The 70,847-nt window shown below is 32.7% G+C and overlaps 3 protein-coding genes and 1 pseudogene across 3 annotated transcripts in view; 3 read left to right on the plus strand and 1 right to left on the minus strand.

Annotated features, from left to right (window-relative positions):
- The window catches only part of LOC142640422 (uncharacterized), a 6,811-nt gene extending 5,542 nt beyond the window's left edge, over window positions 1-1,269 (plus strand). Inside the window, exon 3 of the mRNA XM_075814505.1 lies at window positions 960-1,269. Coding sequence (XP_075670620.1) covers window positions 960-1,034 — 75 coding nt within the window. The 3' untranslated portion in view covers window positions 1,035-1,269. The remainder of the gene's footprint in view (window positions 1-959) is intronic.
- A 12,695-nt stretch (window positions 1,270-13,964) lies between these two features.
- LOC142640492 (NAD-dependent malic enzyme 59 kDa isoform, mitochondrial) lies at window positions 13,965-23,563 on the plus strand. Its single transcript, XM_075814617.1, has 19 exons — window positions 13,965-14,285; window positions 15,501-15,597; window positions 15,701-15,819; window positions 15,912-16,079; window positions 17,702-17,830; window positions 17,970-18,030; window positions 18,255-18,358; window positions 18,439-18,522; window positions 18,649-18,755; window positions 18,898-19,000; window positions 19,340-19,447; window positions 19,634-19,699; window positions 20,516-20,588; window positions 20,679-20,765; window positions 20,958-21,012; window positions 21,099-21,170; window positions 22,304-22,366; window positions 22,725-22,839; window positions 23,171-23,563. Exons 1-19 carry the CDS (start codon window positions 14,157-14,159, stop codon window positions 23,240-23,242), a joined length of 1,812 nt encoding a protein of 603 aa, XP_075670732.1. The 5' UTR covers window positions 13,965-14,156; the 3' UTR covers window positions 23,243-23,563.
- A 1,675-nt stretch (window positions 23,564-25,238) lies between these two features.
- Window positions 25,239-30,501, minus strand: LOC142641352 (elicitor-responsive protein 3-like). Its single transcript, XM_075815767.1, has 5 exons — window positions 30,243-30,501; window positions 26,637-26,702; window positions 26,258-26,384; window positions 25,866-25,980; window positions 25,239-25,661 (listed from the first exon to the last, which is right to left on the minus strand). The coding sequence occupies exons 1-5, from the start codon at window positions 30,307-30,309 to the stop codon at window positions 25,551-25,553; spliced, it is 486 nt and encodes a 161-aa protein (XP_075671882.1). The 5' UTR covers window positions 30,310-30,501; the 3' UTR covers window positions 25,239-25,550.
- Window positions 30,502-35,150: 4,649 nt separating this feature from the next.
- Window positions 35,151-58,669, plus strand: LOC142640218 (short-chain dehydrogenase/reductase 1-like; annotated as a pseudogene).
- Window positions 58,670-70,847: the final 12,178 nt, after the last annotated feature.

The raw sequence follows: 70,847 nt of genomic DNA on the forward strand, positions 1-70,847 counted from the left end.
GAACTCAAGCAAAGTTCAACCATCTATAAATTAAATTAAAATAAAATAAAAAGGAGAAGAACCGTGGCCAAGCAAAGTTCAACCATCTATAAATTAAATTAAAATAAAATAAAAAGTAGAAGAACCATGGCCTAGAAACACCGCCATCCAATCAAACAAGCTGTGTAAAAGGATCAGCTTCAGATCCATCAAACATCATTCTGAATCTTCAAACACTCATTTCTGTAGTATTAAATGTTGGGATGTTAAGAAGTAACATATTCATAAAATGAGTGTAGCTGAAATGAGAATGTTAAGATGGATAAATGGAAATACACAGAAAGAAATGATTCAAAATGAGGAATTTTGCTCAAAGGCAGGGGGCAGCCCCTATGGATCAAAAGATGATGGAGAGTCGTTTAAGATGGTTTAATCATGTTCAGAGGAGAACAAGTAATGCGGTTGTGAGAATGAGTGAATTGATTCAAGTTGAGGGAATGAATAAAGGTTAACGTTAGTAGAAGTAATACATGTCAATTAAGAAAGTATCAAAGAGCATGACTTTGGATTTAATAGAATGGTGGAAATGAAACCCTAACTAATATGTTGAGAATTCATAGTCAGGCCCAAAATTTTTTGGAACTAAAGCTTATGTGTTGTTTTGCGTTTCTAATCTGGAAAATGTCCATATTTGCATTTAAATAAAAGAAAGACAGTGTTGATATATAGTTTCTGGTGACCTCTCTCTGTAGTATTGATGAATATTTGCTCTAAGGATTCTTTCTAACTCCTAGGAGTTGGATGTCTTTTTCTTGGAATTGATTGAAAGCAACCCTATGTATATGATAACCGCTTTGTATAAACTGATGGAGAGGACTAGTTCAACTTTTGAAACCTCTTTTCCCCCTTTTCATGTGTTTTTTCATCGTGCTTGTGATGACCATGATGAATATAGCTAAGAGGACTTTATTTTCTTGCAGCAACGGCCACATCATCCTGTTCGTCCAATTCCATCACAGATCTGGTGCAAGAACTTTGGCAATAAAGACTACTAAAGCTGCCCTGGAATCAAGTGAAGTGTGGTGGAGGTTGGGTATCTAATTCTTGCTGGTTGGCATAGCACTCCTTGTATCTGTTGATTGCCAGACAATATGGTGGTCTTTTAAGACTTGCTTTTTGTAATGTTTATAATATTTGGATTTAGAACTCACAGTGTGGGTTACCATCATACAATTTTATTCATAATGAAAATAAGATGTTGACTTTTTTGCTTGCTTTCCTTAAAGAAAACATTTCAGATGGTCTTGCAAGTTGTGGTATTAGTATTGTAATTATTCTTACTTTAATGTTGTTAATTTCATTCAAAAAAATGTTATGGCTTAAAATTTTGATTGGTGAAATGATGAGTATAGCATTAGTTGGAAAATAATAATAATAGACCAAATTAATTATTTCAACCACCTTAGTCTTTGTACTAGAGTTGTTCATCAACCAATCTGCTCCGATGAAACCCGAAACCTGCTGGACGACACATGGTCCAGCGATCAACATTGTCATGTCATTTTGATCGTTGGCCAATAACCAATAACCATTTCAGAGTTCTGACAACCAACCGCACCACCATTTGAGCTAGCACCACCTCTTTATTTTTAGATTTTTCCTTGTCTGATCCATCGTTCCCAACAAATCTCTTAGCCCATACCATAGATTTGATTTCATTCCTCAAGCTCCAGTCTCTAGCGTCCATAACTCTGGTTGCTGCCATCTTGAATGTGTCAAGGTGTGTCATTAATATAATGGTTTGGGTTTTTGAGATCAAGATTTGTTTTCTCTTACATTGAGATCTCAAATCTGGTGGGTTTTTGAATATAATATTTGGTTTTAGACTTCCAGGTCTACTCTTTCTTTTTCTCTAGTTGTGTTTTTTTCCTTCTTTTTGAAAACCAATTGGAGCTTCGACAACCTACTGATTGAAATCGCCATAGATCTAGTTGAAAGACTGAGCTAATGACAACCTATCGACTGAAACCGCCGTCGATATAGTTGGAAGACTGAGCTAATCACAACCGTGACAACCTATTGACTGAAACCGCCATCGATCTAGTTCTAGTTGGAAGACTGAACTAATGATGTGGCGATTGTTATCTTTTTAGGAATTCCAACGACACTGCTGTGGCCCAAAAACTCCTCCCATCACTGGCTGCCCCGGCTGATATACAACCCTACTTAGTAGTACTCCTAGTTACTTGCTCACCCTTATCATATTGTATTTTATCGACAACGAAAATAAGATATTGACTATCTTACTTGCTTTCCTTGAAAACAGTAGACACTTGAGTTAGTCTTGCAAGTTGAGGTATTGATATTGTATTTATTCTTTGTTTCAATGTTGTATATGTTATGGCTTAAAATTTTGATATTTGAAATGATGAGGATAGCAATAGTTGAAAAACAATAGTAATTGACAAATAGAAATACTCCTAGTCAACCACCTTAGTATGTTATGACTAATTTATTTTTCAACCACCTTAATTTAATAATTTTTGTACTACTCCTAGTCACTCGCTCTTCTCCCATACCATATGGTTGGGAATCTTGGGATAACTTAATTTTATTGGTTTATTTTGCTTAAAAAAATAAGACAAATAGAAATACTATTATACGTAGAAAAAGTGAGAATTAAAAAAGTAGAAAAAGTCAAATTATTAAGCTAGATTCAAGTTTGTTCAAACAAAGAAAAATTTTAAGCATCCATTTACGCATAAATGTACGCTCTATTTGTTTCAATGAAAAACATTGTGTAAAGATAGTTTTTCACATTTTCTAATATTTGGTAGCATTAGAAAAAATGAGTTACGAAAAACTATCTTTAGTCAACAAAAAAAGTATGGCTTATTTTTAAAAATTATTTTCCTCTAATTTTTTTTGGAAAACAACTCTATTTTACAATAATCTATATAAGGGAAGTTAAAAGGTTGTTTTTCAACTAATTTAAGGTTACTACCAAACATGGTTTCAAAAAATGTTACTATCAAATATAAAAAAATGAGATAGTTTTATAGAAAACATTTAAAAGAAAATTTGACTCATTTTCTAGAAAATATTATTGTCGAAACAAACAGAGCGGTAATAGAGAACCAACAATATAGCACTGGGTAAAACTGTAAAAGACTGAATGTGAAATTTTTTAAAGAGAAATGTTAACGAATACCCTAAGGGTATTTGTTAGTGAACCATTTTAGAAAGTTTTTATAGAAAAAAGGGGAAAAAAAAAGTAATTGATATTTTTCAGCTTTTGCAATTTCCCATAAAAGTGGTATAAAAACTTGGGGCCGTTAAGAAATAGCTTTATGTTAAATCATTTTGCTTTATATCAGATTTTTAACCAACTTTACAGGTTGTAAAGCCAATGAAGCTAACTTTTTAAGTTTCATCTGTCACTTTAGTAATATTTTCAGTCTCTTCATCAATATATACCAGTTTTTTATTAGGTGCACCCCATAATAAATTATCCTTAAGATGCCAAACATTTCCCTAAAAACTTTCTCAAAATAGTTTATTAACAATTGCCCTAAAGACACCTGTAAATATAACCCATTGTTTAATACACCCGATGTATCATACCTAATTCTCGCTTAAAGTTAGGTCTCATCTATAGGTCTTGCACATAAAATGATAAAACTCAATCCTAGGCAAAAGAAGTGTTTCTTGTTCTTTTATTTGTAACTTTTCTGTTGTTATCAAGCATGCTAATTGTTGCATGGGTTCATTTTTGTTGTAATATCTCATCTCCAATCTTCCCACTCATGTTTTTTCAGCTGAGATGGTAGATGGCCCGGGCCCTAACCTCTTTTGCATAAGTAAAATATCTCATTCAATGCGTGTGTGCATGCGCACACACATAATCACAAAACACAAAGCTAGGGGAAGGTAAAACTGCGGCAGGAAATTGGGCTCAAGGATTTTGTTCCTGACAGAGCGAGGCTTAGACTCCCTCCATTTCACTCGAATGGAATGGAATCATATTCCACCTTTTATTATTTCTGTTTGTGATCAATTGAGTTAGTGATTCCACTTGATTGAGTTAGCATCAGTCAACATTATATTATTTATTTATACTCTTTTAAAACTTTCCGCAGGCCAATTTTGACCTGGGCCTCACTCAAAAGCTTTCTCGAATTTTTCCTTTGACAAACTATTCTCCTCCTTTTTCGTCCTAAAGTTCCTAATTCTAATTTCCTTCTTAAATTGATTCATGTAAAGAATACATATATAATGATATAGGGTCCGTTTGGATAGAACTTATTTTGCTGAAACTGAAAACTGAAAACTGAAAACACTGTAGCAAAATAATTTTTAAATGTGTGAATAGTGCTGTGTGATCTATTTTTAATGAAAAAGTTGCTGAAAAGTGAAATTTGTGGGATCCGTGAACAGTGCATTTGTATACTGTTCATTGCTGAAAAGTCAATACATGCGGCTGAGTTAAAAAAAAAAAAAAAAAAAAAAAAGCAAAAACGCGGACGTGGACGCACAAACGCGGATCCAAACACCCTCATAATGTTGTGGCCAGTGGCTACCAGAGTAAGTGACTACCAAATCCTATATTCGTAGTAGGTGTGACTAAACAATTTTAGCCACAAAATCTTAAATGGAAGAAGCATATTCTTAACTTATTTGGAATAGTAAATCAAATAATTCACCAAAAAATTGATTATAGAAAAAAGGAGCATATGCTGACCACTAATGAAACCAGAAAAGCAAATACATCCTCCACATAAAAGTTCCCTTTTGTCAAATTAAACCGTGCTGTGTAATCATAGTTTAGAAAGCATCAAGGAACAAATTAAGTGCACACGGTAAACCTTTTTTCAGCGGGGTTCCCTTCACATTCATTCCATCTTTGATTTTTTTCCAAAGTGCAAGTGTGTTTACCGTGTAAAGCTATATGGCTAGATGAGAGAGATGACTCTTTTCTTAGATTGTCTTGGTCCTCTCATTTTCAAAACTTTTGTGCTTTTCACGCGTTAGTGTCATTCACAGTTGGTAAAACTTCTACAAAAGAAATACACGACGAGCATTTGTTTGTTGTGCCTCTTATGCGTTCTTAATGTGATGTACATTATGATGATGTGACAGTTTTTAGTTTATTTTATTTTTTCTAACATTATCATAATTTAAAATTACAAAATATATAATATCACCTTAATCTTGTCACATTCCTAAACAATGTAATGTTGTATTATTGTATTGAAATTACATTAATGTAAGATTATAATAATGTAATATTATGGTGTAATGTAACCTCACGACGAACCGAACGCCCCTAAGCTTCAAAGGAAAGTTTATTATGTTTCAAGAGAGAAATCTTCTAACTTTGATCTTATTGATGTTTGATGAAGGAGCTTTTTGTGTGTGTGTGTGTGAGAGTACTAGAACAATCCTCTGTCAAATGACAGAAAAGCATATCTTGAAATAAAAGCAAGATCTGTGAATTGTGACATTAGGGAAAACGAATTTGGATGAGAAAGACAAAGTTGAGAGTGTAAAATGATAAAAATGGTTAAAAAATTTGATCTAAAAATTGAAATTAAAAATAAATTTTATAGCTTTGATGTAATTGCATGGTGCAATAGTTTCAGACCTCAATTCAGCTTACCACACGGGTAGAGTGGTAGGTGGCCTCTCCCTTCGTATCATCTACCAAGCATTTTATTAGCAAAGTATGTAGTGTCAACACTAACAAACAAAAAACCTATCAAAAAAAAAATATATATATATATATATATATGAGAAGTGTCAACTGTCAAGCGTCAGCATGTGACATATCATTTCTCATTTTATTCTCAGAGGAATGTGACATGTCTAGTTAAGTGTCAAGAGTTTGCAACAGTTTTGATTCCATATTGTTTCCTACTTTTTTGGTAGTTTTTGTACCGGTAGTTTTTGTATGGAGTCCTATTTTTCAGCACATAAATACTGAAAAATGATATTGTTGGAACAAAAAAGTAATCTTAGTGTTAAGTTCAAATTTAAACTAATAACAACTAATCACTTATGATATATTATGAAAATGTTGTGAATGTAACATCTCTCTATAAATATTAGGTACTATTGTATACCGTGAAAAGTGATAAGCTCACAATATTTTCATAACAAATTATATATAATAAATTGTTATTAATTTTAATTTAAAAAATAAAATTTCACCTATAAAACCTTTTCTATTGACTAATAGAATGCCTTGTCTTAAAAATTTTAATTAAGGCCCAAAAATGTACTAATTAATAACTTTTTTAAAAAATATATAATTTTTACTATATTTTACTATAGTAAAATATAATTTTACTATAAAAATATAAAAATATAATTTTACTAAATTTTACTATAAAAATATAATTGTGCTAAATTTTACTAATTAATACATTTTACTATATTTGTGGTAGTTTAAGAGAGTAAAAATTTTATCATTATTTTCTCTCTCTAGCAAAATTAGAATTAGAATTAATAGTTTTCTAGACAAAGTTGTAATTGAAATCCACAATGACCATCTCAGACATACTATTTTTTCTATCCAGACTATTCATATTTATTTTTAGAATTAAAAGTTTTAAAATAGGTTTTATAAATAAAAGAAAATAATCCAATTAACATATTAAGTTATGTCAAGATGCTAGATTATTTTTTCTAATGCATGCTTCACTTATAAAATATTAAGGCAAAAATGCAAACTTGAACCTCTAACTTTTAACGGTTTTCATTTCAGTCCTCTAACTTTAAGTTTTGTCATTTCAGTCCTCTAACTTTCAATTTTTGTCAATCCAGGCTTCTGTTAGAACTCAGTTAAGATTACCATTAAACACATTGAGAAATGACCGTTTTACCCTTCTTTTAAAAAAAAAAATTCGGAATTAAAAGAAAAATCTGTAAAAAAAAAAAAAAAAAATTTAAGGGGAACGACGATTGGAAAAAATCCAGTAGCTTATGTATATCCCTTTAGACGTAATCACCTTCCTCTCCCAAAAACCCTGTTTCAAAAATAAAAAAAGTTTCTCCCAAAAACCCCAATCAGACCCGAGACAGAGAGAGAACCACATCAAGTCATCAACGACGGCCGTGCACGCGGTTGTCCTCCCTCCGGCGCCCCGTCATCTTCCTCATCCATCTGGCCAGTCCTCCACCTCCGTCGACCCAGTTCCGTTCATCCATCATCCTCCTCACCCATTCCGTGCCGCCTTTCCCTTTCCCTTCCCCATCGCCAATCTCCTTTCCCTTCTCCGTCGCCGATCTCCTCTCCCTTCAATATTTTTTCTCTCTTCCTCCACCTCACCGGCCTGCCCAGCCATCGATCGAAGGCCTCAAAACGCTATTCGCCGGAGTACTCTGTGTTGAGTTCGGCTCCGACTGTGACTTCGATCCGCCCCTCTCTCTCTGCTATCTTATTTTCTCTACCGTGGGTGTGGTGGGTTTCTGTTTGTGTTACTAGGTGTGGTGGGTCTGTTGTTGGCTGATTTGGTGTTGCTGGGTTTGTATTTGTATTCGTGTTGTGGCTGATTTGAGGTGGAGTTGCTTGCCTTGACGGTGGAGAAGAAGTCCTTTAATTCTGAATTTGGTAGCTGATTTGGTTGTTTTTCTTTTAATTCTGATTTTTTTTTTAAAAAAGAAGAAGGGTAAAACGGTAATTTCTCAGTGTGTTTAACGGTAATCTTAGCTGAGTTCTAACAGAAGCTTGGATTGACAAAAATTAAAAGTTAGAGGACTGAAATGACAAAACTTAAAGGTAGAGGACTGAAATGAAAAACGTTGAAAGTTAGAGGGTCAGTTTTGCATTTTTGCCAAATATTAACTAACAGTATATATTACATTTGCATATATGCCGTATAGCTATCCAAAACTAAAATTGATAAATCATATTTAAGATTGAATATGTCACAAGAATTATTAACTGACTCAGTGATATTACCAATTAAAAAGGAAATCTTACTAGAAGTTGAAAAAAGCATAATTAGTAGTAATTTTGTATCTCATAAGGTAAGAAAGATAGTTTTTTAATTGAAAAAAATCACAACATAAATATTATTTAATTAATATTTTAAATAAAAGAATTCCCTTTAAAAAATGTGTTGCACTAGTTCTAGATTGGACCTTATTATTGCATACTGTGAATTTAAGTGAGATTTGAAATGAATATATTTCAAGTTGAATTGAGATATTTGACAAAAATGGCATCGTTTAAAATTTACAATTTTTTTTTTAAAAATAATTTATATTTAAAACACCCTATGCATATGAAAAATCATCATAGTGGCCATATTTTGCATAAAAAGACATTTAACATGCCAATAACATGATTAATATTTCATGATTTTGGCATGATCATCATGATATTAGTATAAATAAATCAATTCAAATAAGGCTAAAGTTGTTAAAAATGCACAAATACCAAATTGATGACTTTACAAAGAAGTGTTCAACGAGAATCACCGTTAAGATATTATAAGAAACTAATAATCTTAATATTAAAAAAATTATAAAACATTTGGAAGAAACTAATAATTCTTAATATTAATTAAATTATAAAACATTGACTTATAAAAGAATGAGAAGATAAAAAATTAGAATTAGATTTTGAGATGATTCTTTCGGGTTTTGATATGGACGGGCAAGTTTTGGTGATTTGAAAGGAATTAATTGGGTTTTATGGTTTTGATTGTATTTTGATCGTGAGTTGTTTTCATGCTTTCTTGGCTGCTGGCAGGTTTAATGCCTTTGCAAGAGAGTGGTCATGGGTGATGAGGATAGTTATGTAAAATTAGTGTTTTATGATTCTCATTAACATAAAATCATATAAAGGGCATTTACCACCACTAATATCTACAACAAGAAAATCATAAAATAGACTTTGGCAAACTATTTTCTGTAAGTATTAGTCAAAGAATAAATTAACAACACAAAACCATTACAGTTGCTTTTACCAGACTCTTACTTTGTCTTATGTTATCTATTAACGTTCCGTATGTGGGATTAACTAATGCTCAGATACATTGAGAGTAGTTGCCTTAAGCCCCAAAATGTATTAGGCTGGTTTTGATAATAAGAAGGCTAAATTTCTTCGAATTAATCCAAAACAAATTAAAATCAGTATCAAACCTGGCATATTAAAGTTATATGCATCAAATGTAAGCATAGAGTAACAATTGTTATGATGGTGAGTGATGCAAGCTTGAAGATAGAATTAGTAGATAATTATAATATATGTGGCGACACTAAAAAAGAAAAAAGAAAAAATTTGCCGTGTCACTAATTCAAGTACAATTTTTTGGGCTATATGAAATCGTTTTAGTCTCAAAACTATTATTATAAGGATATAAAAAGAAAATATATTTATTTTTCTCTTTTTAGTGAGAATAATGAGAAAATTGAAAAATAAAAATAAATTTAGTATTGTGTCGTGATTATAGTTTGAAATAATAAGAATAATTTTGTAATTTCATTGTTCATGATTATTTCTCTCATATTTTCTCTCTAATTACTCACACAATTTTTCTTTCCGGCCACTTTTCACCCCATTCAATCGATGTAAAATCATTATTCTCTCCCTTTTCCTTCCCTTCATCATCTTTTTGTTCACCCCAATTAAACATGGCATTAAATTGAATTGAATACATCTTTTTTAGAGCTCAAAGGCTCACCACTACTTTCATGACCGCACTATTAGTCTATTATAAGACCCCTTTAATTCGAGGTAGTGGTCCAATGTGTGATAAACAGCTTGGAAAAAATCTCTTTAAAAAAAAAAACTTGGAAATATTAGACGCACATGCAACAGCAATTTCCCAATTTCGCCTTACGACAAAAACCTATTTGAAGGGGATGAATATTACATGTTAATTTTGTTTTTAATCTGTCAAATGCTATTTGTTGGTTAACAATAGCATGTCAAGTAAATGCCAAACTTTAGTAATTGGTTTAAGTACTTAGGAAAATTTCGAACTCTATAATAATTTGTTGAGTCTATATTTTGATTCTTATTTATTTATTTATTTTTGGTAGTTGTTGCATTGGGTTCTACTCCTAGTTTTAGGAAGTGATGATAGTGAAAGTTGGGTACCATTGTACAAATCATGGCAAATATTCTTGAAAACGTATAAAATTAACAATGATAATACAATGAGCTTGGATCTTGATTTCTCTAATCTATTTTGTTTCTCTTGCCATTTTTAGAGTAATTATATAATTAAATAATATCCACACTAATAACTTTGATATTATAGTAACTAGCATGCAATTTATGCAAACGCATTGATGCATTTAAAATTAAACACAATTTTTATTATAAAAATATAAATAATCAGTCAAATTATTACAAAAAAATAGCATGTAACACATGTATTAATGCATACATATAGATACATTTAAAATTAAACACAATTTTTATCATTAAAATATAAAATAATTAGTCAAATTCTTCTTTTAAAAAGTGAGCGTAATTAGTCACATATTAAAATTCTTACTTAAATTTAATATTACTTATGTTATTTTTAAAAAAATATTTAATAACATAGAACGTGTGGTGATTTCTATTATATGGTGATTTTTATTGAGTATATGTGATTTTTTTAATTAGTCAAATTTTTTTTTTAAAATTAAACGTAATTAGTCACATATATAATTGATTCTTACCTGAATTTAATACTACTAACGATCATTTTTTTTTCTAATATTTAATAAGATAGAACGTGTGGTGATTTTTGAGTATATGTGATTTTGTTTTTAAATTTTATAGTTCAGTAATATAAGATTCTTAGTATTTTGCACTCATTAAGTCATTTTGCACAAAGATTAAAAAACTTAAGTGGACATATGACACAAACTTAAGTGGATACTTATGGGGTAGTCTCCACATAAATTTAGACACATGACACAAAATTGGATTATAATTTCAAATTTTAATTTAATTTTCTTTAAGCTTTACCTATTAATATATATAAAAGTGTTAGAAAAATATTCTGGAGTGAATAAGAAATTAACTTTTAACGTATCCATTTGAACATGTTATTAAAGTGGTGAGAATCCTTGAGTCTCACATAAGAAAGGACAGAGAATATGAGTTTATATGCTTATAGGTTGGACATTGGATTGAGCTTTAGGTGTATGTGGATTGGACTCTTGTTCATACATACATACATACATACATATATTTGAGTCGTATGCAACATTTTGTACTTTATACTAAACATGGTGTCTGTTCACCAACATATTCATTCATTGTTCCTCATTTATGAAACTAATTTTAACTAAGAAAAACTTTCCCAAAGAACATATTTTGTGCATATACATAAAGTCAAAGAGAGAGAAAGAGATATAATTTAGTTTGCTGAGCACAGACCTTGCAGTACATTTTATCCGTATTGTTGATCTTTTTATCTTGTGAGGTAGATATCCATGAATCTTTAAGCACCACAAATTGTGTCAAACACAAGACTTGATTAATTTTGCATAATTCATTTTTCACGCATTTGGCTTGTGAGTCATTTAATTATTATACTGTAGATTTCTTCTATTTGTGTTCTTGCTTATAATTAAATATGTATTTTGTTATTGTTTGTATTATTACAAAAATAAATTATTAAATATATCCAACATAAAGAACAATATGATCACCATAAATTAAAAATCATATTATATTCATATGATATAATATTTTTTTTTCTTTAACTTGTGGAATCCATCAAAACTAATACAATAATGCCAAAAAAAAAATCACTACTAATTAAGGCGGCAAGTTGTGATAGCTTGATAGGTGTGATATCACTTTTACACATACGAGAAGTCAGGCACAAAATGGAAGGGAAGAATTTGATATTAATCGGTAACAAAAATCGGTGTGGTAATATAAATTGGGATGGAGGAGCCTTTGTGATAAAATACATGGTTTTAAAAATCGGAATGATCAAAGAATTGAAAATAGGTCCGATTTCCTTTTTATTGGTTGAATTGGAAATTTTCACGGTTGAATTGCCAATTTTCTCAATTTTTACTAGATCGATTGTGCGTTTAGTTCTCGATTCAACCACTCGGTGCAATCTAGTTTTTAAAACCATGATAAAAGATCACATAGGACAGCCCATCATAAAGGATAGCTTCTCTTGGCATGTGGAGAACAAGGAGATGGGCACTCTATTAACCATATGAGAAGAACTGTACGCGGCATGGAAGGAGGGCTATAGACAAGCCATACTCATTAGCTTAGAAAAATTAGCAAAAGTGATGCAAACCACATGGATGCAGAGGTTTTATTGAAGGATATTCGAACTCAGAAGAACATGTTCTATACTCTATTTCAGAGTAGCTTCAAAGTCCAAATTTTACATTAATCCCATGATGAGCATTCACGGAAAACATCTAAAAAATTTAGCTTTTAGCAACTTAAAACACTACTTTATCTATTTTAACAAGCCATTTTATAATATACCCTACAACAAATATTTTATATTAACATTTAACACATTAAAATAATATAAATAACACAATAAAATAATATATCTAACACAATAACCAACCACTACAATCATCAATACATTAAAATATTTTTTTTAACACTTTACATTAAAATATTATTTTTTGTTTTGAGTCTTGAGCTACAGTGGTGTAGTTCAAAGTTTTTTTTTTTTTAAATTTTTAATTTTTTAAGTTTAGTTGCTTTTTTGTCAATTTAGCAACCTCTGGGGATGCTAGTATTCTCATCAAGACTTTTAAAAATTTTAGCATTTAGTATCTAAAACCTTAACTTTATAGCATTTAATACATTATTTTATAATACCCCTAACATCAAAATTTCTATTTTTTTTACCATTTCATTTAAATATTCTTTTTTTATTATATCTTATTCATTTTTTATTCTCTCTCCCTCTTTCTCACAGCAGACAAAAAATTAAAAAATTATAACATCATGTTACAGTGTGTTCTAAAAAATGAAAGCTCACTATAGTAAGATGTCAAATTTTGTAGCATATGACATCTTTGATGGAGTAGGTTTTTGTAGTTATAAATGCTAAAAATAATATTTTAGCATTTATAACACTCATGATAAGAATGGTCTTAGGCAGCAGTCGTTTGCACACACAATCTTGAAATAATCTCTCTCTATACCTCTCTTTATTTTCATAGTATAGTAAGAAAAAGAAGAAGTCACTTTTAAATAAACTCATTAAACACAACTACTTTAATCTGTGTGTGTATATATAAACGTGACATCTACTGATCTACCTTTGATTTTATTTAATTTTTATTATTAAAACTGGTAACAGAGTCAGTGACTTTGGCTATTCACATTCAACATTACTTGGAGCTGTACGCTATATGACCCTCTTGTCTTAACTCGTGCAGCATTGACAAAACATACGTGTATTTCGTAGCCCCAAAAAACCACGTGGCAAAATCTAATAAAATCTAATAGGTGAAAAAAAAAAAACACACGTTCCACTAGTCCATCATAAAATAGCAGATCATTACCTCAATACTGACCTATACGAACCAGTCCACTGTCCGCTGTCCACGTGCTAACTCACTCATTCACTCATATATTTTTTTAATTCCATTGTCGGTCCATATTTATTAACCTTTAACCCTCTTTTTTTTTAAAAATTTTTTTTTTTTGCTTGCATTATTAGCCTCTAAAAAAGCACGATATATTCGCATATATACCCCTACCTACCCGTCCCTTCTTCGGGCAGCCACAGTCCATCTCATTTCAACCATTCAGCTTCTTACCTTCGCATATTCTTCCCTTGCCCGAAATTCACGGGCAGATATAAAATTCAACGTCACCTTCAACTTCAACTTCAACTGCCTCTCTCTTCTCAGACACGAGCACGGCCGTAGGCGAAAACTCGTAAAAATTTTTTTTATAAAAAAAAAAAAAAAATAAAAAAAAAAGGTTGAATTCGTATTCCTTTAAATAGAGCATGATCTCATTCTCAGTTAGTCAATACCAACTTCTTCTTTTTTTTGTGACCTAACAGAAAGCGTAAAATTTTCTGGGTAAAATATTGCCGAGAAACACTGAGAAAAGACAAAGGAGCATAGGTGGACAATACCAGAGTAGACACTGTGTTCCTGACTTTTCTTTTTTTCCTATCAGTTTCTTTTTGATTTTTGGTTTTTTAGGGCATAGAATGTGGAATATTGCGCGATTCGCCGCGTCGAATCTGAGCCGATCGAGGCGCTTCTCGACGGCGATTCCTGGTCCTTGTATCGTTCACAAGCGTGGTGCTGATATTCTCCACGATCCCTGGTTTAACAAGGTCATTTTCTTTGATTTTCTTTCTTTTTTTTTGCTTAAATGTTACTATTTTTAAGCTTCGTTGTTTTTCTTTGGATGAATTATTGTGAGATTGTGGTGATTTAAAAAAAAAAAAAAATTGATAAAATGAGCTTGTATATTGCTTGTTGAACGTGAAAGTTGGAATTTTTGTTAAGCAAAGCAAGAGAAGTACTTTTAGAAAGTGCAATTTTAAGCCTTGCTTTTGAAAGAAAAAAGAGAGTTGATTTTTACTTGGACTTATATGGGTTTTCTATTTTTGGGGTGTGTTTTTTTAGCAACTTGCGAAGTGGGTGGTACTTATGTTGAAGGTTGAATGTCATAAGGTTTTTGTATTTTATTTTGATTGTATGGTTAATTGCTGAAATGTCAACATTTGATTGTAGATTGTAGATTGTAGATTGTACATGAGAGCCGGTAGTAGATTTTTTTTTTTTTGGGTATTAAAGATTTTGCACAAATTGAGAAGATGCAGAAATTGTAGTTGAAATTTCTTGATGCACTAGAGAAGTGTTAGATGCTAAGAGCCTGTCATCTTTTGGTGTTTCCAATGGAGACGTTCAGGGATCAAATTCCGCCTCCCCCATTGTTGTAACTATTGAATTACTAGATTGGCAATAGCAGTTGATGTGCAAATCTGCAGATAAATTGCTTAAGGTGGAATTAGTTAATATAGAGGAAATGGATACTTAAATTTATTTATTAAAAAAAAAATTAATGTCTTTCACCCATGCTAGGGGTTACTCTGACAGGACAAGATATTAAAAGGCTTCCTAGTGTAAGCTTTTTATAACTTTGAGAGTTTGGCTTGATAATTGAGATGGGCTTATGATAAATTTAATGCTTCTAGAGTCAGCATTTGGACTCTTTTGGAAGAATGCATGAGAGCTGCTTGAGTGATAAGTGTTTATGAAAGAGGTAAATATGCTGTGGGAATTTACATGGTTTGTTTGCTTTGTGTTTGCCATGTGCTCAGAATAAATTTGTTATATATTTCATTAGGTTGTGCAAATGGAGTAAAATATGCAAATTATTTTGAAGTATAGCTAGCAGTACTGTAATTTTTCATGCATTTTGAAATTAAACAATAAAGTTTACAACTGCTCTATGTTAAAGAAATGTTTTTGAATCTTTTGTCAATGATGAATAAGTATTGGTGGAATTTGGCTCAATCTCTATTTGTGGTTTCCAAGAGCAGGATACTGGATTCCCTTTGACTGAAAGGGATCGTCTAGGGCTTCGTGGCCTCCTCCCACCTCGCGTGATATCATTTGAGCAGCAATATGCTCGTTTCAGTAAGTTTGAGTTCTACCTCCTCACTTAACTGTAACTAAAATAAATCTATAAGGACTTGTTTTATGGGCCTTTCTGATACCTTTCTGATTTTTGAACTGTTAGTGGAGTCGTATCGGTCTTTAGAGAAAAATACTAGGGGCCAATCAGATGGCATTGTTTCCTTGGCAAAATGGAGGATCTTGAATAGACTTCATGACAGGAATGAGACTTTATATTACCGAGTAAGTATGATTACAGGTTTCCAGCTAATAGAACTTAAAACATTTATTGATCCTACTGGAATTTAACATGCTTATATTTCTATTATCTTCAGGTCCTTATTGATAACATCAAAAATTTTGCTCCAATAATATATACTCCGACAGTAGGATTAGTATGTCAAAATTACTCTGGGTTATTTAGACGCCCGCGTGGAATGTATTTCAGTGCGAAAGATAAGGGGGAGATGATGTCCATGATCTATAATTGGCCAGCTCATCAGGTATTAATTGAATCTTGTTAGATAATAACATCAAGTCAACCCCCCCCCCCTCCCTCTTGCGGGCATTGAAAGTTAAATCATCTTTTTTTGACCTAAATTCTTAGGCTGCAATTTGTCAAAACTGTATAAACTAATAACCTAATGTACATTGATATTTAAGTTTCAAATATTGGGTTAGGATGCTAATTTGTATCTAGATACCTCACTACAGATGAATTCCATAGAAAAAAGAAGAAGAAGAAGAATCTGAATCTGGGATTTGTAATAGATCAGGATACCCTAGTAATAGTTTAAAAAAAAAAATTTGAAGAGAAAAGCAATCATAATCTAGTTGTCTCAATTATGCTTAGGTAGGTCTAACTTAAATTGTTCAAATAATTTTTTCTTTTCTGCTTGATGCTAAGGCTTGCTATTTGATTTAGTTCTTGAAAGAAATTATTGAAATATTCTCATTGTTTATTTTAGATCCCGTTCACTGCAAGCTATAATAAATAACTTTAGCATCACAATCATATGATATGATGCCAACTTTTTGGAGCTGGTTGTTATAAACTTTAATGCCACATCAATGTAATGCTTTGTAACCTGATTTTCCTCAGATAACATATAAATTTGACACGTCATTTTCTTTTAATGTTATATATATTGCAAAATTTGGGTGTCTGAGCGGTCAGAGTTGGTTTATATTTGTTGGCTGTGGAATTTTATTTATAAATATAGAGCTGCTAGGCTTGTATATCTTTCTATAAATCTTTACCTTTCTATTTTCATATAAGCTTTCATGCCTTTGACATTACTTTTCAAAATTTATGGTATGTAAATTTCTTGTTTCATCTCTCGCTAAAAACTTTTCCAGTGGTAGATTTATGGCTGGATAATTTGTTGTGGTATCTTTTACTACAAAGATTTTCACTAGCGTAATTTTAACTAGAATCTAAAATATAAGCTTTAAACAGAGTGTTGTAATTTTTTGGTCATGACTTGGAGGTTAAAAAAGAAAAAATTATTTATTTATTTACTATACTATGTTTGTTTTGCGATGAAATGTTTTATGGAAAATATTTGCAGCATCTTACAGTGTTTGTTTTGTTGTAAAATGTTGTTCAAATTGAAAACATTTTTAGTTGACCGTAAAACATTGGTTTTGGTGGTTTGTGCTTGAAAAATTTTATGTCACACTAAACACCTGAAAATATTGGCTGAAAATGTTTTCAAATGTAAAATTTTACATTTGAAAACATTTTTGAGCCAAACAAGTGGAGCATAAGTACAGTAAGTGATTACATCCTACACTTCGCACTTTACAGGTTGTGGTTTAGGTTATTTTATTTTATATTTTATTTATATCTAGAAGGACAACCCAAGTACATAGGAGAATGCAAAAGGCACCACAAGAATCCCCCACCCCACCAAAAAGAAAATACGGATAAAATAAACTTTAAATGTGATCCTGGAATTCAGAGCATCAACAAATTCTAAAAATGAACCTGGATATCCAAAAAGACGGGTTAGAACAAAATTAGTTACGGGCATGCGATAGCCCTTTTTGGTTTCAGCATATGATTAGATTTACAAATGTGCTCGTGATATTGTGAGTGTTCATATTCCCTTTTGTGTTGCAGGTAGACATGATAGTCCTGACAGATGGCAGTCGTATCCTTGGCTTAGGTGACCTTGGAGTTCAGGGAATTGGAATTCCTATTGGAAAACTTGATATGTATGTTGCTGCCGCTGGTATCAACCCACAGAGAGTATGCTCTACTATCTCTGAGTGTGTGTGTGTGTGTGTGTACATATGCAAGCCAGGCATGTGGATGCCCTTTACACCTTTTTGTAAAATTGGTAAGTGTGCTATTACTTGTTTATTCAATCTATGTTCATCTCTGACAGATACTCCCGGTTATGCTTGACGTTGGTACTAATAATCAAAAGCTACTTGAAGATCCTCTTTGTGAGTAACAATTATGCATTAACTTTTTTCCTTGCCTTACTAAAATTCATGACTTGACTACTTAGAATTGAGTCATCAGAACCAGTTGTATGTTGATTAGTTAGTTCCTGCCTTGCTATGCCATCGATCATCTTCTCATCTTCGCAATATGTAAAATGCTTGTGAACGAATTCGTTCTAGTAAATATCATGTGGACATCATTTCACATGATTTTAGTTTGACAGATTTAGGACTTAGACAACCTAGGTTGGAAGGAGAAGAGTATCTTTCAATTGTTGATGAATTCATGGAAGCTGTTTTCACACGTTGGCCCAAGGCTATTGTACAGGTTTTGTATCTTTTAGAATTATAAATTTCAATAAATGTTTAGTTTCTACCAGTTTTGACTTGATGGTTCTAATTTATCAGTTTGAGGACTTTCAAATGAAGTGGGCTTTTGAAACTCTGCAACGGTATCGTAAAAGGTTTTGCATGTTTAATGATGACATACAGGTGAGTAGTTGGTGGTGTCCCGTTATTTATATGGATTTAAAGGAGCATGTAATGCAATTTAGTACTCTGGGAATATTAAGGGTACCTCATCTATTATAATATTTGTGCTGACTTGATGTTCTATAGGGGACTGCTGGTGTTGCACTTGCAGGACTTTTAGGATCTGTGAGAGCCCAAGGTCGACCATTGTCTGATTTTGCGCACCAAAAGATAGTTGTGGTTGGAGCTGGGAGGTACTTTGCATAACTACCTATAATGAGCTCTATATTTGGCTTAAAATTATCATTGTATTATATACATGTGCTTGTTCTCACTTCATGCTGCCTCATAATTCTATATATATATATTTTTCCCTTTTTTTCTTCTGGCTTTCAGTGCAGGGCTTGGTGTTCTTAACATGGCTGCACAAGCTGTTTCAAGAATGTCAGGAAATGGCGAAGCAGCAGTAAAAAAACAGTTTTTCCTACTTGATAAAGATGTATAGTTCTACACTTTTTATTATAATCTATGCAGCTTGCTTGTAATATTTCATAGTCATGACTTCGCTGTTTAAAATATACTATTGGGGGCACATGGTCAATTATATTACCTTCAAATTCATGTAAAAACTAATAATGATATTATGGTATTTCTTCCTGAATTAATTCTGAATCATTTATAATTTTTTCCCTAAATGTTCCCTCAAAATAAAGAGAAGGAAGTAGAAAGAAAGTCATGGCTATGAATGATGGCCATATACTGCTTGACCTAGATGTGTCATGAGGTCATATATTGGAATTTTTCTTTTATGTTTGAAAAAAAAAATGTTTTTATGCAGGGCCTTGTCACAAAAGAGAGGAAGGAACTTGATCCTTCAGCAGCACCATTTGCTAAAGACCCTAGAGAGATTGAGGGACTTAGGGAGGGAGCTGGCCTAGTTGAAGTGGTAATTCTTACAGAACTGCTTAGGCTTCTCTGTGTAAAAGTGTTGATTATGTATGCTATTAGTCGAAGGATCTTGATACAAGAGAGTTGAACCACACTTTGCTATAGCATAATTATATTTTCTTCTAAAGTCATACTTACTCTTTCAAACTATAACTGTAGATGCTGAGAGGTTTATGCTTTTCAGGTTAAAAAGGTCAAGCCCCATGTGCTTCTTGGTTTGTCTGGAGTTGGTGGTGTCTTCAATGAGGAGGTAAAAACCTTGATTTCATTTAATCATTTCCGGTCAAGTAGAGGACCAAATTGAACTAATGAAGGTGACTAAGTTGAGTTAGAAATGTTTGTTGTTCTTACAGCCTGTGTTCTGTACTGTAGAGTATTAGCAAACAATACAGGATGGTGTATGGAGTGCCTCATATCATTCATTCTTGGTGCTTTAACTATGCATTTTGAGGAATTAAGTATCAGATTTATTCATTTGTCTACCACAGAAATATATTCTATTAAATTTTCTACACTAGTGGTCATAACAGCTCCCCCCACCCCCAAAATTTTTTTCCCCCTGTTAATCGAAGTTGTTTTAAGTTTCTAAGGTGTCGTGCTTTGATAATTCAATCTACTTGTTAATTAGCCAACAATTGGTTGGTTTTGTTTGATGAAATTAAGATTTGTGAAATTCATCGCCTTCCTTTAGTTGTTGTTTAGAGAATGGCATTTTCATTTCGTATCTAGGTTATTGCTTTTTTATTTTTTTATTTTTTATTTAAAATTATTATTTTTTTAAAAACTGTAATTCAGTGTCTTACTGGTAAATATGTGCTAAGGTAAGGAGGGACTGATTCACTGGTGGAGGGAGGGGGGCGTTGCTTTTAAAATTTTTCCTCTTTATAAATTTTATAAAAATATATAAAGTTTTACTAACCCCCCCCTCCCCCCTAAAAAAATTCTGGCTCTGCCAGTGGACTGATTGATTGAGCCCTAAAACTCTTCTCTCTTTCTCTCTCCATTCTTATCTTCTCCTTTCTACTCTCCTAACCCTAATCTTTCATTTTTTTTACAACTCAACAAGGTGCTTAAGGCAATGCGAGAATCTGATTCAAGTAAACCTGCCATTTTTGCTATGTCAAATCCCACCATGAATGGTTTGCTTCTATGACTTTCATCATGCATTTACATTTTCCTTATGGCAACTGAGTTTAACTTATATGTTCTCTTTGCATATTCCTTGACAGCCGAATGCACTGCTGCTGATGCTTTTAGGCATGCTGGAGAAAATATAGTCTTTGCAAGTGGCAGCCCTTTTGAAAATGTTAATCTAGGTATCTCCCCTTCTTCTTGATGTTTATCTTGTTTGCAAGGTTTTTCGCACCATACAGTTGAGGCAATGTGTTCCAACTATTTATATTGGAGTCATTGCAAACTAAAGTATGGTATATAATTCTGCGCTCTCTCTCTCTCTCTCTGATTTGTTTGAATATTATTACCTTCAAAAATCACAAACTTGTTCACAGGGAATGGAAAAGTTGGCCATGTAAATCAAGCGAATAACATGTACCTGTTTCCTGGGTTAGTTTCTTTCCTTGGCCAATTTTTTCTTAATAACCATGCCTATATATCCAATTGATCTAAAGGTTTTGTTTCCTGTAATTCAGGATTGGTTTGGGAACTCTTCTCTCAGGTGCCCGGTTTATAACAGATGGAATGTTGCAAGCAGCTGCTGAATGGTATGAAATGTCTTCGTTGCTCAAACCTAAAATTTCTAACTTTTTACACTGGAGAACCAGAATTTACATTGAAGAAGGCCTTAATTATTTAATTTCTATAGCCTCTTAAGTGCTTATGATTGATCTTAGTTTGCAGTTCTGATCTTATTGCAGAGAACTATAATGCTTGGAATTTGTGTACATTTTTGAATTTAAATATTTGGTTGGGCCTGTGCTTTTAGTCAAGAGATCTATGTATTCATTTGTAATTTTATTAGCAAATCTTCAAGGCATTAATTCTGCTTTCCTTGCCAATTATTGTGTATTGTCATCTTTTAATTATATTATATGTTATGTTTGCCTCATGGTTGTTCACAATGAGATTGCATGTTCCAAAATTGTGGTAGAGATTGTTGAAAATATCTTGACAAATTCTCTTCACCTATTTTTAGAGTCTCAAGAAAGTTTCTTGTAGTCAAGGCCAGTTCAGCTGAATTAATAGTTTTGTTAGTTGTATGAATTTGATGAATTGACTATATCAATATGACTCTTATCAAGCATGGAATTCAATGTACGAGATATATATTGTACAATCTTGCCACATTTGGCCTTTTTTTCTTGTTCCATCCTTGTTATACTTTCCATCTTCTTAATTTTGGCGTGGCATATGGTAAGAATTTGTGCCAGTCTATGGTGGTTTGTAATGTTTTAGATTCCTAGGAGAAAAAGTTCTCGTGCTTCTTCTTATGATACAAACAGAAATGCAATGTACAGTTGCATTTTCTATATCACATGTTAATAAATTAACATGATACATCATGGGGTTCAAGTGATAGTCCAGAGATAATGACATCCATTGTGATGTTCCATGTATGTTGTTCGAACCCCACCTCCCTCCTCCACTACTACCTATCAAAAAATAACACAATATATCACATTCATTAATTGACTAGCTCCATGTATTAGGTTGAAAATTTGCATTTCAATACATCACATTCATCAATTAACTAGCTTCATAAATTAAAATTGAAATTTTGTACCCTTTTTTTTTTATTTTTATTTTTAATTTTAATTTTTTTCCTCTTCTGATAAAATGTGGTGTGAAGTTCTGTTTGTTTGCCATAAATTTTGCTAACATGATGAAAAATGTACAGCCTCGCTTCTTACATGACTGATGAAGACATTCAAAATGGAATCTTGTATCCATCTATCAATAGGTATTATCCTTGTCTTTTTCTGGTATTAAACGTGTTTCATTTGCCATCTTTTTTTTTTTTTTTTCCCGATATTCTTTTAACAACCAAAAGAATTACCTATCAGGGAAAAAAAAAGCCTAAAGGAGAGTTAATGTTCAATTTTTCATAGATGTGTTAAGGTAGTATTTTATTATTTCTAACTGCATATAGCTAATTTTTGGTGTATGTAACTGTGTATACATATAACAGCCAGGATCTGAGCACTCAACATCATTAGGAAAATATCCATAAAAAATCCAAATTAATGGGAATAATAGTTTACAGCGTATGTATGCAGTGATGGAATGACCTTTAACAACTGCTATTTTTCATCATGCAGCATTCGAAATATCACAGCAGAGGTTGGAGCTGCTGTTCTGCGTGCAGCCGTTGCAGAAGAGCTGGCAGAAGGACACGGTGATGTGGGGCCTAAAGAGCTCAAGAACATGTCCAAAGTAAGTGCATTTTCAACTTACTGTCCTACTGGAAACTGCACATTTTGTTAAAGCAGCAATTGAATGATATATACATGTTCAACTTTTTAAGAAGATAATCAATATAACATTGTCACAATAATCTTTGAAGTAACCTTAAGAGTGCAAACATAATTAAAATATAAAGAAAAGTCTCTCTATATTAATATCTTGTCTGCATAAAAATTTCAGCTCTGAAATCGATAAAAATGTTGATGTATTTTTTTTAGGGAGACAACAAGGGTGATGTTGTCATTAATAGCTTTTCTTGAATCTGTAGATTTATTTTGGTTTATTATTATTTTTTGTACAGGAGATGACAGTGGAATATGTCCGAAGCAATATGTGGTTCCCTGTTTACAGTCCTCTTGTTCATGAGAAATAAGGGTCCTCTCCTTATGTGACTGTTAGAGGGTGTTCCTGCGTCTTACTTCTCAAAGTCTGCAGCCAAACATTGTATCTGGGTTTCTTTTCCTGAAATCATATTTACAAGCTTAGAGAAATAGAAGGGAAAAGGATGGAAACAGGAATGAAACCCCTCACAATTCTGAGAACCCCATTAGCTTGATTTTTGTAAGCAGTAACATAACTTAAATGTGTATAACTTCTTCGTTCTGCTTAGGAGATATTGTTACAAAACATCATTTGTTTTTTTTTTGGCTTGGCGGGTGATTTTATGAAATGATGCTATATGCACTCCTAACAACACTACCTGGATTGGGCACGCTTAAGTTTAAAATTTTTTTAGGAGAATTGAGTTTCAAATATACTAGCCTAATTTCTCCTAGTACAAATTTCGCAAGCTAGTACAAGGCCCAGTCAGGTGGATTTGGGTTGGTGTAAGGATTTGAAAGCCTTCAGCTTTGCCAATCGAATTAATGTTGGGCACTGCCTTTCAGTGGTCTGATAGAACCTCCTGGCTGCTAAATTGGTCTGATTCACTGACCTTAGGACATCGTGCTCTTTTCTCCTACAATGAAAGGAATTCGGACCTGTCTGATGTGCCACACCAATTAGGAACCAGCCATGTTCGCAATTTGAACAAATTATAAAACAAAGATGCCGAAAGGAAGTGATTTTCGTTTGAACTAAAACACGTAGAAGATGCTAAGTCAGGCCTTTTGTTTTTGGTGCCAAGTAATTGTGAGAAAGTGAGAGGACGATGAGATAATAAGCGAAATTTCATGCTACTCCTAAAGTTGGTGCCAAGTAATTGTGAGAAAGTGACATTGGCCGAGTGACTTTCCAAGTGATTTTATGAATTTTACAGCAATATGGGCTCATGGATTGTAGTCAAGGATTTCTCTTGCCATCGCTTCTTGCCACTATACAGGATCATCCTGCATGGACAGCATATGGACAACCTCGACAATTTTGTAGAATTTGGCTATATTCAATGCGCACGTGCATCTTTCTTCTGTACCTAATTTTATTGGTTTTCTTTCTTCGGTCATGGGTCTCAATTATCTTCACACATCTTGCCAGTAGCCTCTAACGTATTGGCCCATTGTGCTCTTTATTGAAATCATTGGCCCTTTAGGCTTATTCAAGCACATTTGGGCTTTATGCCTCGCCAACCATTGTCCTATTCATCTCTTGATCAGTTTATTTTTGACTGTTAGACCAAAGTTGACACTTAGTCTTTCATGTAGATTCTAAGTTTGGGGTTACCCAATTGAGGCACCCAAATCATTGACCCTTCTCTCTTTGGGTTTAACATCTACGACATTGTCAACTCATTCACGTGCTTCATTACAATGCCTTGTTTGCTAAAGGTCCTCAAGTCTTTAGTGTAACTGTCCTTAGGCTGGCAACCCCTCCTTGGTTCATTAATGCAGCATTCTTTAGGCCATCTTATAGAAGTTTTTTATTGTCATTGTTCGTTGTCATCGTCAGCAATTTGCACGGTCTATTTATAGTAATCTTTATGGTCATCTTTAAGTGTTTTCAAGGCTTCTTCATTTTCGTAAGTTACATTCCAACTTTAAGATTCCAAGTCTCCATCTTGAGTTTGAGGGGAGTGTGTAGGCCCAAGAGGCCTGTATCTATTGTAAGCCCATGTATGCCTAACCCTAACTCTCTCTCCCTATATAAACCCTACTAAAGGTTTATTGTAATTGAGTGAATTGAGATTATAGTGAAGATGTAGCCATCATAGCTTTTTCTCTGTGAACTTAACCTGTAGGCCGAATCACGAAAATCTTGTGTTCTCTCTATTCTCTTTTTCTCCACACATAAAATCTAACAATATTCTATTCAAGTTATTGAAACTAAAAATTACAATCTAAATACTTCTATTGTTAAGTAACTCTATTCAAACTAATCATTTAAAAAATTTGAAGTATGATATAGCACGAGACAATGAAACATAATTTCCAAGGACCTTTTTATTTTTAGAATCCAATTTCAAGGACTTAAAAAATTCTTTATTCTTGGTCATTCAAACATTAGGTAATTGGTGAACAACTAATTTAAAACAGAAAGAAGTTGTGGACCATCAAAGTGCAAGGTCAATGCTCATAAGATGATTTTGTCAACACAAACCAATGGTGCAACTAACAACTAGAAGCATAACCAGGTATGGCACAACGACGCAACACAAAGGAATTTCTGAAGATTTTTCCAACATCAGTGACAGATAAACAAATCTCACACTGTAAACATAAGGTAGTATGAACCAGTAAAGCTGAAGCTTAATCCCGGTAAGATGATTGTTCCCGTCTACCATACCTTTCCTCCTTGGAGGATTCTTTCCATCCACCATAGTTCTGCTCCTCTTCACAGCACTCCTGACTACTACTTCTCTGCAACAAGGAATGGAGGTATGAGTCTTGGGTACTAACAATGCAAGTGTGAGATTGCAGTTATATATCCAAAGCGCAAGAATGAATAAATTATTTTTTAATACATCAAGTTTAGATAATATTGCTCCTATTGCTTCAAGAAAGCAAGAGCTAAAATTAAACAAATGACTGATAATAAAATCATAGAGATACAATAAGTGTTACCTCTGGAGTGAAAGTCAAGCCAACTTTAATTTCTCCACAATACTCCCCATCCTTGACAACACTGTATGCAGTCGGTGGGAGACTTCCTTCAGTGAACAGTGGATCTAAAGGAACGCTGCAGGGTAATAAAGCAATAAAATTAAGTAACTCTGAATGTTTGACATAAGTCTATGAGGTCAAGCATATTTGCAAATTAATGCAGTTTAGAAGTTGAATGGAAAAGATTATTGAGTCTAAAGCGTTTTTAATTCCATCAGTCTTAACATGGTTGTAGGGGAAGACTAATGTCTTGGATTTTGTTAACGAGTTACCAAGAGTAGTACAAGTTAACATGTGTTCAATGTTTTATATATATACTTATATGTGTACACGTTGAAAGAATGATAACTCACGTTGCTTCTCCAACAAAATCATCCTTAGTGAAAGTATCTTTGTCCATTATCTTCAGATTGAGTTCTGAAGCACCATCACTGACTGTGAAAACGAAGCTCTCATTCCATTGTGGTTCAGATCCTTGACCTGCATGCATGTACCATTTATTAGTTGCAAAAGATACAGGATACATAAGATTTGCTTGAAGACAAAATGGTAAATAACCTACTCGAACATAATGCATGTTGAAAGTGCACCAATGAAGTTACAGATAATTGCTTTACTTTGGACAGAATTACTGAGTTTACAATATGTCATATATCATAAACGCCAGTACTGCACTGTTCAAGCCCAAAAATGTAATTAATAATGCAGCATAAAAGATGGCCAGAAATGTACCTGATGCTACACTACTTCTCTGTTCCTGTGTCCGGCAAGTGAGAATGACATAGGGATCCATCTTGGCTGCTCATTAACACTCAATTTGTTAGGTTCTAAATATTCAGGATTTAATGCATAGGTTTTTAATTTTATATATGTTGGCAAATCGAGATAAAAACATGTCTAGATTAGGTGTATGTATCACTCATTTTGGTTCAAGTCAAGATTCAAAAATATGTAAGCACGCAAACTATTGGGCCACACACATCTTGTTAATCAGAAATGAAAAATTAATAAATATAGAGAAATGCAAATGAATGCCCTTAGGGCATTGGTTAATAATCAATTTAAAGAAAATTTTTATGAAAAAAGAATAAAAAACAATTAATGTTTTGACAGTTTTTTTCATTTCCCATAAAAGTGGTATCAAAACTTTCTTAAAATAGATTGTTAACTAATACCTTAAAGACATTTGTTAGCATGTCGACCTATAAATATAAACCAATTTAAGTATCAAATATATTAAAAAAATTAAATGACACATCACGGTTTGGCCTTGGTTGAATCTCGATCTGATTTCAAAAATTTTAAACCTCTCATAGTTCATTAAACGGTTTGAATTTCAAAACTATGATCAAAATAACTTATTTTTCAAAACAGCACAATTGCAATATATTAGGATCTAGGTTTTAATTGGCAAATTCATATGCCAAAATGTGCATTAATGAGGGTTGTATGCATGGTAAATTGGTTGAAGTATGTAATGAATTGACAGTTTCTTAAAGACTGCGAGTTCGTGAAGATCCACTTTAGCAACTGCAGGGACTTGCTTGAGTGATCATTTAAGTTAGGCAAAATCTTTGTTCGACCCTCTCTTGACCCTTGCTCAATCAAGTTTACAGAATTTAGATTCCGACATTTCAAACATTGTAAACCTGACCTACTTATAAATACTCTTCCACGCACAATTTTTATGCATGAGAGGCAGTTGTTCTAAAACCATTGAGAGAGGCTTAATTGCTTTGGGCCTAAACTGTTTGAAAACCTCTCCCTTGACCTCCTCTTTGTGAGTTTCATTCAAACCACAAAATTCTTAAATTTCTACCGATGAGTTCATTGGTGTACCAGAGTTCTAGATTCATGAAGATGAGTTTGTTTGTAGAGGAAATTCTATAGAAGAATGCTGGAGTTCTGGAGCCACTATAGTGGGAGGCAAGCATGTCATTTGTTGGGTTATATATCAAGTCTAATTTACAAAGGTTTTCAAATATAGGTTGATTCTATCAACGGTTTCTCCTCTAGTAGAAATCTCACGTGGGATTCGTTAGCCACAAAGTGGTTTTTCTTTTGAAGAGTTTTTCAAAAGTTTTTCATTTTGTTATCAAAACCCGTGTTCTATTTATCTTAATTTTTAATTTCTTTGGATTGTGGTAAGTATACTATGGTTGTGTCAATTGTTAAGTTGTTAATAATTAATAAATCCGTTACTTTGTTAATTGTGGTCAATCTATATTCTTAACAATTGCATGGCTTCAATCTGTGTTTGATTGCTTCGTCTTCTCTTGAATCATGAGCTATGTCAGTAGTGAAGTAAGGAAAGTTTTTGGCTAAATTACAAAGTACATCTTCTAATTTTGACTTGTTTTTAATTTAATACTTTATATTTCTTCTTTTTAAATATATATTTTAAATTTTAATCTTTTAACTTAGTCTTGCAATAATGTAAGAAAAATCATAACCTAATCTAACTTTATAATCATTAAGTGATAATTGAATTTCACTTTATATAGAACGGTGACAAAGAATATATATGCGACAGACCTAAACAAGCATGTTAAGCATCTATAGCTAACCCTAAAATTTTGATACTAAAGTTTGGTTGTTGCAGTTATATACTTATATATCTATTTATATAATAATATCACAGTGCAATCTCAATAAAGAATTAAGCTAATTCATTCTAATTTTGTATCAAGTATTCTGAATTAGATTTCAAATTCACTCTAACTTTGTGCTAAGTATCTGTACTATTTAAAACTACTTTTAGCCCATTTAAACCTAATTCAAACCATACAATTACTTTTAGCCCATTTGAAACTAATCCACACTCTTTTACCAAAACTTATCATTAACTGATTTAACTTAAGTATAAATTTCAATGAAAAACTTACAATGTTTCATAAACAAGTTAGCTTTTTCAGTAGACTTTCATAATGACAAAAAATTTAAGTTACTTAAAAAGTATAATAAATATTGACAAAATTCACTTTTATCACAATAGCAAAAATTACATTCAGAAGTAAAACTAAATGTATAAATAGGTCAACAACATTCTTCTTTTTTCTTTCTTACTAAAATATAATGAATGAACCTTTTGCATGCTCTATTAGATAACCTCCTTGCAAAGTTTTTTTAAGAGTTGACAAAAATTAAAAACGAACATTAGTATTAGTATTATTAAACTAAGGTGAAAATGCTTCAAATATATTTAATTGTGGTTATTATTAATTGCATGCATGAATATTTAGGATTATATGCTATTTCTTTTCTAATTGCATCCACAAAATTTGAACAAACCTCAATCTGACATTATTTGAAAATTGTATTTGATCTTTCAAATCCATCATAGAAATGGAGCATGTAAGAGGTATATAAATACAATATGCTTGTGAAAATAACATTATTTTTAAAATAGTGGTTTAAGTGTATAATTCAAACAGATAAGTCCTCATATTAATGACATAATATGAATTATAATGAAATATATAATCCTAAATAATGCATATTATTATTTACTGACTCGTGAATTACTGCAGTACAACAATGGCAACTAAAAGCTAGGTAAAGACAAACAGCGTACTTCCCCTGTTCCAAACCCAGATAGGCAACTAGTAAAACATGAGTATCTCTCTCTTGCTTCCTCTGTTGAAACCTCCTACCATTTTACGACTCTTTGTAATATTCCTAAATTAGTTTCTCAAATGTTTTAACAACCTCCTATATGCCTTTAGAGCATTTATTTATAAAACATTTTAGAATTTTTTTAAAGAAAATAGAAAATAAAAAGTGCATATATTAAAACTTCATTTGGAAGTTCACAAGTCAATGGAATTGAATGATTATAAATATTTTGATATATATATATTTTAAATTTTTTATTAAAAATTTTCTATAAATAAATGTTTAATGAATCCCTTAAGGACATAAATATTAAAGGGACGGAATAAAGAAATATAATATAATAAGGCAGCTCCGAAAATATCAGATTTATCCATAAAAAGAAAAAGAAAGTCTTGGTCAGTGTAGAAGTTTCTCCAAATAAGAATGGAGCAAAAGATCTAGATTAAGATCAACCCACTTAACCCAAAAGATAAAAATATACAAATCAGCCGCCATATTATGATTGTGTAGAATTTGATTTAAAGCAAAGGCAGTATCAGATAACAATCGGATAGAAAACAAAGATAACAAGAAGAAAGAATGTAAAATATATGTTTCATTCAGATCAATCCACAGCTATATATAATGAAACACCAGAAAGCATTTCTGTATATCATTTCTCATGTACCCACTAAAGATATAGCAATCGGCAATGATTATATATATAAAAAGAGAGAGGTTTACAGAGAAACTCGGTGTTTTCGAGATCTTTGGCGCTGACGAGAAGAACTTCAAGCGTTCCTTGAGGCATCTTGGGAGAGAAAGAACACAAGTAGTAGTGGGACTGAGAAAGCAATAATCAGAAAATTTTAGAGCTCAAAACTTCAAATCTCTCAGTGTGTTTGTGATTTGATATTGGCTTTCTACACGTTGACGCAACTGTCCGAGGAATCTAAAAGCCGGTTTATTAGGTTGTGGGCAGTATCAGATCAGTCAGTACTATTACCTCGTTGGTCACAACTCACAATCACATGCTTTCCAATTAATGCCAACTCATGCACGTGCGCCTATTTTTTTTATTTTTTATTTATATTTTTCCTTTAATTTTAAGATAAACCTTAATTATTAATAAGGTATTAAGGAAAGTCTCTTGATACCAAGAGTTTTACCCATTTTTTTTAATATCATATGTGTTTTTGCATGTGAGAATACAAGTTACAATGGTTATGCAAAAAATAAGTTTTTAAAAATTGAATTTTTATTTTTAAAAATTGTTAGAAATATATACATTGATTTGTTGCTGACTCTGCGTAATTTGAAATGAAACCCTTTTTTGAACTCTCAAGCACTTTGGGTTCTTTTTGAAAATTGAAATTGATTAACTATATTTGTCACACTAAATGCATTAGTGAAATTATCGGCTAAAAATGAGATATTATCGAAATGTTATTAATAATCTTTCAAAAGATGAGAACAATAAATTTTATTTTATTTTGATAATTTGATAGTTATTACAATGAGAGGGAGGATATTTGAATTTTGAATGTCTTTCTTAGATATGTCATGAGTTACTAGTTGAGGAAGGATATTAAATAAAACATTTATAATATGGAAACTTAAATGAATATTTTTTATTTCATATTTGAATATTAAAAAAAACATCTTATTTAAAATTGTTGTTTTAGACCTCAAATTATATTCGGGCTTGGGTTCCCTCCCATTAAATATCCTCTCATTCTCTCCACGTTTTATTTAGAGGGAATAAAAATGTCAAATAGAAGATCCAATGAAAAAAAACAAGCCACCTCAAACACATACATTTTTATATACACACACACGCACGCATAAAGATTATGTTTGATGATGATCTTTTATAAAATTAATCTCATTTTTATTGACTTTCATAACGAAATCCTTAAAATTTTCATTTTCACTATAAATTACCAAATATTCTACCAAAGTGAGTAAATTTTTTTTTAATTGAACTAATAGAGTGTTCAAAAATATGAATTTTCCAAAATTTTAATAGATACAAGAACAAATTTTATAAAGAAAAATGAATTTGAGACAAAAATACCTTATCTATAACTACTAGACCAATTAGACAATTCTTTTTTTCAAAAAAATCATTGGATTCAACTCAAAGATTTTGGGGGGGGGGGGGGAGGTCCTATTTTTATAGGCTAGATTATTAAAAATGTTATATATTTATACATAGTATAAAGGAATTCTCAAAAGTTTTGGGGGACCACCCAAACATGTAGCTTCGCCTGATAATAGCCTAATTTTGCATATTTATATCATTATTAGAAAGCATTATCAACATTATTTTGAGTTAATTCATGTGTTTTATATTTGGTATGAAATAACGTTGAATAATTAATTTCGTTTTTGATTGAATTTTAATGTGTGAATATGTCTTTTGTAGGAGAATAAAATTAAATGAGTGGATTTATACAAAGAAGAAGGCTAATTACTTTTACAAGGGCCATAATGAAGTTAAAGAAGACCAACCCAATCAAATTTGAGTCCAATTGGAGCAAGGAATCAAATGAAATTTGCACAAAATCAAGTCTAATTCGGATTAGGATTCCAGCTTGCACACCAGTTAATATTTTGGGCATAACATTCGGCTCAGATGTCCAATTTAGATGATTCAAGTTGAATTGGGAAGCTAACTGGAAGGGTTACAACTTTGTAGCTTACCAAAAGTCCAAATTCTGACTTTAAATGGGCCAAAAATGTTGGTTAATTGAAAGCTTAAAGCCTAAGATTTTCTCAAAATTGGAATATAACTTGTAATAGGATTCCTTAACCTATTTAAAGGCTTTTTGGGAAAACATTCAAGGGAGAGCTGCGTTTGAATGGAATCTAGTTTTTCTTGAAATTTTTTTATATATAGTTTTTAGGGTTTTATTTAATGTTATGACTTGCTAGAAGCCTTGCCTTAGCAAGGAGTGAAATCCAATTGTTTATTGATATGTTTTTAACAATTATTTAATGATTTTGATATGATAGATCCTGCCTAGTGTCCTCCTCCTTTCCCTGCCGCCTTTCAAGCGTTACAAAGACAGCTCGATCGGGAAGTAGCATATCTTTCAAGGAAAAAAAAATTAGGTGATGCTTATGTTCTTGTGTTCTTGATTGGTTTACTCGATCATCTAGAAAAGTGTTTAGTTTTGTATAATTCTTTAATTTATTGTAGACTTCAAGCACGTTAAATGTTTAGTATTCCTTGCGAATTAATACGTTATTTTTTTATTTTTTGAAGAGAATTAATACATTAGTTTTATTTTGCCTAAAATCAATCAATTTCATGAAACTACGTATCTTAGATAATTAATTCTTGAGTTCTTATTGTTAAATCATCCAACTAAGAATATCATTCATATGAATTTTAGTTGAGTTATACAATAAAAATTGTTAAAACTACCAATAGATGTGTTGTGCGTAGATTCCTAAATCTTAGTGCTTTAATATATTGTTATTTTCTCCTAATCTAAATTACCTTTATCAAACCATCAAAATCTCTTCAATTAAACTTTATTGTTTGAGTTTTATTCTCTTATGGTTTGCTAATCAATTACCTTTTTTTGTGGATTCAATCTCGGACTCATCGAGTTATTATTTTGTGACAATCCTGTACTTGGGAGCCCAAAAAATTTTTGCCACTTAAATAATTAAGTGCAGGATTGTTGTGAAGTAATAACTCGGTGACTCCAAGGTCAAATTCACAGGGAAAAGGGAGTTGATAAGCAAACCACAAGATAATAAATTGAAATCAATAAAGTTTAATTGAAGAGATTTTGATGGTTTCGTAAAAGTAATTTAGATTGAGAAAAAATAACAATGTATTAAGGCACTAAGGTTTAGAGATCTACGCACAACACATCTATTGGTAGTCTTAATAATATTTATTTTATAACTCAACTAAAATTCATATGAATGATGATCTTAGTTAGATGATTTAAGAATAAGAACTCAAGAATTAATTGTCTAAGGTAGTTTTATGAAATTGATCGATTTTAGACAAAATAAAACTAGTGAATTAGTTCGCACGGAATACTAAGTATTTAATATGCCCAAAATCTATGATAAATCAAATAATTATACAGAACTAAATACATTTCTAGATGAGTAAATCAATCGAACACAAGAACTAAAAACTTTTTCAATGATATGATTATTTATATGAGCATTGAAAATTTGACACCATTAGGTAGTTATATACGTTACTTTTTTTTGTTGTTGCTAAAATACAAAACTGACCTTCTAACTTTCTTCAGATTTCATTTCAGTCCTCTAACTTTGTTTTTGTTTATTTCAATCCTTTAAGTTTCAGATTTATTCAATTAAGGCCTTTCCGTTAAATTTAGTTAAAATTTTTTGAAAAAAAAAATTGGAAAATATTTTTCAATCATTAATTGAACTTTTTTAATTTACAAAATTTGAAGAAAAATTTATAAAATTGAAAAACTAACCACAACATATAACAAAAGTTGATAGAAAAGCCTTAATTGAATAAATTTGAAAGTTAGAGGACTGAAATGAAATCTGAAGAAAGTTAAGAGGGTCAGTTTTGCATTTTACAATTTTTTTTTTTTGTTGATAAGTGGTTATATACATTACTTGTATTTATCTATATCTATATTATCTATAATAGGAATCACATTTTTTGACTGATCTTTTACATGGTTCAAAAATACTCCTAGATCTTCCGTTTAATGGAGACAAAACTTAAGGACAATCAGATTAAAATATATCTCCAACTCCATGTAAAATGCCTACAAAATATGACATTTTTCTACTTATCCAAAAACAAACTTTTAAGTCCACTTTGATATTTCCCTCAAGACCACGTTCCAACTTGTATTTTTTTTACTTTATCAAGATTCACTAGTATCTATGATTTAATTTTTCTATTTTTTTTTAATATCCAGTTTCCTTAATTCCTAATCTCACATACACTAGACAAAAAAAAAAAAAACTAATGATTTCAACTTGCCTCTTCATATATTCTTATATATATCTCAGTAAGGTCAACTACAAGTGCTAAGTTCCCATGATATATCCACCAAGCTGGGGTTATGAAACACACACACAAACACACATAAATATAAAATTGCCAACAAGGAAGTCGTTTTTGGGCAAAATTAGATTACTTGACATGAATTCATAATTAATACCAATCATCTGTACCATGAAAGCTATTACAAAAAGAGTAAAAGATAGTTAGCACTCTTGAGGTTTGGGTTAATGATACCCAAGTCTAAAAATTTTCAAAACTAACAAACTTAGTCTATAAATGGTTACTTATTTTTCTCCTATTCTTCACAATGAATAAGAACAAAATTGGTCAGTTTTGAAAAGTCTTAAATTTGACTGACATTAATTCAAACTTGGGTGTTAACTATATTTAAAAAAAAAAAAGAAAGTGAAGTTTTATAGCTTAATGCTATATTTTTTCTATTCATGCTTGATCAATTGTCTTGATCCCACCCGCACAATAGTTGCTACACATGATTTAACGCCAGTGAATCATACTAAAACAGAATAAACCTGAACTCAAAACTCAAAACCTAGCAACAAAAATAGTAGGAAAATTCAAAGCCCAACAAGTTGAGGTGCCATTTTTCTTACTTCTCATCATTAATGGCAGAAACAGCAATGAGGTGCTATTTTTAGTCTTTTTGTTGTGTATTCACTTTTTATATTATCCTTTTCAGTCACATCCTCCAGCCACTTATATGACATGCACGTACATTCATCTCTCTCTAGTTTTTTTTTTTGAATTATTTTGACAATTATTCATTTTGTCAGGTATGCCGTTGTTACAGGGTCCAATAAGGGAATTGGATTGGAAACAGTTAGGCAATTAGCTTCGAAAGGTGTTAAGGTGGTGCTAACAGCAAGAGATGAGAAGAAGGGTCTTGAAGCAGCTTCAAAAACTAAAAGATTCTCGGTCTCTGACCTTGTCCTTTTTCATCAACTTGATGTGGCTAACCCTGCCTCTATTGCTTCTCTGGCAGATTTCATCAAAACCCAGTTTGGGAGACTTGATATCTTGGTGGGAATTCTCTCTCTCTCTCTCTCTCTCTCTCTCTCTCTCTCTCTCTCTCTCTCTCTCTCTCTCTCTCTCTCTCTATATATATATATATATATATATATATATATATATATTCGATGTATTCATCTTGAAAGTTCAAAGAAAACTAATCTTGAAACTCTCCCTCTTCTCCTTTGATCTCTCCAACATATATATTCACACTGATTTGATGTTTCTTATAACTATTCTAAAAAACAGGCCTGAGGGGCATAATGTCGAATACCATAAAAGTTTTGAGTGTGTCTTCCTCATCACCAATTGGTTTTGAGATGGAATGACACAGCTCACGGTCCGACAAATGGTATTAGAGCATTGTCATGGGTTTGAGTCACGAAAGTGTCATTGTAAAGGAGGGATTGTTGGAGGTACCACAATTCGACTTCCTACAACCATTTTAAAAACAGGATCGCGAGTTTGACAATATTTTAACTATTATATTAGAAGAGAGGGATTAGAACCCAATATTTCGTTGTTAGAAACAACATGATGTGTTGATTAAGTTATAAGGCTCTTGGTGTATATGACTACAAACTATTGATAGAACTAAAGTAAGTTGTAGGTGACAATTGTAACAATCAATTCTAAATAACATTTGATTTAAAAAAAAAATTGAAATGAATCATGAATAGTTATTAAAATATAGAAATTTCTCCAAATAACTTGAAAATATGATTTCTTTTCCTGTTGTATCTCTAATTTTCCTCGATATATATAATATATAGGATGAATGATGAAACTGTGGGAAATCGGTGCAGGTGAACAATGCAGGGATTCTTGGAGCCACAATAGACTTTCATGCTCTCTCGCATTCAGTCAAAGCAAATGCTGAGGTACGTGTCACACCCCAAACTTACTATAGGGTTAGTGCAAGATCACAAATTAAAAGCACATGTATAAATTAATTAATTTGTCCAACTTAAAATTGTGTTGAGTGTACGTGTACCTCAAATTATCAAATCAAGCTTTGACGTACTCTCTTGTAGTTTGTCTTATACCTTGATTTCAAATTTGAAATTTCTCATTGCGAATCAAATGTTAGATGCTGTTGAATCAGTGAAAAAAAAAAGAGGTTAAGTACGGCTTCCTTGGCTGCTTATCTTTTTTAAAATCACCTATGAGTGATACTTGCATCACCAATATCAACCGTTGGCTTGGAAATACTGGGTGAGGATAGAAATTAACTAGTAAGAGGACTGAATAATCTTCTTTCAGGTGGAGGAAAGGCCACAAACGCAGCTTAGAAATACAATGATTCAAACTTATGAGTCAGTGAAAGAATGTCTGGAAACAAACTATTATGGTGCTAAGAGGACATCAGAGGTTCTTATACCCCTCCTCCAATTATCTGACTCGCCAACAATCGTTAACGTGTCCTCGTCCGCTGGGAAGATGTCGGTATGTTAGCAACCCGAATCTTCGTCGGAAATAAATTGTTAGCACTCATTGGTAGAGCTAGGTATCAATTCAAAAGAACAAATTTATAACTAACATACATATTTTTATACATTTGTGGACATACAATACATTGTACATGAGCACTACACATGATCTATATATAATATTTACCTTTCATAATATAAATATATATATATATATATATATATATATATATATATATATATATATATATATAAAATATTTACCATCAGCATAGTAGTGGTTCTCAGAATTTTTTTTAGGGTGTTTACTTATATATCACTTAAGTTATACAAAATCTAATAAAACAATAATTTGAATATTTACTACAACTGAGAGTCAAGTCGTTAAGGAGAGCAAAATCGTTGCAACTGCAAAGTTAAAAAGAGTATAACTGTCGTCACCATCAAGAAGAATTCACAACCACAATATTTTTCTTGGTACCATTTTTTATGAAAAAAATGGAATTAGAGATTGTTTTATTAAATAGGTTGAACGAGGTACAAATTTGAATGATTATCGATTTTATCTTTTTGTTTTATAATAGGCTTTTTGTTTAGTAATTTGTTCACTTGTTGTTGTTTGGTCTTGTCCTGTTTTTGTTTGGTTTATGTTTGTTTTTATTTGGGCTAATATTTATTGTTGTTATTTAAACATTTAAAAAAATGGATTAAGGATATATTATGTTTGGGAGGCAAAATTAATTTTGGAGTAATGCTATGTCTACAATATTTTTACAATAAATCTTATGCAAAAAACTATGATTGGTGGGTAAAAAAATAATTTCAGTATTGGGTCAAAATTAGAATTAGTAACAACTTATGACTTTGGTTTGTTGTGAAAATATCGTAAATATAGTATTGCTCTTATTTTTGTTGAACCCAAATTTTTGTAATTCTCAAGTCAGGGCATTCAACAATTTTTTTAGGATAGTTACAATAGATTAGTTTAATATATAATTTTTTTTTTGCAAGTATATATATACTTTTTTTTGCAAGTCAACCGCCATTGCACCAGCACCTTATCATGAAACTTTATTGAGTTTGTGATACTAATGGATTTCAAGGCTAATCCACTAATATCAAATTTTGCTATAATAAGAAAAGAGAAAAGTTAATAGGTGTTTTAAGGGTATTTGTTTAGGAAGTATTTTTAGAATTTTTTTAATGGAACAATAAAAAATAACTAATTTTATGACAGATTTTCTTTTCTAGAAAAGTGGTATTAACACTTTGGGCATCAATTAACCTAACCCTTGAATTTGATTGAATTGTTCAATATTTTCATCATTCTCACATAAACCTAGTATTTGCTTACGAATTTAATTTTTAATTATATTCATAGAAGGGTTGATCTTAGTTTGTCCAATTCATTTAGAACACAGCTAACAAATGGGCGAGAAGAGTATTTACTGATCCAAACAACCTTACAGAAGAGAGTGTGGAAGAGTTGTTGAGTGAGTTTCTAAAAGACTTCAAGGAGGTTTCTTTGAAAACCAAAGGACGGGGTCCTTCATCTGCTTATGTACTCTCCAAAGCAGCTTTGAATGCCTACACTAAAATTCTAGCCAAGAGGTATCCGAGTTTCTGCATCAATTGTGTCTGTCCTGGCTTCGTTAAAACCGACATAAACTGCAACACCGGCAAGGTACCTGTTGAGGAAGGTGCTGCATATCTTGTGAGGTTAGCTCTGTTGCCCAAAGGTGGTCCTTCTGGCCTTTTCTTTGTTCAGCAAGAAGTGTCATCTTTCTGATCCTAGATGGTCCATTTATATAGATGAATAAGGAAACACATAACTCGTGAGCTGTGCTTTTCTCTGCAGTTTCCCTCAATTTATATGTAAGATTATGAATTTCTTGTTGAACTTAGAAGCACCAATTTGCGATTTTATGTCAGAATATGTGATGTAATAAGCCTGCAACTTTTTTTTGTAGTGTGATAAATTATTGTTTGCATGATATAGTATTAATAATGCCGAAATTTCTTTGTAACACTACTAGTCATACAAGAATGTTATGTTAGTGTTAGAGAGATGAAATTCCGTGAGCGTGGATGTTAGGGTCATATTTTATGTAATTGGCTAATCCTTTGATAAAATGCACTTTACTTGTAATTGGTGATAGGCCAAAAACGTATTGACCCCTTGTGATGGATTAAGTTGATTAATTAGCCAAGTTTATTAATTAATCAAATTAACATGCAAACGCGTGGTAGCACAAACAAATCACCAATAAACTAAAGTGCAGTGGAAAATAAATTGACACGGTGATTTGTTTACGAATGGAGAAAACCTTTAAGGCAAAAGCCCCACTGGGTGATTTTAAGGTCACCACTCCCGAGAATCCACTATTATCAAAACAAGCGGTTACAAGTAAAGGAATCCCAGTACCTTATACCAACCTACAGTTAAACCCTTACCTCAATACCCAATTGGACTTGTTCTGTAGTGACAATCTCTCCTTTTAATGCACGGCTCCCAGTATGTGACTAACCAATTGCGCGGATCCCAATACGTGACTTCAATCACCAACTTGAGAAATATGTTGGCTGCAAAGTTCTTCAGTTCATTCACATGATAAGAATCAAGAAGATGCTTGGTTACAAAACCCTACGGTGCACAAACATAGCAGCTTCTTCACAATAGAGATGAACTAGGGCAAACTTTGTCTCCGGTCACAAATTGCTTGAACAGACTTTGCTTAATACTTGTTCAACTTGAGCTCTCAGCTGTGTAACTAAATACGACCCTTAAAATAATCCTTTTATATGTCTAGGGTTATGATAAAAGAAGGCCCAAAGACATATCCACAGATTAGAATCAAAACAAATCTGAAATTCTATTTTTCTTAAACCTCGACAGATACCTTATCTGTCGAGCTGTTGTAGAGTCACGGGTTTCAACAACTCCACAGATCTCGATAGATGCTAGCTGTCGAGCTTTAATGAACAACACTTTCTCAGCTTGAATCTTGGATAGACTTGCATGACTTCAATACTTGAGCTTGAACTCTTGTTCCTTAAAGTATTAAACACATCCTAGATCTACCCAATTACAAGCAAAGTGCGTTTTGTCAAAGGATTAGCTAATTACATAAAAGAATGACATATGTTCTTAACAAGTGAACCACATGTGTCCTAACAAGCTCCCCCTTTGGAAATTTGTGACAAAACCACAACGAAGAAATAAACATATGAGAGAAGTCATAAATCATTCAACTCATACTCACTTGTTAAGTACAATAAAATCTATTCTAACACAAACTCTTGAAAAACTTTGCAAGAAGAGAGTTCATGACAAGTAGACTTTGACAACCTGTATTTCTGAAACACTTTAAACAAAACACATCAAGGCATCTTTGTGTGACGCAGAAATAATAGATTGCATACAAAATAATAAGAAGCATGTGTATGAAGAAAGAAAAGAAACAACACATGTAGAGATAGGTGAATAGAATATACATCATTACATATATATCTAAGATAAGTACAATGTATGTAAACATGGTCACAAGACCTAAGGTACAAGAACAATGTATCTCTAAAAGAAAGAAAAGAAAAAGATACAAGTAAATCTCACTACATCCCTAAAAAACAAACACTCTCCCTAACAAAAATCTCCTATATCCTAACTCTCCTCCTAAGCATGACTACTCTCATAACCAAAACTACTTCCCCTTTTTGTCACGAGTGATAAAGGATAAGAGTGTCAAGTAGATATCTCAGCAGAGCTGGAAGGGCTAGCATCTCCATCCTTATCATCATCATCGTCGGAACCATCATCATCGGATGTCTCAGATGCCTCGAGAGGAGGAGAGGGAGACTCCACAAAGCCACCAAGACGAGCCTACCGTCTAGCAATACGGCCGACACGGGTGTTCACCTGACACAATTCGGTAGAAAGTGTATCGAGGCGAGCATCCATGCGCTGAAGCTGCGCTATGATCGCATCCAAAGTCACACCTCCCGCTGAAGTAGAGGGAGCGGAGGTAGAAGGAGTTGAAGGAGTGGGAGGAGTTGCTGAATCGGACCGTCTCGAATGAAACTATGCCTCGCTCCGTTTAATAGTAGCGTAGTCAATGGCACACATAACATAGAAGTGGTCGGATAAGGGAAAAGGAACAGAAAAATGGCATAAAATCCGCGTGATAGCTGAAGGAAAGATGAACTTATCACGGGTCGCGGTATCCCTATACACATCTATGATAGAAATAATGAAATGTGAAGGAAAATTTATAGAAAGATCCTCAAGAAGGGACAACAGAAATTGAGCATGAGGCTCAGTGATAGAGTTATAGTGAGAGAGAGGGTGCAAAACAAAAGTCATCACCATGTTCATGAATCTAGGACCTTTCGCAAAGGTCGTACATGGTGTAAACTGATAATCGCCCCAATCAGCTAGGCGCTCACAGAAAGCTCTATCATCTCGTATTTGGACACAGTTCGCAGACGCTTACAACCAACGTAGTCAGGATGCGCAACCCTCAAAACACGGAGCACATCGGATACCAACTTCGGCGTGACCATTATGTGCGTACCTCGAACGCGAGTATGAAAGAGAGGTACTGAAGAATCAATTTCATGAATGTTGGAGTAGAACTCCTGGATTAGCACAGAAGGACATGTGATCGGGACGTCACAAAGTGACTCCCATTCCCGACTATGAAAGACATTGGGCGGCGAAATTCGACAAAATAACTCGATGTTCCGAATGAACACCTCGTTTAGGAAAGTTCTCCGAGAAGTCCTTTCGGGCTTTCTCATCACAGAACTGAACAGAAGAGGGGGTAGGATCAGAAAATGAAGAGGCCCTAGAACGAAGAGGGTTCTAGGACGGAGCAGACTTACGTTTCGGTGCCATTGACACACTAACGTAAACAAGAGAGAGAGGGGGAAGAAAGAAACACTCAGAAAAGTTCCAAGCAGTTCAAATATACATAATTATATATTGAATGTAAAGGACGTATGCATGATAATGCATGAACATGTGACGTGCAACAGTAATATTATCATGGGTTCAGCCTAATCCAAACATACCAGCACACAAACAGATTAACATATATAACACACATCTAAATGCATGAAAATATGGTTATAATGCACATGAGATGCAATGTATGAAGTTTGTAAGATTAAATCTACAAAACCCATCCCTAAAATTTTACAAAACTCAACAATTTTTGAAAAACCCCAAAAATTTTTAAAAACTCAAAACCTAGGTATGAATGCATGAAAAGATCATGAAGAAGGAGAGAAAGAGAGATCATATCAAGTGATTTGAAGCAAGAAAATGTCCAAAAATCACGTGGGTTGAAGGTTTAGTGAGAGAAGAGAGTGTTTGGGAGGTGAATAGATGCAGATAGATTAAGAGATATTGAGAGAATGAGGATCAGATCGCGCTTAAACATATATATAGGTGATCAGTAAATCCCGACAGATAGAGGTGTCGAGAGGTGTCGATAGAGGTGTTAAGATAAAAAGGCTTAGACAGATGCAGCTATCGAGAGGTGTCCAGAGATGTCCACAACAGAAGCTCGATGGATTGAGGAGGTATCGAGGAGCTATCGAGGGGACAAGAGATTTCTCGATCGATCCATCTAGCTGTCAAGAGGTATCGAGATTGTGATAAGAATCAGCTGTCAAGCTCGATAGATAAGCCAGGTATCGAGAAGTGTCGAGGAGTTGTCGAGATTGCTTAAAAACTGTTTTTCAAGAGGGGAAAATACAAATATGAATGCAATCAAGCATGCAACTTAACCAAGGATCTAAGCAACATATTAATATCTCAAAGTCATCTCTCAACGACAAAAAAATAAGCACATGATCCCAAAAACACACACACACACACACACACACTAAACAAGTCTAACCGATTTTATATTTCAAAAATAAGTCAAGACAGTTTAGTGAGCATATATTAACACATGTAAACTTTATGATGGCCAAATCACATTGTACCTGCACATGTATCAAGAGTAGCAAAGATTATTGCATGTTGTGTGTGAAAAACATCGCAAGATTGCATAAGTGTCTTTATGTTATGACGATTCGAGATATGAGAAAATCACTTAAACTCACACACGATCATAACTGTTTGATGGGGACTATCACCTTCGAGGTACATCCTATAACTCCCACATCTCTTAGAAAACACGCTTGCAATTATGTTTTAAAGTATTTTGTTCTTTTTGCTTTTATTTTCTTTGCATATATATTTTTGATTAAGCAAACCATGCATGGGTATATAAAACAGAGAAAAGAAATACCCAATTATGTTAAGCCTTTTGACATTGCACTTTTGCTATGCCGAGGCATACAGATGTCATTGACATTGCACTTTTGCTATGCCGAAGCATATAGATGTCATGTCATGTCATGATTGGCGGGTAGCAGTGGTGAGATGGTTATTTATGCTTCTCTCTTAGGATTTTCTAGTCATTCCCGTAAAAAAGAGTGATACAAGTATTACGTACAAGAGATTACTTAATCATACTCATCACATATAAAAAGCCACAAAGCTTGCTTGCTTAGTTGTGCATAAGGATGCATCTAAGCTACAAAAGATATAAAGTTTAGAAAACTCTGTTTCAATGACCATTTTAAGGTTCACAAGAACCAATGTACACAGACACACATTGTTTTTGTATTTTTCTGAAATTTTCAATTTTTATTTTTATATCAAAACAAAATAAATAGAACTGAAAACTAACAAATAAAAACATGTAAAAAAAAAAAACAAAAGAAATGCATAAAACTAGACTGACTCAAAACATTAAAGCAAAACACACAAGTAATGCAAAACCAAAAACAAGAAGGGGGAGAGAGAGAGAAAGTGACTAAATCACTCAAAACTCTTTTCTTTCCACACCTTGGAAGAACCTTTCCTTTTCGCAAACCCTTGAACCGGCAGTGAGGGGGAAGAATTGAGACCGTTCAAGTTTGAAAGAAACATGAGGGCTTTGAGAAGATCTCCAAGAGGAGCAAAGGAGGATGAAAACTGATTCTGGTTTCCTGACGCCACCATGCTGTTGCTATTTTGAGTGGCTAACCACTTATAGCAATTTGGTCGAGTATGACCAGCTACTCCACAATAATGACAGAGATGCTGCTTCTTCTATTTAGGCTTTTGAGAGTTAGCCTTCTTAGCCCTAGGGTTTTTAACTTCTTTCTTATCTTGCTTAGTTGGTGCTCCTAAGATAGATTTACCCTTGTCTATGTTTTCACTAGCTAATTCAGTTTTGACATTAGTGTTCTCAATTTCAACATTATTGCTAGGAGGAACAAAAACAGTAGTACTAGAATAAGTAATATCAGAAGAAGAGAGATCATACCCTAAACCCGTTTGATCGGAAGCAGATTTTTGAAGACTAAGCATTTCATCGAGCTTAGCGCTTGAAGTCCTTTCCAGCTGAGCTTTAACTTGGAACAGTTCTGCTTCAAGCTTCTTGATCTTTTCAGCCAAGAAGTTATTTTCAAATCTCAGTGCTCCAATAGTTTATTTACTTCATCAAACTTCGTGGAAAGCTCTTCATGCTCAAGCTCCATATCACTGAGCTTCTTAGTGGTCAACCTATATAACTTCTCATGCTTTTCTGAGACCTTGTATAACTTAGCATAGGCTGTGTGGATGTCATCTTGTTCATCCATCTTCTTAAACTTGGATTTCACCAATTCCTCTTCTTCATCCACATCTTCAACAATCCCCTCAGTAGGATTGATTGTGGTAGTGAAAGCATTTAAGATTCCGTCATCCTTATTGTCAGAATCATCTTCAGGCTCGGTGTAGCTTGGCGTAACAGCAAGTGCCTTGCTTTTCCCAATTGTCTTGAGATATGTTGGGCACTCCTGTTTCATGTGTCCGAAACCTTGACACTCAAAACACTTAGGTCCTGTAGGAACAGTGTACTGACCGCCATCCTTAGCATCCTTCTTTCTTTTGTCTTGGCCCTTGAATTTAGAAGAACTAGATTGCCTACGGTCCTTGTTAAAGCCTGTCCCATTGGCATTCTTCATAAACTTCTTGAATTGCCTGGTGATGTAGGACTTCATCTTAGAATCTTTATCGTCTGAAGACTCTTCCGTTTTATTGTTCTTGGCCTTCAGTGCCATACTCTTGCTCTTGCTAGACTTCCCGATTCTAGGCAAACCCAACTCATAGGTTTGTAGATTTTCGACCAGTTCTATCAAAGGAATTTTATCAATATCCTTTGATTCCTCAATCGTAGTGATCTTGGCTTTGAATTTTTCGGGCAGAGATCTGAGTACCTTTCTCACAATCTTGGGTTCTGGAATAGTTTCTTTAAGATTAAAGGCAGAGTTCACTATGTCTTTGAGTTTGGCATAGAACTCATCAAATGACTCATCCTTCTCCATTTTAATTTCTTCGAAGCTTGTAGTGAGCCTCTGTAGCTTTGAATCTTTTACAGCCTTTGTTCCCTCATAGGTTGTCTGGAGGATGGTCCAAGCTTCCTTTGCAGTTTCAATGGACGATATCTTCTTGAACTTCTCATTAGTGACTGCACTGAATAAGACATTCAATGCCCTACTGTTAAAGTTTGCCGCCTTGATCTTTGCTTCATCCCAATCAGCCGGCGCTTCCTTTGGCTTGGTCCAGCCAATCTCTACAGCTTGCCACACCTTCTCATCTAGAGACTGCAAAAAATCTCTCATGCGTACCTTCTAGTATGCATAGTTAGTTCCATCAAATAGAGGAGGTATAATAAGAGATTGTCCTCCATTCATGACAAACAGGGGTCAATGGTTCACACACAAGGATTAAACCTAATCAGAGTGTGCCAGCTCTGATACCACTTGATAGGCCAAAAATGTATTGACCCCTTGTGATGGATTAAGTTGATTAATTAGCCAAGTTTATTAATTAATCAAATTAACATGAAAACGCGTGGTAGCATAAACAAATCACCAATAAACTAAAGTGCAGAGGAAAATAAATTGACACGGTGATTTGTTTACGGATGGGGAAAACCTCCAAGGCAGAAACCCCACCGGGTAATTTTAAGGTCATCACTCCCGAGAATCCACTATTATCAAAACAAATGGTTACAAGTAAAGGAATCCTAGTACCTTATACCAACCTACAGTTAAACCCTTACCCCAATACCCAATTGGACTTGTTCTGTAGTGACAATCTCTCCTTTTAATGCACGGCTCCCAGTACGTGACTAACCAATTACGCGGATCCCAGTACGCGACTTCAATCACCGACTTGAGAAAGATGTTGGCTGCAAAGTTCTTCAGTTCATCCACACAATGAGAATCAAGAAGATGCTTAGTTACAAAACCCTACGGTGCACAAACACAGCAACTTCTTCACAATAAGGATGAACTAGGGCAAACTTTGTCTCTGGTCACAAATTGCTTGAATAGACTTTGCTCAATGCTTGTGCAACTTGTGCTCTTAGCTGTGTAACTAGATACGGCCCTTAAAATAATCCTTTTATATGTCTAGGGTTATGAGAAAAGAAGGCCCAATGACATATCCACGGATTAGAATCAAATCAGATTTGAAATTCTGTTTTTCTTAAACCTCGACAGATACCTTATCTGTCGAGCTGTTGTCGAGCCACGGGCTTCAACAACTCCGCAGATCTCGATAGATGCTAGCTGTTGAGCTTTAATGAACAACACTTTCTCAGCTTGAATCTTGGACACACTTGCATGGTTTCAATACTTGGACTTGAACTCTTGCTCCTTGAAGTATTAAACACATCCTAGATCTACCTAATTACAAGCAAAGTGCGTTTTGTCAAAGGATTAGCCAATTACATATAAGAATGACATATGTTCTTAACAAGTGAACCACATATGTCCTAACAATTGGGTAAATCTAAGATGAGTTTAATACATCAAGAAATATGCTGTTCAAAACATATCAAGTGTTCGTATTAAAAGATATGAAGATTGGTTCAAGAAATAAGTGAAGAAAAATTGTTTACTAAGTCTCGACAGATAGCGCGACTGATGCCTGTTATCGAAACTTAATGTGAAGCTCGATAGTAGCTTGATCTATCGAGAATTAGGTTTTTCAGTTTTCTAGATCTGAAATTCAGCCCAGGCTTGTGCATTTGTTTAGAGTTTCTTTTCTTACAACCTTAGACATATATAAGGCTTATTTTAAGAGTTGTCACACACGGATAAAAAGACCAAGAGATTTATTTTCTCTGTGAAAAGCTATTGAATTTGTACGTCATAGAATTTTGTAATCAAGTGCTTCCTAATCTTCATTGTTGATGAAGTGAAGAATTTTGCAGCCAACGACATTGTTCAAAGTTGCTGGAGTTAGTCAAGTATTGAGATTCATGCAAAGGATTAGTCATAGATTGAAGATTTGTGCATCAAGGGAAAGAAGGCTACTACAAGATCAAGTTCAATTAGGTATTGAAGAGAAAGTTCAACTGTAGGTTGGTATTTTGGGACATGCCAGGGTAGTGGTACGATTCCTTATATTTGTAACTGCTTGATTGTTGATTAGTGGATTCTTAGGAGTGGTGACCTTAAAATCACTTGGTGGAGTTTTTTCCTTGCGAGAGGTTTTTCCCATTTGTCAATAAATCACTGTGTCAATTATTGTCCGCTACATTCAATTTAATTGTTGATTTGTTGGTGTCTTCACGATTTGCATGCAATTGAACCTAATTAATTAACTTAGGTAATTGAATTAATTAACCGGGGTCAAGCTATCTTAATCCAACAATGGAAACTACATGGATTGAGTTTCCTTAGAAAATGTAAGGGATGAAAACCCAATGGTCTGGCAATCTAAAGCCTATTAACCTATGCACCATTTCATAAAGAGCTGCATTTTGTTTTGAAAGGTTGTGACCATATGGCTATGGACGTTGGATTCATCAGGTTTTCCCATTTTTTGAGAGGAACCCATGACTTCCCTATTGAAGGGTGTGTTGTTGCATTTAAAAAAAAATTTAAAAAGCACGAACTGTTTCTTTTCTTTGCTTGGTGAAGTGCGACGATGTATGTTTATTTTTGTCACTAGGGTGATGTGTGTGTGAGTAAATCTCTTTACTTATTTAATTTTATGGAGTCACCAACCAATTGAGGTAATAAAAGTCTCAAATTAAAGATTGTTGGACTCGGAAGTTTGGTTATGTGTAGGAAAAGTGTTAGACACTCCATATTAATATTTGTCCCTGTTTTGACTTTATTCGTTGGTGTTGGTGAGTTACTGAGTTTGTCTTTTAGTGTATTGTCTATTGTGAACTAATTTGTGATTGTGAATTTATCATCTTGTGATTGGGGCTTGTCTATTGAGTGGGGAGGGGTGGATGGGTGCATGGGGTCGGGTGGGAAGTAAAGGCATGAGAGATAGGCAGTGGGTTGTCAGTGGATAATGCTGATGGGGTATATGCTAGTGCACAGTAAGATGTGTGCTAATAGTTAGTAAAGAAAAATAAGGAAGCAACTAATACACAATAATTAATAATTTAATTAACTAATACATTATAAAAGACAAACAAATTAAATTATGTTAGACTAAACAACAATTAATAATTTTAAAAGAGATGGGTTCAAGTTACACCTGGTGTAACTTTAAAGAGTTACACATTTTTTAAGCCATTGGATTTAAGTAGATCCAACGGTCAGAAAAAAACCCTTATTAATGCTAATATTCTAATTGATCTTATTTATTACCCCTTATTTAATACATTCCATACTTATTTTGAATCCAAAAAAGGTTATACCTATGACTCTTTCTCTCTCCACTGCATGTCTCTCTTCTTTCTCTTTGCATGTTTCTCTCTCTATCTCCTCCATGGCTCTTCCACTTCCATCGCCATGTCACCGGCAACCAAAAAAAAAAAAACCCAGTTCTTTATCTCCACGTTTCTAGAACAGAACAACTAAGCATCATAAGTTTTGCAATTTATTCTAACCTAATTCTTGAATTTTATTCAATTTAACTTGTATCCAGATCTGATCAAATTTGAATCCTCATTATCCAACACATTTCTTAGGTTTAGTGTTTGGACTTATTGATATAATATAAATAAAGAACCCTTTTGTGCTTCAATTTGATTGAACGAAAGTATACCGCTTTCTTGCCCAAATTTTGTAGAAAGTCAAATTTGCTAATCAATCTCCAAATTTTGTGGAAGACTTACGAGTTATCCCCGTCTCCAGCTCAATTTTTTGTTTCACGAGATGGTGGAAGATGGTGAAAGTTTTGCCTACCTCTTGTTTTTTTGTTAAATGAAAGCAAAAAAGTGCATATTCTTGAAATCAAAATATTATATTAATGGATATTAAAATCTCGCTTTGCTGGTTTGTGAACAAGCTGCATTTGATTACTGCTTTAACACTTCGCTAATGATGAACACAATCCGGCGGCTGTAGCCTTTTGTTTTAAGACTTTGCTAAAAGTAATAGTTGTGTTATTTAACAAAGTCCAGCGGCTGTGACTTTTTTGTTTTTGGTTGCTACCGGCGACCAGGCCATGGAGGTGGAAGAGCCGTGGAGGAAATAGAGAGAGAAACGTGCAACAAGAAAGAGAGAGAGAGAGATGCAGTGGAGAGAGAAAGAGTCAGACTTATAACCTTTTTTGGGTTCAGAAATAAGTACAGAATGTATTAAATAATAGATAATAAATGAGATCAATTAGAATATTAGCATTAATGAGAGTCTTTTTCTGATCATTGGATCTCCTTAAATCCAATGGCTTAAAATAGGTGTAATTTGAACCCATCTTATTTTATAATTAATGAAACAACTAAACAACAATAATTAATAATTTTATTAATATTTCAAATGAACTTATAGTTTATTATTTATTCTTTTGCTAGAATTATGGACAAATATTTGATAAGAAAATCATAATATTCGATTGTTGTTGTTGTCAATATATAAAATTTTATTTTTATTAAATTGTGTAATTTTTGCTTGTTGAGAAATACCTAAAAAAATAATTCCTGAAACCGCGACTGAAACACCAGAAAGCATTTCTGTATATCATTTCTCATGTACCCACTAAAGATATAGCAATCAGCAATGATTTTATATATATATATATATATATATATATATATAAAGAGAGAGAGGTTTACAGAGAAACTCGGTGTTTTCGAGATCTTTGGCGCTGACGAGAAGAACTTCAAGCGTTCCTTGAGGCATCTTTGGAGAGAAAGAACACAAGTAGTAGTGGGAATGAGAAAGCAATAATCAGAAAATTTTAGAGCTCAAAACTTCAAATCTCTCAGTGTGTTTGTGATTTGATATTGGCTTTCTACACGTTGACGCAACTGTCCGAGGAATCTAAAAGCCGGTTTATTAGGTTGTGGGCAGTATCAGATCAGTCAGTACTATTACCTCGTTGGTCACAACTCACAATCACATGCTTTCCAATTAATGCCAACTCATGCACGTGCGCCTATTGTTTTTTATTTTTATATATTTTTCCTTTAATTTTAAGATAAACCTTAATTATTAATAAGGTATTAAGGAAAAGTCTCTTGATACCAAGAGTTTTACCCATTTTTTTTTTAATATCATATGTGTTTTTGCATGTGAGAATACAAGTTACAATGGTTATGCACAAAATAAGTTTTTAAAAATTGAATTTTTATTTTTAAAAAATTGTTAGAAATATATACATTGATTTGCTGCTGACCCTGCGTAATTTGAAATGAAACCCTTTTTTGAACCCTCAAGCACTTTGGGTTCTTTTTGAAAATTGAAATTGATTAACTATATTTGTCACACTAAATGCATTAGTGAAATTATCGGCTAAAAATGAGATATTATCGAAATGTAATTAATAATCTTTCAAAAGATGAGAACAATAAATTTTATTTTATTTTGATAATTTGATAGTTATTACAATGAGAGGGAGGATATTTGAATTTTGGATGTCTTTCTTAGATATGTCATGAGTTACTAGTTGAGGAAGGATATTAAATAAAACATTTATAATATGGAAACTTAAATGAGTATTATTTATTTCATATTTGAATATTAAAAAAAATCTTATTTAAAATTGTCGTTTTAGACCTCAAATTATATTAGCGCTTGGGTTCCCTCCCATTAAATATCCTCTCATTCTCTCCACGTTTTATTTAGAGGGAATAAAAATGTCAAATAGAAGATCCAATGAGAAAAAAAAAGCCACCTCAAACACATACATTTTTACACACACGCACGCACGCATGCGCACGCACACATAAAGATTATGTTTGATGATGATCTTTCATAAAATTAATTTCATTTTTGTCGTCTTTCATAACGAAATCCTTAAAATTTTCATTTTCAATATAAATTACCAAATAGTCTACCAAAGTGAGTAAAAATTTTTTAATTGAACAAATAGCGTGTTCAAAAATATGAATTGTCCAAAATTTAATAGATACAAGAACAAATTTTATAAAGAAAAATTAATTTGAGACAAAAATACCATATCTATAACTACTAGACCAATTAGACAATTCTTTTTTTCAAAAAAATCATTGGATTTAACTCAAAGATTTGGGGGGGTGGGGGGAGGTCCTATTTTTGTAGGCTAGATTATTAAAATGTTATATATTTATATATAGTATAAAGGAATTCTCAAAAGTTTTGGGGGACCACCCAAACATGTAGCTTCGCCTGATAATAGCCTAATTTTGCATATTTATATCATTATTAGAAAGCATTATCAAAATTATTTTGAGTTAATTCATATGTTTTATATTTGGTCTTGAAATAACGTTGAATAATTATTTTCATTTTTTATTGAATTTTAATGTGTGAATATGTCTTTTGTGGGAGAATGAACTCAAATGAGTGGATTTGTACAAAGAAAAAGGCTAGTTACTTTTACAAGGGCCATAATGAAGTTAAAGAAGACAAACCCAATCAAATTTGAGTCCAATTGGAGTAAGGAATCAAATGAAATTTGCACAAAATTAAGTCTAATTCGAATTAGGATTCCAGCTTGCACACCAGTTAATATTTTGGGCATAACATTTGGCTCAGATGTCCAATTTAGATGATTTAAGTTGAATTAGGAAGCTAACTTGAAGGGCTACAACTTTGTAGCTTACCAAAAGTCCAAATTCTGACTTTAAATAGGCCAAAAACGTTGATTAATTGAAAGCTTAAAGCCTAAGATTTTCTCAAAATTGGAATACAACTTGTAATAGGATTCCTTGACCTATTTAAAGGCTTTTTGGGGAAACATTTAGGGGAGAGCTGCGGTAGAATGGAATCTAGTTTTTCTTGAAATTTGTTTATATATAGTTTTTAGGGTTTTATTTAATGTTATGACTTGCTAGAAGCCTTGCTAAAGCAAGAGGTGAAATTCAACCGTTTATTGGTATGTTTTTAACAATTATTTAATGATTTTGGTATGATAGATCCTGCCTAGTGTCCTCCTCCTTTCCCTGTTGCCTTTCAAGTGTTACAAAGACACTCGATCGTGAAGTAGCATATCTTTCAAGAAAAAAAAAATCGGTGATGCTTATGTTCTTGTGTTCTTGATTGGTTTACTCGATCATCTAGAAAAATGTTTAGTTTTGTATAATTCTTTGATTTATTGTAGACTTCAAGCACGTTAAATGCTTAATATTCCCTACGAACTAATTCACTAGTTTTATTTTGCCTGAAATCAATCAATTTCATGAAACTACATATCTTAGACAATGAATTCTTGAGTTCTTATTGTTTAATCATCCAACTAAGAATATCCTTCACATGAATTTTAGTTGAGTTATACAATAAAAATTGTTAAGACTACCAATAGATGTGTGGTGCGCAGATCCCTAAACTTTAGTACTTTAATATATTGTTATTTTCTCCCAATCTAAATTACCTTTATCAAACCATCAAAATCTCTTCAATTAAACTTTATTGTTTGAGTTTTATTTTGGTTTGCTAATCAATTACCTTTTCTTTGTGGATTCAATCTTGGACTCATCGAGCTATTATTTTATGACAATCATGCACTTGGGAGCCCAAAAACTTTTTGCGACTTAAATAATTAAGTGCAGGATTGTTGTGAAGTAATAACTCGGTGACTCCAAGGTCAAATCCACAGGAAAAAGGGAATTGATAAGCAAACCACAAGATAATAAATCGAAATCAATAAAGTTTAATTGAAGAGATTTTGATGTTTTCGTAAAAGTAATTTAGATTGAGAAAAAATAACAATGTATTAAGGCACTAAGGTTTAGGGATCCACCAACAACACATCTATTGGTAGTCTTAATAATATTTATTTTATAACTCAATTAAAATTCATATGAATGATGATCTTAGTAAGATGATTTAAGAATAAGAACTCAAGAATTAATTGTCTAAGGTAGTTTCATGAAATTGATCGATTTTAGATAAAACAAAATTAGTGAATTAATTCGTATGGAATACTAAGTATTTACGTACCCAAAGTCTATGATAAATCAAAGAATTATACAGAACTAAATACTTTTCTAGATGAGTAAATCAATTAAATACAAGAACTAAAAACTTTTTCAACGGTATGATTATTTATATGAGCATTGAAAATTTGACACCATTAGGTAGTTATATACGTTACTTTTTTTTTTTTTTTTGTGGCTAAAATACAAAACTGATCCTCTAACTTTTTTTAGATTTCATTTCAGTCCTCTAACTTTGTTTCGTTTATTTCAGTCTTCTAAGTTTCAGATTTATTCAATTAAGGTCTTTTCGTTAACTTTTGTTAAAATTTTTTTAATAAAAAAATCTGAAAAATATTTTTCAATCATTAATTGCATTTTTTTAATTTAAAAAATTTGAAGAAAAATTTATAAAATTGAAAAACTAACCACAACATATAACAAAAATTGATGGAAAAGCCTTAATTGAATAAATTTGAAAGTTAGAGGGCTGAAATAAATAAAAGCAAAGTTAGAGGACTAAAATGAAATCTGAAGAAAGTTAGAGGGTCAGTTTTGCATTTTACCTTTTTTTTTTTGTTGATAAGCAGTTATATACGTTACTTGTATTTATCTATATCTATATTATCTGTAATAGGATTCACATTTTTGGACTGATCTTTTACATGGTTCAAAAATACTCCTAGACCTTACGTTTAATAGGGACAAAACTTAAGAACAACCAGATAAAAATATATCTCAAACTCCATGTAAATTGCCTACAAAATATGACATTTTCCTACTAATCTATGTCTTTAAAACAAACTTATCCAAAAATTAAAATAAAAAAAAAACTTTTAAGTCCACTTTGATATTTCCCTCAAGACCACATTCCAACTTGTAATTTTTTTTTACTTTATCAAGACCCACTAGTATCTATGATTTAATTTTTCTGTTTTTTTTTAAATATCCAATTTCCTTAATTCCTAATCTCACGTACACTAGACAAAAAAAAAAAAAAAACTAATGATTTCAACTTGCCTCATGATATATTCTTATATATATATCTCAGTAAGGTCAAGTACAAGTGCTAAGTTCCCATGATATATCCACCATGCTGAGGTTATGAAACACACACACACACACATAAAAATATTTTGCGAACAAGGAAGTTGTTTTTGGGCAAAATTAGATTACTTGACATGAATTCATAATTAATACCAATCATCTGTACCATGAAAGCTATTACAAAAAGAGTAAAAGATAGTTAACACTCTTGAGGTTTGGGCTAATGATAGTCAAGTCTAAAAATTTTCAAAATTAACAAACTTGGTCTATAAATGGTTACTTATTTTTCTCCTATTCTTCACAATGAATAAGAATAAAATTGGTCAGTTTTAAAAAGTCTTTAATATAAACTTGGGTGTTAACTATATTTAATAAAAAAAAAGTGAAATTTTTCATAGCTTATTGCTATATTTTTTCTATTCATGCTTGATCAATTGTCCTGATCCCACCCGCACAATAGTCGCTACACATGATTTAACGCCAGTGAATTATACTAAAATAGAATAAACCTGAACTCAAAAATCAAAACCTAACAACACAAATAGTAGGAAAATTCAGAGCCCAACGAGTTGAGGTGCCGTTTTTCTTACTTCTCATCATTAATGGCAGAAACAGCAATGAGGTGCTATTTTTAGTCTTTTTGTTGTGTATTCACTTTTTATATTATCCTTTTCAGTCACATCCTCCAGCCACTTATATGACATGCACGTACATTCATCTCTCTCTAGTTTTTTTTTTTGAATTATTTTGACAATTATTCATTTTGTCAGGTATGCCGTTGTTACAGGGTCCAATAAGGGAATTGGATTGGAAACAGTTAGGCAATTAGCTTCGAAAGGTGTTAAGGTGGTGCTAACAGCAAGAGATGAGAAGAAGGGTCTTGAAGCAGTTCAAAAACTAAAAGATTCTGGTCTCTCTGACCTTGTCCTTTTTCATCAACTTGATGTGGCTAACCCTGCCTCTATTGCTTCTCTGGCAGATTTCATCAAAGCCTAGTTTGGGAGACTTGATATCTTGGTGGGAACTCTCTCTCTCTCTCTCTCTCTCTCTCTCTCTCTCTCTCTCTCTCTCTCTCTCTCTCTCTCTCTCTCTCTCTATATATATATATATATATATTGGATGTATTCATCTTGAAACTTCAACAAAAACTAATCTTGAAACACTCCCTCTTCTCCTTCGATCTCTCCAACATATAAATTCACACTGATTTGATGTTTATAAGACAAATAATAATCCAGTCATCCCTTTGTGTCTATGTTATTTACTTACCAAAAACTTTACTAACCAAAAACTTTATAATAATCCAACCCACACTTGGCCCGATCAGATCAGGTGGAGAAGAATCAAACCCGCCCTCAATTGGTAAGGAGATTGGATTCGGATGGATCCAATAATCATCGGATGAAAGTTTGATTCAAACAAAACTAGAGATTCCAAAAACGGCGAAGATTTGGTGAGATAATAGTGGAAAATGGTGAAAAGCAAGTATGATCTCATCAAATTTAGTGAAAATCTCTTTAGATTCTAGTTGGGTCGTCGATCGGATTGAGTTGTTCAGGTTTTGGAGGAGAAAACCCGTGACTTGACCTATCGAAGTTGGTTTTGAAGGTGGAGACTCATCATTGACCACCACAGCCACTGGGTATGATTGAGTACCATTCAGGTCTAAATAGATCTCTCAAGTGGATTGGGTCAGAGAATCTCTTGGACACCGCTATTATTAGTACTTATGGAATTAAAGTAATTTGATAGATGACAATTGAAACATTCACTTCTTAATAACATTTGATTAAAAAAAAAACTAAACAAAAAAAATATTTTGAATTGAATCTTGAATAGTTATCAAAAGATAGAAATTCTCTAAATAACTTGAAAATCTGATTTCTTTTCCTGTTGTCTCTCTAAATTTAGTCGATATTAATAGGATGAATGATGAAACTGTAGGAAATCGGTGCTGGTAAACAATGCAGGAATTGTTGGAGCCATAGTAGACTATCATCATTTACCGCGTTCCATCAACGCCAATGCTGAGGTAAGTGTCACACCCCAGACTTACTATAGGGTTAGTGCAAGATCACAAATTAATTAAAAGCACATGTATAAATGTTTTTCCCGAGATTATTCGTTTAAAAAAGATTTCTCACTCACATCACTCAGGAAAACTACATAAGTTCCTTTAAAAATATCATTCCCATTCATTAAATCAAAGTAAACAATTTAATTATAAAGGTTGTACATTACTTCACTAGCATATTACCAAAAATGTGTTAGAACATCTATAAAAAAAATGGATAAAGTTTAACTACAAAATTGATTGTAACTTAAAGTTACAACCTTACTCAATATCTTTTTATTAGAGGTGAATTTTGACAAATTCACCATTGGATTACATCTTCTTCTTATATCCTCTATGCTTGACAAATTTCTAGAAAATTAAAGATCAATAGTTATGTCATTAATAAAAATTTTAAATTACAAGTTTTTGTAATTTGAAATTATGCATAAAATATAAACTTATAGATTATATAGTAAATAATATTTAGTTAATACAAAATTTGATATGTTTATTAAGAGCGTAAATGATATACAATTCAATGGTTAGATTTTCAAAATATGTAGTAATGTTTATTTTATTAAGTAAGGCTGTAGATTTAAGCTACAACTAATTTTGTAACTAAACTTTATCCTAAAAAAATTCGATAATAGTCCAACTGACACAATACTGTTCCATAAAAAAATTGACACAATACTTTATACAAAAAAAAAACTATATATATATATATTATTCATTCCAAAAGCATGTGAGACTACATGTTACAATTACTTCTACATAATGAAAAATTTTAAAATTAAAATTTAATAAAATCCTACTTAAAATCAATCATGTCACAATAAATGAATTAATGATATCATTAAATAAAAAATATATATTATCAAAATTTTATTAGTAATTTTGTATCTCAAAAGGAGCAAAGAAATACATTTTAAATAAAAAATTAATAATATAACAAGTTGAATGAATATGTTTAATTAATATTTAAATATTAACAAAATCTCACTTTTATTTTATTTTTATTTTTGTATATGTAGAAAAAAGAAGTTCCACTAAAAATTGTGTTGAGCGTGTACCTCAAATTATATCAAATCAAGCTGTGAAGTACTCTTGTAGTTTATCTTATACCTTGATTTTACTTTTGATATTTCTCATTGCGAATCAAATGTTATATACTGTTGAATCAGGGGGGTAAAAATGTTAAGTATAGCTTCCTTGGATGCTTATCTTTTTAGAATCACAGTATCTTCTTTCAGGTGCAAGAAAGGTCATCAACAGAGCCTAAAAAAACTACTCAAACATATGAGTCAGTAAAAGAATGTGTGGAAACAAACTACTATGGTGCTAAGAGGACAACAGAGGCTCTTATTCCCCTCCAATTATCTGACTCGCCAAGAATTGTTAATGTGTCCTCCTACGCCGTGAAATTTGTGGTGGTATGTTAGCAACACAAAAACCTCCATCAAAAATAAATTGTTATCACCCATTGGTAGATCTAGGATTTGATTTTAGAAGAACAAAATTTTTATAACTCACATACAATTTTTTTCACACATTTACGGACATACAATATATTGTACATGATCACTACACATGACCTTGTCAAGAAACTTTATTGAGTTTGATAATAGTAGATTTCAAGGCTAATAATCCACTTGTATCAATTTTTGCTATATTAAAGAATTTGATTGAATTGTTCAATGTTTTCATCATTAATCTCACACAAACCTAGTATATGTTTAAGAATTTAATTTTGAATTATATTCATAGAATAGTGGTTGATCTTAGTTTTGCTTGTCCTATTAATTCGGAACATACCTAACGAATTGGCGAGAGGAGTATTTACTGATCCAAAGAACCTTAAAGAAGAGAATGTGGAAGAGGTGTTGAGTGAGTTTCTAAAAGACTTCAAGGAGGGTTCCTTGGAAACCAAAGGATGGGGTCATTCATCTGCTTATGTACTCTCCAAAGCAGCTCTGAATGCCTACACTAAAATTCTAGCCACGAGGTATCCAAGTTTCTGCATCAATTGTGTCTGTCCTGGCTTTGTTAAAACTGACTTAAACTGGAACACCGGCAAGGTACCTGTTGAGGAAGGTGCTGCACATCCTGTGAGGTTAGCGCTGCTGCCCAAAGGCGGTCCTTCTGGCCTTTTCTTTGTTCAGCAAGAAGTGTCACCATTCTTATCCTAGATAGTCCATTTATATAGATGAATGAATAAGAAAACACACAAGTTGTGATCTGTGGTTTTCAGTGCACTTACCCTTAGTTTATGTGTATGACTACGAATTTCTTGTTGAAGTTAAAAACACCGATTTTTTTTTGGGGGGGGGGGGGGGGGGGGAGGGGGTTATGTCAGAATATGTCATGTTAAAAGCTTGTAACTTTTTTGGTGGTGTGAAAAATTAGAGGTTGTTTGGTTTCATGAGAAAAGTGATGTATTTTGTATTTTTTTTTGTGAGACCCCACCATTAAAAAATTGATTTGACTTTGTATTTGTCTTCAATAATCATTTTCAATTTCCTAAAAAAGTAGATTTGAATGCATGAATATAACTTTTGATCATTTTCATTTATAGTGGAAATAGATATAGTGACATTCTTGTAAAAACCTAAAGTAGGTGAGTTCCTACACTAACAAATCTATATCTATATCTATATATTACTAAAAGTTAAAGTATAACATTTAATATTGTTACACTCACATTGAGCCACGTTAGCAGCTATGTCATTCTCATCCTATTTTCTGAATTTTTAATTCAATTTTAAAATAATTTTTTCAATTTTAAAATACTATTAAAACTAAAATTATTTTCAGCTATATTTCTACTTTAAAATCCACTTCTTATACATTTAAATCCACTATAGAGCCCAAACCCACACCTACAGCCTTTTCAACTAACTCCCTTTGTCAAACCTAATTCCCTTCTGTTACACGGATTCAAATTCCTGTCTCCCATGTTTTGTTTCATCGTTGCAGGTTTAGTTCCTTCCCCTTTCCCACCTTTTGATTCTCATGGTTTCAGCTTCTATTCAACTGTTTCACTCAAGGTTTCATCTTCCTGTTCTATAGTTTCAACTTCTGTTCTACAGTTTCAGCCTCTTTGTCCTCTCCTCACACCTATATAAATACTAATGTAAGTTGGGCGGTTCAATTGAGGTATCCCTACATCCCAATTTCTTTTGTACTCTATTCTTTTGCTTGATGGTTTTTTTTTTTCCCCTTTCTACGTTTGTTTCTACCTATTTCTTGCTGTGGTGTGGATGGTTGTTAGGGTGTTGAATTTGTTACTGCTAGGTTATTTAATTGGAGCACTGCTTCATTGGGTATGTTCATTTGGAGTTCTTTTAGGGATTTCTAGGTTGGGAAAACCCAGAAATAGTGTGACAATCATGTAACAAAGCAAAGTTGACAAAAGCTCAAGGTGTGACAATTTGTGATAATCATGTTGCCTTTGTTTTGTTCACAGATTTAAATCTGTCACCTTTTAGTTAATGAGACAAAAGCTCATCAAATGACTGTCCTATGTGTCAAATGGGGGAGTTTTTGTGCAGTGGCTCTGCTGATAAGAGTATTGGTATATGGAAAAGAGAGGCTTATGGTAAGCTTAGTAAAGTTGGAGTCATAAATGGCCATGAAGGTCCAGTCAAATGCTTGCAGGCATCACTGAGTAATTTTGGTAGTGGGTTCTTGCTCTATAGTGGAAGCCTTGATACTTTTTTTTCCAGTAAATTTTTTTCTAATTATTGTGCATTGGGTTAGTTTTTATCTAAAAGATGGTTTTTCTATTTGGTAATCTTTTTTGGTTCATGGTGTTTTGGCTAGATTATGGTTCTTTTGTGGGTCCATGGTTATCTAGCTTGGTTCATAGGTCAATCCTTAAATTGTTTTGATGGTTATGAAACTTGATTGAGGATTTGAAACATTGCTATGAGATCAGTTTGCAAGTTAGGTGTTGTGGGATTGTTTACAGAAATGTCAGGCACTATATAAGTATCTTTTTGTCTTTTTCTTTGGGATGGATCATATTTGTGAGATGAAATAATTTTGTGGGGTTTGATGTATTATGTTGAGAGACTCATATGAGATTCTTTAAGCTACATAGGATTTTGAGAGGTAAATTCTTGATGGAAATATTGCAGTACTTGAACATTCACATGTAACAGATACGAGTGTTTTGCAGATAGAATTTCAGTGTTTAGGAGTGCGTGATATGGACATTTTTGGTTATAAGATATATTCTATTCTCATTTTGCTTTGTATTTTCTAATAACATTGCCTCCATTTTCATTTTGTAATTGGTTGTTACCATTGGTGTAAGTTGTGACTTGAGATTGGTTAGCCTAAAAGTGAAACCAACTAGATTATCTTAGGGTTGTTTGTTTGGTTCTCGGCTGAACACATGAACCAATAAAGGATAGTTTATTTTTGGGTTGTAGGAGCTAGATTATGTGACCTAAACAATGAACCAAACATTTATAAACCTAGGTATGGCAATGAAGTGGGTTACATGGGTCTCCTCTTTGTTCAATCTTTCTTTAATTGTTTTTGGTCCCAAGACCTCTTTCTCTCTTTCATGTACCTTAATTATTCTTCTGTAAGAGATTATCATACCTTCTTGTAAGGTTGAATTTATTCAATCATTTTGTTGGCTTTATTTCGTGCCAAATTTGCTTGTAATTCAGCATTTAGAAACCCTGTATTTAGGTGAGAATCATGTAAGGGTAGTGTGTGAGAGAGTGTGAAGAAAAACTCAAGAGTGTGCATTCAAGAAGAGCCTCGCGACTGGATCTTGGGACTGGCGAGTCGCCAAAGGTGGCACACGTGTGAAGCATGCAGGGGGAGCTGAAGGGTCACACCAGCTGTTGCACTACAAGAAAAAACCTCCAGCTGGCCAGGCAGTGCAAGCTTGAGTCGCCAGAATACCCTGTTTGGCTGAACTGACTCTTCACATTCCATACACACCCTCCTATAAATATCCTTATACCCACGAAATGTAGAGAGCTTCTAGAGAGAATTTTGAGAGAGAAACAAGATTGACTCATCCATAATCTTCATCATTTGATTATCCAAATTCCTCTACTCTCACCCTCTCCATTGTTACATCCTTGAGATGGACATTAGCCAAATCCTTATCTTACCATACCCATATTTGTGAGGAGGCATTTTGGTACTTGGGAAGCAGTTCTGAAGGGACCAATTCATTTTGGTTGATGCAATGGGCTTATTGTGGGATTCGGTAAGCTAGAGAAGACAAGGTTCGGTGTAACCCTGTTGGAACAAAAAGCTTGGAGGGCATAGGTGCACTGGGTAAATTAGGCTTGGAGGGTCTTCTGCTATTCATGTATCCCAACTTTATTCTCTAGTGGATTATTGACCACTTGGAGGGCGGCGGAGAGGTTTTTAGCTGAGGACTTCGGTTTCCTCTTCGATAACATATCGTTGTGTTGTCTTTGTGTTTGCATCTCTCTTCCCTCAATCTTTGCCTTTTAATTATTGTTGTGGTTGTGATTAATTTTGGTTTAGATTGTTTTATTAATTATGTTTTAGCTTATTTTCATATTCCGCACATACATTGTTTGATAATAAGCTTGTATTGGTAATTTGTATTTTGAGGGTCTAAGCGTTCATATGTGTTTTACACACTATTTGAACATTCACTTCTCTTTCCCCACATTATACTTAATTAAATTTTGAAAGTGGCGGGCTTGTGCATCATGTCCTTGTGTAGGGGATTAGCATTTTGTGTTGGTCTTTTAGTTCCTTTCATCTAATTGTATGTTTTCTTTTCATGTAAAACAAGGTTTGTTACTTTTTCTCAGTTTAAATTTTTCCACATTATTGGACTAAGTTGGTAGTATGACACAAAATTATAGCAATTTGGAGCAATAGGTTGTCATGAGATACTTGCCCCATCATCTTCTCTTCTTTCACATATAGGTTAGTACCTCCATCACTCCATGTCTTGAGTTATTAGTCATTCACTTATTTGTCCTGTATCACATTTAAGATACAATTCTTGCCGCAAAATATGTTTTTGCATTTAACTTTAGTATTAATTTTTATTAGTTGTCTTGTAATTTTTATTAATTTTTACAAGACAATGGTTGTATGGAAGATAAACTACAGTCCAGTCCAATGAAATTCTGGCTGCACATACTAATAAATAAATTAAACTTTTGTATTAATTTTTATTACAACTAATATATATTTAGTTTTTCATTTTGTTGTTTTATTGTAATTACCTTTCTTTGGAAGGAAAATGTATAACCTTTTGGTGAAAAAATAAGACTAAAATCATATGTATTTATTGTGACTTTATATACTTATTACTATTATTTGAAAAAACTATAGCAAAATTTTACTGGTAAGACTAACTGTATGATACATCAGTAATGAGAAGAGACGCAATACAAGAAGGGAGTACTCCTCTACAGTCTACCCAATCCTTTGTATGACTTGGGGGTATTTACAAATCTAAGAAACATTTAGAACACAAAATATCCTCACAAGGCATCCCAATACATATGGGAAGAGTTTCTTTTTTTCCTATTCGATATATATTTTTTTATTATTAGCATTGAACAACTTGCTAAATACAGGTTTTGTTACGAAGCACGGTTTAATACATCAAGCTTCTGATCATATTTGCATTTTGGAGAATTGTGTGAGTGTGGTTTCTATGATAGGTTACTTTCCCTATATCAGTATATTGTCTTTGAAGGAAATCGAGTACTTACCTTAAACTTGACTTTAACGGAGTCCACTTCAGAGATGTATTCATGAAAATAGTATGCTTAAATGGCCATATATATTTGGATTCAAAACGTGTGCATCACCTTTGTGATTGTGAGATTATAGTTTTCACTTTGTTGTTTGTCTCCACTTCTATCAAGTGTTCTGTGTTAGTATAGATTGGTACCCACAGTAATTGGATTAAAGTTTGGGATTTGTTGTCTATCAGCCCTATGTAGCCATATGTCTCCATCAAAGTCCCATAAATGGTGCCTTGAGTAGTAAACTGTTTGTCTTAGTCATTTTTAGCCTTGAGATGTATCCCAAATTATTTATTGAGTTGTTTGGAAAATTCTTTGGATCTTTTGTGATATTTTTTCCTAATGGGCACATCCTACACTATTGTAGGTGCGATATTTTCCTCCAATTGAGAAGTTTTAATTAACAATAGACTTTTTTTTAAATCTATGCCTCTTATGTAATGTCACTACTATTTAAGCACGATGAGCTAAGGAAAAAGAAATCAACATTGAGATTAGTCTCTAGGACATTTTTCAGCAACCATGTCGATGCCTTAGAACATGGTTAATTAATTATTTCCTGAATGTAACCTTACATACCTCATTAAGTTCAATAATTTAGTTGATTCTCAAAAAAAGTTCAGTAATTTAGTCTTCTTGTGAGGTCCATTCTATGAAATGAAAAAAATAAGGGCTATGGTTAAGAGCCTGCCAAATATTGGTCATACATATATAATGCAGCATAAGTAGTAATACATTGAAAAATATTCAAAATAATAATACAATCATAAAAAAAATTATCACGCGCAACGCGGTCCGCGACTAGTTTTTAATAAAGACCACAGACTTCATATATCTCTTTTTCACTTCGTCTTCTTCTTAGTGCTGTCCCTCACAAGTCACATACTCAGCCAAACTTTCTCTCTTTTCTCTGCATCGATTTCTCTCACCTTCTCCTTTGTATTGATTTTTCTCTCTCATTCCTAAGCAAGAACATTCTCTCTTTTCCTACGTAAGATCAATCTCTCTCTTTGTGTTGATTTTGTTGGTGGATTTAGGGTTGGTGGTGATGGTGGTGGTGGTAAAAACTGATTGTGGACGTGGTTGTGAGTGTTGGATTTAGATGTTAGTGTTGGTGCAAACACAATAATAATGGAAACAACATAAAGAGAAACTGAATATTACGCTGAATATTATTAATTTGAAGAGATAAACACAACACTATTTGGACTGAGGCGCGACACTCGCTCTCTTTAAGGGGATTCAAGCCCTTGGTTGGCTAATCTTTGTAACTGGTACAGACCTTCTCTGACTTGTCTCCCCTAGGATACAACAGCCCAACAAATGTTGTATGACTAGAATGGCTTCTACACAAAGTGTTCAAGCCTCAAGCTTCACTAGAAGAACACATTTCTTTGGCCCGAAACCTCTCAAGTATTTAGGAATATTATTGAATTCACTTTCTCACACAATACTCTTTGCTTTTAAAATAAGTCCATAGCATAGTCATATATAGTCTTCCAACCCTTCAAATAACCTACATGTTATTTATTAATTTAGAAAACTTCTCTTAATTTATTGGGGCAATTACACTTTATCACCCTAAACTATGCACCAAATTACACTTTGCACCCTAAACTATCCAAATGCACACTTTGCACCCTAAACTATTACACTTATCACACTTTGCACTCCGGTGTTACTTTTGCTGTTATGTTTAACGAAATCTTGGTGCATGTGACAAGCACATGCTTCTTATTTAGGTGGAACAAACTTAAAAGACTGAAATGTCATTCTTCAAAATTAATTAAAACAGCAAGATTCCGTTAAACATAACAGCAAAAGTAATACCGGGGTGCAAAGTGTGATAAGTGTAATAGCTTAGGGTGCAAAGTATACATTTGGATAGTTTAGGGTGCAAAGTGTAATCTGGTGAATAGTTTAGGGTGGTAAAGTATAATTTTCCCTAATTTATTTAATCCAACTTACATACAAGTAACTCTTTCTTTAACAAATTTTATTATAACTCATCTCTTTATTCATCTTCTGTTATTTTGAGTTTCAACATATTTAATTTAAAATGTACTAACAGTTAGTATGGGTTTTGAATCCATTTGCATATGGGTGGCTACCGATGGGTGTTGTTGTGGTTGTAGGTTTGAATTTGTATGATTGTAGGGGTGGTGAATTTGGGGTTGATGGTGGTGAAGACAAGTTGTAGGTGGTGGTTAATATAGGTAGTGGGTGTGGCTGTGGGTGGTGGTGGTGGTTTTACTGTAGGGACAGAGCCAAGACTAAGAGTTAAGGAGAGTGGCTCTGCTACTGGCTTTGTGTGGCGGCTCTGGCCTTCACTTTATTGTTGCTTAGCCATTGAGTTCATTTTTTTTTTTTTGATGTGTGCATTTGCTGTTGGATAAGGACAAAAATGTTTCATTTTAAAATTTGTAAAGGGTTGGGTCATTTGTTTTTGTTAAAATTAGTTGATTGAGCTTAATTTTTTAGCTTTACTATTGATACTTTTTGTTATTGGACTAATTTTTTTGGGCTTGAGTGTGTGTGTGTGTATATAAACATTGATTTTAGATCTATAGATTTATTTTTATGGGCTTTTAAAGGAGGAAAAATGTTAGAGCAATAAACTTTTTTACAAACTAGTAAGTTACCTAGGCGAGGCACGGATAATGTTGTAATATTTTATGTAAAACTAGCATGTAACTCCATGCAAACGCATGGATGTATTTAAAATTAAACAAAATTTTTATTATAAAAATATAAATAATCAATCAAATTATTATTTAAAAAAAAATGTAACACATGCATTCATGCATACAAATAGATACATTTAAAATTAAACACAATTTTTATCATAAAATATAGATAATTTGTCATGTAGGGATGATAGGCCCGGTAGTATATATTGGGCCTAGGGCCCGGTTCGAGGACGCCTAGTTGTCCGAGGACGGGTAACATTGCTATGGAGGTCGGCATTGATGAATAAAGGAAGGGGTCTAGTTATGATGATCTGAGAAGGGGTCCGAGGAGAGATGCCTCCTCGGCTGAGCGAATCAGAGGTCAGAAGGTACGGACTGCCATCCAGGAGCAATGTTCCAGGATATTCTATTGATAAGGATATACATCACGAGAGCACAGGACAAAAGAAAGTTATGAAATATCTAAGAGAAAGTTGCTATGTACCACCGCATAGAATGCTCTGTAGCTAACTCTCTGGACGTATTAATGAGGAAGTGATATCTGAACAGTAGTTTTCAGCCTTACAGCTACTCCCTAAGGCTTTAGGAATGTGCTGATGGAATAAGGATCAACACCAGCAATCTGATTTACATGTGGAGGGTAGAGATAAAAGAAGGAAGATAGTATAAAATAGGGAGAGGACCTTGAGGAAAAGGATCGGAGAAGAAAAAAGAGAAAAACACTGTAGAGTCAAGAACAATACTTGTAATCAGTCACAGTAGAATCAAAGAGAAGAATCAACCTTCTCGGATTGTGTCTGAGGACGATTTTCTTTAGATAAAATTAGGTCATCTTTATTTTATTATCATTTTTACTCACTATGATCATTGTCTAAACTCATTAGAACCTAGTTTTCTAATCTATTCTCTACAAATTCATTGTATTGGGATTTTTGGGCCTACTCCCTTTCTTACTTTGGGCTTAGGTACAAAAATTGTGGCCCTACAAGTCAAATTATTTTTTTAAAGCAAATATAATTAGTCACATATTAAAATTCTTACCTAAATTTAATACTACTAATGATCATTTTTTCTTCTAATTTTTAATAAGATAGAATGTGTGGCGATTTTTATTTTATTTATTTTTTAAGAAACATGTGGTGATTTTTATTGAGTATATGTAATTTTTTTTTCTTTAAGTTTTATAGTTCATTAATATTAGATTCTTAGTATTTTGCACTCATTAACTCACTTGACACAAAGATTAATAAACTTAAGTAAACACATGGCACATACTTAAGTGGATAATTATGGTGTAGTTTCCACATAAATTTAGACATGTGCAAAATTAGATTATAATTTCAAATTCTAATTCAACTTTCTCTAAGTTTTACCTATTAATTAATATATATATATATATGTATATATAAATGACTTATAAATTTGAATTTTTTTAGTTATATGATTATGTTTTTTGTGGCTTATTATATTGAACTTCTCTTTTTTTACACTAAATTAACTCACTTGACACAAAATTCTAAATTTAGATTAGATGAGACACGTGGCGCAAAATTAGACTCTAATTGAATTTCAATTTGAAAATTAATTGAATTTTCTCTCTGCTTTACTTATTATTATATATATAGATGGTTTTGGAGAATGTTGTATCTATATAATAGCATAATTGTTAAAGAAATGTATTAGTAATGCGTTAGTCATAAAAAATAACAATTATAAATTGCACACACACATATCCATTATAATTATTTAATTGAAGTAATGAGAAATAAAATTAAAAAAACAACTTTGGAGGAATATTGTAAAATAAAAGTTGATATAAAATGTGTCTTTCTCTTTCTCCTTAATTTTAAAACAAAATACATATCCCAAACACCCATAGTCAATCACATTATTTACAAAACTCACAAATTCACAACATTCGACCTTAACATCAAAATCATAATTGCTGTTGTTACTCAATATAAAACACAAGCCTCCTTTCCTTGGTTGTAGCCAACTCATATGAGTTAGGATTAGATGAAACAAAAATGTTAGAACTAAGTAGGTGCCATCAAAAGATTGAAGGTAAATGACATCATTTTTGGTCTGTGTGTATGTTAGAGTCATAACTTTATGTAATTGACTAATCCTTTAACAAAATGCACTATACTTGTATTTGAGTAAATCTAAGTTGGGTTTAATACATCAAGAAATATGTTGTTCAAGCATATCAAGTGTTTGTATTAAAGACATAAAAATTGATCTAAGAAACAAGTGAAGAAAAGTTATTTCATTAAGTCTCAACAGATAGCTTGATAGATATTGCAATTGAGACTAAATGAGAAGCTCGACAGATGGCTCGATAGAAGCTCGATCTATCGAGAATTACAATTTTTAGTTTTCTAAATCCGAAATTCTGCCCAAGCTTATGTACTTATATTTTTAGTTTTCCAGATCTGAAATTCTGCCCAAACTTATGTATTTATTTGTTTAGGGTTTCTTTTCTCACAATCCTAGACATATATAAGGTTTATTTTAAGAGTCATTACACACAGATATATAGATCAAGAGCTTTATTTTCTTTGTGAGAAGCTATTGCATTTGTGCGCCATAGAGTTTTGTAACCAAGTGCTTTTTGATCTTCATTGTTAATGAAGTGAAGAATTCTGCAATCAACAACATTCATTCAAGTTGTTGGTCATGTACTGGGATCCATGCAAAAGGGGTAGTCATAGATTGAAAATTTGTGCATCAAAGGAAAGAAGTAGGGGCGGCTCAATGCATTGAGGGGCCTAAGGCGAAAAATGAATTGAGGTCTTATATATATAAATGACTTTAAAAAAAAAATCTAAATATTGCTTAAACTCTATTCTCTTGTTAGATGCAAAATTACTAATTAATAAGAACTAGCTAGAATTTTTTTTTTTTTAGAATGTCTATAGACGCAAAAAATTTGACAAAACATTTCACACCTGTTGATGTGGCAGATTAATAATGGTAAATAAAAAAGTTACGTTAGTAGTGGACCTAGATGAGAATTAGTAAATATTAATTGTTGTGAAAAATCTTGTGAAATTTTGTGTATTGCTCTTTTTTTTTAGAAGTGCTAAATTTATAACATTTATACAATAAATTCTAGGTGTTAAGGTCTTACTAGTTCTAATTTAAACCCACCATTGAAATTATTTTTTTAATCACCAATAACAGTCAGTAATATCTTGCTACTTAAAATTTATTGTGAAAGTATTGTGAAAAATATTGTGAATGTAGAATTTATTTTTTGTAAAAAAATACAATTTTATTTATTGGCTAATATTTGGGCTTAATTAATAATATTAAAATGAAATGAATAACTCTATTGGTTAAAATTAGGGGGCCTTTTTTTTACCCGGGGCCTTAAGCGACTGCCTCTCTTGCTTATATGTTAGAGCCTCCTGTGGAAAGAAGGCTACTACAACATCAATTCCAATTGGGTATTGGAGTAAGGGTTTAACTGTAAGTTGGTATTTCGGGATAGGCTAGATTAGTGGTAAGATTACTTATATTTGTAATCGCTTGATTGTTGATTAGTGGATTTTTGGGAGTGGTGACCTTAAAATCACTTGATGAGGCTTTTGCCTTGCGAGTGGTTTTTTTTATCTGTCAACAAATCACCATGTCAATTTAATTTCCTCTGCATTTAGTTTATTTGGTGATTTGTTGGAGTTTTCATGATTTGCATGCAATTTAACCTAATTAATCAATTTGGATAATTGAATTAATTAACTCGGTTAAACTATCTTAACTTAGATAATTGAATTAATCAACTAGAGTAATTGAATTAGTCAACTTGCTTGATATAGTATTATAATAAAGCTGAATTAATTTCTTTGTAACACTACTAGTCATGCAAGAATGTTTAGAAGAAAAACTAAGAAATGATAGTGTTACTGTGTTAGAGAGATGAAATTTTGTGAGCGTATAGTACGTATAAGCATAGAGTTTCTTTAGAAAATGTAAGGGATGAGAACCCAATGGCCTGGCAGTCTAAAGTTTATTCACCTATGTACCGTTTCATAAAGAGCTGCACATTCTTTTGAAAAAAATTATGTACGTTTAAATGTATAAAATTCTATATTTTTTTTGAAAAATGTATACAAAACTGTACACATTGAATATACAAAATTGGGTACATTCAATGTACACATTTTGTATATTCTTTTTGAAATGTGTGCATTAGTTGGCATATATATAGTGAAATTGTTTTAAATATAAAAAAAAAAATATATATATATATATATATATATATATATATATATATGTAAGTGCACAATTGCACCTGGCCCCAAGAACAGTTATGGGCTCAGGCCCAATGAGCCTTAAACAATATGAATTTGTAGAGTGTGGGCTTGAAACCCAAGTTAGAAGCGTGTGAGGATTAAATGACAAACTAAAGATTGCAAATACTTGGAAACAACAAGGAGTATAGTAAATTAGCTTCCTCGGACATAAGCCGAGAATTGTTCTTATATTATCTCTCTCTTTGTTTCTTTTCTTTTTAGGTTACAAAAAGTCCGTCCCCCTTTTCTGTCTTAGATTGCTCTTTAAATACTACTCTTTTGAATACTTTGTACACGTGTTGCCTCACCTCCCCCTTAGCCTAGATATTTCTTTTCTCAGTGCCTTTGAATAGTAACCAGAAGTTTCTCTTCCACTGTTCAAGTGTCACTTCCCCATAAATGCGGCCAGGGTGGTAGGTGCAGGGTCTTTAATGTGGAGGTGGCAGCCTTTATCTTTGACATTTCTTCAACACCGGTGCTTCTGGGGCATTCTAGGGTTTACCCCTTTTAACCATTGGCCTTAACCGTGTCATCCCCTAATCTTTACTACGAAATCCCGAGTTCTTCGGTGTCCATCCGAGGGTAAGTTCACCCTCGGCTGGATTC

Source organism: Castanea sativa, chromosome 6 (assembly GCF_040712315.1).
Source record: "Castanea sativa cultivar Marrone di Chiusa Pesio chromosome 6, ASM4071231v1".
NCBI lineage: Eukaryota > Viridiplantae > Streptophyta > Magnoliopsida > Fagales > Fagaceae > Castanea > Castanea sativa.

What these genes read in the sequence shown, in the direction of transcription:
- LOC142640492 (XM_075814617.1), top strand. Translation starts at nt 14,157, where the DNA reads ATGTGGAATATTGCGCGATTCGCCGCGTCGAATCTGAGCCGATCGAGG. An exon ending in GTTGTGGTTGGAGCTGGGAG is followed by an intron (nt 18,756 to 18,897) that starts GTACTTTGCATA and finishes TCTGGCTTTCAG; the next exon opens with TGCAGGGCTTGGTGTTCTTA. An exon ending in GTGGTGTCTTCAATGAGGAG is followed by an intron (nt 19,700 to 20,515) that starts GTAAAAACCTTG and finishes CAACTCAACAAG; the next exon opens with GTGCTTAAGGCAATGCGAGA.
- LOC142641352 (XM_075815767.1), bottom strand. Translation starts at nt 30,309, where the DNA reads ATGCCTCAAGGAACGCTTGAAGTTCTTCTCGTCAGCGCCAAAGATCTC. An exon ending in CGAAAACACCGAGTTTCTCT is followed by an intron (nt 26,703 to 30,242) that starts GTAAACCTCTCT and finishes GTTAATGAGCAG; the next exon opens with CCAAGATGGATCCCTATGTC. An exon ending in GATTTTGTTGGAGAAGCAAC is followed by an intron (nt 25,981 to 26,257) that starts GTGAGTTATCAT and finishes ATTACCCTGCAG; the next exon opens with CGTTCCTTTAGATCCACTGT.